This window comes from Hippocampus bargibanti, linkage group LG12, assembly GCF_051943395.1.
Source record: "Hippocampus bargibanti isolate YZ-2025 linkage group LG12, ASM5194339v1, whole genome shotgun sequence".
NCBI lineage: Eukaryota > Metazoa > Chordata > Actinopteri > Syngnathiformes > Syngnathidae > Hippocampus > Hippocampus bargibanti.
The window spans coordinates 21,776,408-21,847,559 of record NC_142745.1 but is presented as its reverse complement, the minus strand read 5'-3'; the positions used below and the strand labels follow the sequence as shown (position 1 = coordinate 21,847,559).

Genomic DNA, 71,152 nt, shown 5'->3' with positions numbered 1-71,152 from the left:
ACACACATACGCAGCTTTTAGCACCTGCATGCGTTCTCAGACGAAGGGCTTCACACCCGTATGCGTCTCGGGTGCAAGAACTTGAATTACAACATTTTGGCAAACACGAAGCATGTAAAGCTTTTTTTTGTCCTTGTTCGTCTGGATGTGCTGGTCCGAACTGTTCAAACAAGCGTACGGTGAGCATGCAAACGTTTTTTGTTTTTTTTTGCGTGTGTGAGTTCTCATGCATCTTTTTGGCTAATTTCTTGGTGCACATGGTGCAGCCAAAGGGATTCAGATAGGCGCTTGGTAATTTAAATGTATTATTATTCTTATTCCCTCCTGTGTGCATTCATTTGTGCTTCATCAGGTTGATCTTGCGGGAGAATATCTGACTCTCATGTGTCCATCTCTGTCTATGCTACTCCTCGCCACACTATCACACAGAAACACACGCATACACACACACACACACACACACACATAGACAGGGAGGGAGAGAGGAGTGACTGACTCACAACGAATGCGCATTTGGTCTCTAGTCAAGCATCAGTAGTCGAACAAGCAAATCCGAGTTGCTCATATCATTACAGGAGCCACTTCATGTGAGAATTGGTTTCGTCAGAAACAAAAGTCATGATGTCGCACAAGTTTCGAGACTTTTGATTCTATAAATATGTGATGAGAGCGTTGTGCCTTTCCATTTGTGATTTCCTACAGGCATTATATATTACTTATTTGAGCGCGTGTGTACAAAAAAAACAATACATTCTTTGAGTGTACGTGCGTAAATGTGTGTGTGAGGCATAGACATGATTGGGGAAGTTTCACTGATTGATGTCACCTGCGAAACGAGCTGATCATGTGATACCCGGAAATTGTAAAGCCTTTTAATAGCATGCGCAGAATAAAATTTTTGTCGAGTTCCCAGACCAATGACGGTCACGGCTGTGCATCATTATTATCTTGTGAGTATTTGTAATCACTATGAAAAAGCTACTACAGTAAAGTCTCGTTATATCGATATTCAAGGGAGTCCGAAAAAATATCGATATAACCGGGCTATCGATATAACCGACCCTGTTTGCATGTAATTTTCTCCGTGCGTGCATAGAAATAGTATCGATATAACCAGGACTATCGATATATCCGATATCGATATAACGAGACTTTACTGTATTTTGGTTACTGTCAAAACGCTAGGACTGCTGCCAGAATGACTAGCGCAACGGGTTATGGGCCCTGTACCACAGGCCAAAGATGGTTTAGACAAGGGGTCTCAAACTCAATTTACCGAGGGGCCGCTGGAGGCAGAGTCTGGGTGAGGCTGGACCCAGTGACCGAGAAAGGAACACACAATGCATTGCGGGTACTTTTTTTCGTCTGAAAACACCGTGTTGATCGTCAAATTAGAAGGAAAACTACATAAATAACGCGATGGTGAATCGTTGTGTGTCGCAGCCAATTGCGGTAACACGCATAATGGTTTTGCCTTTGAGCCATTGTTTTGATTCTGGAGCAAGGCAGTTTGTGAAGGAGTATCCTGCCGTGACGTCACGAACAAGGGGGCGGGACTACATTAGTAAAACATAGTTTTCTTGATTAGAATACCACACCCCGGTGGCCTGCTTGTACTCTGCCTTCAGGGCCAGCAGCTGCTTGACCGCAACGTCCACTTGGTCCTAAATGAGAAAATATCCAATCGAGTGTGTTCAGTTCAGTGAGTGTTTCCATTAAGTCATTGCTTTAAAAATCTTGACTTTGGTCGAAACTCAAAAATGTAAACTTTAAACGACAACCGACAGCTTCGGACAAGTTGCGTCCATAATTTGTAAAATGACTTCAAATTACTTCGACTGAGCGTATTTTACAAAGATTACACCGCATATAGCTATATTTTACGTTTTAAGACTCACGCTGAATATTTATGAAGTCTTGTTTTCGAGTTGATGACGATGCCCTAAGTGACGTCACGCAGGGAACGCCCCTGACCGAGAAAGCGACACACAATGCATTTTGGGTACTTTTTTTCATCTGAAAACACCATGTTGATGGCGAAATTAGAAGGAAAACTACATAAATAATGCAATGGTGAATCGTTGTGTGTTGCAGCCAATTGCGGTAACACGCGTGAAGAAGGTTTAAGTTTACAATTCCCAGTGGACAAATCAGTCCATTTCCAACGGAGCTTGTGTGCCATCTTGTGCCTTTTTTAGGCGCTACATTGAAGTCCAGACGACTCGAATTGATACGGAAGGACTTCTTTAATCGATTGCAAACCTGTGGTGTTTATTTTCCAGTCCCATAATAGTAAAATTATCAGCAAAAAGCTCTGAGTAGGCGATCGACGTGTGCATTCAATGAGAAGGGGTATGGAAAGTAGCGCCGGCTGGAGCGCTGTTCGGTCGTGTGCTTCCGCCGAAGATCACTCCGCCAGATCCGAAGGTCGTGTGCTTGATGGACCGGCCGTGGTGGGTGTGCATTATGAAAATAGTGCTTATTATAAGGCTTAATTTTCATAAATTGGACGTTCGTATGATGAAAAGTTCGTATTATAAGGCGTTCGTAAGTTGAGGTCTCACTGTATTTGGAATCTTAATTTTATTTTGAAAGGTTACACTCACACTCACTTGAAGGTCTATTTTGAAACCAAAACCGTTGTTCTAAACGAGGGGTCGGTAACCTTTTTGACTAAGAGAGCCATAAAAGTAAAATATTTAGAAATGTTTTTCAGTGATAGCCACAACACGCTCGCGCGCACGCAAACGCACGCGCAGCCACTTTACAACATAGTCAGAATGTATTATTTAAAATAACTTTGTGATCGTAGTCACCGTTAACATGAATGGTTTTCCGTTCCTCATGATTGGTAAAAATCCAGCCAAACGATCGGAATTAAAGTCAACCAGCCGGATCCATATGCGAAGTTACTGCTAGCTATCCTGCACACGGCTCATTAGCTTCCACACTTGCTATGCAACATACTTGTCACAGAAGTATGTTGATGCTAAGCGTTAACACGGGGCTTGTTAAAATGTCACTGACATTCGACTGTTTCATCAATGGTATTGTTTCATTGCAAATTAGAATAAGAATATTTTCTCTCCACAATCCTTCGGTGCGTTCAAGCTGAAGTGTACCTTGTTTTTACTCGTCAGGCTCATTTAAAGGGGCGTTTACCTGTTTCAACTGACGGCCAGTATCATCCAATAAAAATTGTGCTTTGCGCCAACCTAGGTCAGTGTCATCCAATCAAATTTGCACTTTCCGCCAACTGCAGCCCCAACAGAAAATGAACAGAAAAAAGCGAGAATATGTATTTAGATTTATCGGAAGAACCATATGCAATCATCAAAAGAGCCATAGGTTCCCCACCCCTGATCTAAACTATTGTCAGAGATATGACAGTCAGACACCGTGGACAGAGACTCGGAAGCAGAAAGATTGTCCCCACTGCCGGCAGGAGACGCAGTCATAAAATGACATACGTCTGAATTCTGTGCCTCTCTGCCAAGCTATTTATTGAGAGTATATGTAAATTAAAGTGATGCATTAGTAAAACATGGTTTTCTTGATTATAATGCCTCTGGGCGTACTGAGCACCAACAGCTGCAAGCAGTAAAACATAGACATTTTAATTGGTTGTCTTTTCCATGAACTGATAAGTTTGTAATCAGGCGCTTGTGCAGGATGTTTAAGCCGTAAATAACTTTGGTGAAAAGGGAGTATCTCAAGCCCTCAATTCTGTGCAACGCCGGACCTTCTAGAATCTAGATGGAGACGACAGTTCACCTTGCCGTGTCTGTTTCACTCAGATTTACTGTGACCATCTGCGCTTTGACTGTGGGCCCATTGTTTAGTTAGTCAACAAAGCACGGCACTTTTAAACATGATAAATTCTTATTCTCCATCAACTATAAAATAAAACTGTTTTTTTTCCACTCGATTTAACTAATCAGGTGTATACCTTGGGTGCTTTTTGCGACTTGAGTTTCCGCAGAAGCTCTCCCTGCTGTGTTCGTACAAGACGGATGAAGCAGAAGAAGAGGAGGAGGAAGAGGAGCGGGAGGAGAAAGAAGGGGTCACAGCCGATGAAGCCGTCGCCAGGATCATCCCCGGTTTGTAATCCTGACCGGTCAACTTCTTAAACTCCGCCTTGAGCGTCAGGAGCTGCTTGACCGCCGCGTCGATCTGGTCATGGTACCATTAATACATTAGCTTGCGACAATACAACGACAGTGATACCTTGGCTTGTGAACTTAATTGGTTCCCAGACGGTGTGTAAGGCGAAAAGTGTGTATCCCAAAAATTAATTTCCCAGAGGAAACCATTAAAATGAGAATTATCCGTTCCCAGGTCCCCATAAAACATAATTTTCTACGATCTAATTTTCTAAGCCTTAAAACTACACAATTTTATGAATGATTTATTATTATGCAAATTTCCTCATTGTGGGATGAATAAAGTTTTTCTGATTATAATTTTATGTAAAATAAATGTGCTATGGTGTAATTAAAGAAGTAAACTGTACTGGTTAATAAAGTTGTTTCATTTACCTTTGTGATGGTCATTGATGGCTTGATGGAATGGAGTGACCGGCTTCATCAGCATTAAACACTTGATGAGGAACGTAACCTTCTTCTTTCACCATCTTGAGGAATGATGCCTTGGAGGTGCTTTATCTGCGGTAATTTTACCTTGTTCCTCATCAATTGTGTTCTCTTTGGCTGGGTTGATAGCTTTTTGCATCAAGACAGATACAGATGGCTTTTGCGCGTTATTTGTGGAGCCTGACTCATAGGATATTTTAACCGTGCAGTCTATACTCCGCTTTTGAACTATCCAAGTTGAAATCCATTTTGTCACTCTCTTTCTGTCGTCTGCCTGTCTCTTTAATGTTTAACACCCCCTCCTCTCACATCTGTGTTCTTGACCAATCACGTGGCTGTAACCGAAGACTGGGGGTGGGGAATAGAGGACAAAAACAGCCGGCTGCCATTTTCTTGTTAGGAGAACGGGCTCGATCACCAACGACACATCACTCATTGTGATGCTCCGTGTGTATCCCGAAAAATAGTTCGTATGCCAAGGTAAAATGTTCATAAATGGAACGTTCGTAAACCAAAAAGTTCATAAGCCATGGGGTTTATAAACCGAGGTATCACTGTAAATGAAAAGGCCACGTGAGCGCCCGAGACGATATATAGCGAGATGAAATCAAAGGCCCAAGATGAGTCAATTGACAGTGAAGAAAAAGAAAAACACTTTCAAGTTTTAAAATGAGAGCAATTTGGAAAACTCAACCAAATTTGTCGGAGGTTTCGCGATTAAAAAAAACTGTGGCCGGTTGGTTACCTTTGGTGCCTGCTCTGCCTTTAGTTTCCGGACAAGCTCGCCTTGCTGAGAGACGCGCGTATACGAGCAGAGGGCGGAATCTCCCGACAAAGAAACCGGAGCTGGGATGGAGGCGGTGGGGTGGCGGGGGGGGACATACCCGGTTTGTAATCCATTCCAGTCTGCTCCTTAAATTGAGCCTAAAAAAACATCAAGAACATAGAAAAAAACAAAGGTTAAAACTTAGTGAGTCATCATCAATATATTTTATGATTTAGAGCAGAGTCATGGAGGGCAACAAAAAATACAGATAAACACGTACATAAACTAATAGATATTGTGATGTCACGAGAGGCTGGGTTCTGAAGGGCAAATACATCCCCCTAAGATGGCTTCACGCAGAGAGAGTTTTGGCCCCATCTGGTGGAAGGCAGCAATTCAAACCCCACACCTGTGGCTGATCACGGCTTGATTGGCAGGCAAGGCTTTTAAGGCGGAGAGCCTCTGAGTGTGGGGGCGGGGAAGACAAGCTCCATTGCTGTGCTCTGTGGAGAAACTGATTGCTGTGTGGAACTCATTGCCAGTTGGGACCAGACGACAGAACACTGGATTTGGACTCTTGCTAAAGGTGGCTAGGCTACCTGAGAAGGACATCAAGAGGGGTGAGGCCTAGAAACCCATGGAAAAGAACTCTGTCTTCAGTTTCAACTCAGAAGAGACTTTATTATGATTTAAGTATTGGAAGAGACACTATTCTTGCCTTTGTTACTTGTGAATTTCCCCCTGAAACCTTTTATTAAAACCTTTGTTTGTATTCAAACCTGTCGTCCATTGCGCTCCTTGTCCTGTCCCGCTGAGAGCTAGCCTCTCATGCCATCACATATATATATATATATATATATATATATATATATATATATATATAGGCCCGGATATGGTCCACACCTACTGGCTAAAGGAACTCACAGCTCTCCACGAGCGCCTAGCAGCACAAATGAACCAGTTGCTGATTGATGGGACTTACCAAGGATGGCTAACCGAAGGGCGAACAATCCTGCTCATGAAGGATTCCTCAAAGGGTGCAGTTCCTTCCAACTATCGGCCAATAACCTGTCTCTCCACAACATGGAAGCTCATGTCAGGCATCATTGCGGCTAAGATAAGTGGACACATGGATCAATACATGAGCAAAGCACAGAAAGGCATTAGTAGAGATACTAGAGGTGCCAAACATCAGCTGCTGGTTGACAGAACAGTCGCTCAAGACTGCAGGTCCCGACATACCAACCTGTGCACAGCCTGGATTGATTACAAGAAAGCATATGACTCGATGCCACACACATAGATCACTGAATGCTTGGAGTTGTATAAGGTCAACAGGACCCTGAGAGCCTTCCTTGCAAACTCGATGAGGATGTGGAAAACCACACTTGAAGCCAATGGCAAGCCACTAACACAAGTGTCCATCAAATATGGCATATACCATAGGACTGAACCCCCTCAGCCAAATATTTGCCAAGACAGGCTATGGATACCGCCTCAGAAATGGAGCTACGATCAGTCACCTCCTCTACGTGGCTGACATAAAGCTGTATGCTAAGAGCGAAAGGGACATAGACTCCCTGATCCACACAACCAGGATCTACAGCAGTGATATCGCAATGTCATTCGGGCTGGAGAAATGTAGTCGGATGGTGACTAAGAGGGGCAAGGTAGTTCACACTGAAGGGGTCTCACTCCCTGAAGGAACAATAGCAGACATTGAAAACAGCTACAAGTACCTCGGTATACCTCAGGGCAATGGCAACCTCGAACTAGCAACAAGGAAAGCGGCTACGACCAAATACCTCCAGCGGGTGAGGCAAGTCCTCAGAAGCCAGCTCAATGGCAAGAACAAGACCCGGGCAATAAACAGCTATGCCCTGCCAGTGATCAGATACCCTGCAGGAATAATAAGGTGGCCAAAGGAAGTGATTCAGACCACGGATGTTAAGACCCGAAAACTCCTCACCATGCACGGAGGGTTCCATCCCAAGTCCAGCACCCTGAGACTGTACACAAGCCGTAAGGAAGGAGGCCGGGCACTAGTGAGTGTGAGAGCCACTGTCCAGTATGAAACATCCAAGCTCCATGAATACATCAAAGAGAAGGCTCCAATGGATGATGTACTCAGAGAATGTCTCAGACAATGGGGAACAGAGGATGAGGTGCTGGAAGGTGGACAATCATGGGAGGAAAAGTCCCTACACGGGATGTACCACCGAACCATAGCAGAAGTGGCTGATCTCAAGAAGTCCTATTAGTGGCTAGAGAGGGCTGGCCTAAAGGACAGCACAGAGGCACTCATCCTGGCTGCCCAAGAGCAGGCCCTGAACACCAGAGCCATAGAGGCAGGGATATACCACACCAGACAAGACCCAAGTTGTAGGTTGTGCAAAGAGGCACCTAAGACAATCCAACACATAACTGCAGGGTGTAAGATGCTGGAAGGGAAAGCCTACATGGAGCGCCATAACCAGGTGGCTGGCATAGTCTACCGAAACATCTGTGCGGAGTATGGACTGGAAACCCCAAGGTCAAAATGGGAAACACCTCCAAAGGTGGTGGAGAATGACCGAGCAAAGATCCTGTGGGACTTCCAGATACAGACTGACAAGATGGTGATGGCCAACCAACCAGATATCGTGGTCATAGATAAAGGGGAAAGGAAAGCCGTTGTCGTGGATAGAGCGGTCCCGAGTGATGGAAACATCAGAAAGAAGGAACATGAGAAAATGGAGAGATACCAAGGGCTCAGAGAGGAGCTGGAGAGAGCCTGCAAGGTAAAGGTGACAGTCGTGCCTGTGGTGGTTGGCGCACTCGGGGCAGTGACCCCCAAACTCGACGAGTGGTTGCAACAGATCCCGGGAACAACATCGGATATCTCAGTCCAGAAAAGCGCAGTGCTGGGAACAGCACGGATACTGCGCAGAACCCTCTCGCTTCCTGGCCTCTGGTAGAGGACCCGAGCTAAGATGGGGGACAGACACCACCCATGGTGGGTGAGACGAGGATTTTATATATATATATATATATATATATATATATATATATATATATATATATATATATATATATATATATATATATATATAATATATATACACAGTAAAGTCTCGTTATATCGATATCCGAAAAAATATCGATATAACCGGGACTATCGATATATCCGACCCTGTTTGCATGTAATTTTCTCCGTGCGTGCATAGAAATAGTATCGATATAACCGGGACTATCGCTATATCCGATATCGATATAACGAGACTTTACTGTGTATATATATATATATATATATATATATATATATATATATATATATATATATAGTCTTGCGATTATCATTTGCTAGCTATTTGCTATCTATTAGCTATCTAGCTTGCTATCTATTCGCTATCGAGCTGACTGGCTATCTAGCTAAGTATCTGTTTGCTAACAATTGGCTGGCTGGCTAGCTAGCTTTCTATCTGTTTGAGTTACTTCCAGGTTGAGTGAACGCTGGCGTGTGTGGCTGCCGCTGCTCACCCACAGAAAAACTGATCCCGTGACTGTAAAGTGACCTTGAGAGTTTTGAAAGGCGCTTCTAAATGAAATGTATGACATGATGATGACTTGCCTGGTGGTGTGCACTGAGCAGCGAGTGAACAGAGCCATCTCCTGAGTCCATTCTTTGTCGCGGCAGCAGTTGACGTCGCAGAGACCAGCGCGCTCATCACAGGAACACACATTGCCAACTAGCACGTCGAAGGAAGAAACACGATACACACATAAAAAGATGCTGAATGAAGTGTGGCGTACTTTCGGGAAAAAAATACATCTCATCAAACATGAAACACAGCTTAGCCAATACGTCTGTGTAAACTCTCAGTCGTACAGGAGTGGTCCATCGATGAGAAGGTTTCTTCAGCCGTCATCTGTACAAATTTGAAGGTTTCGGACGTTTCGCCTCCTATAAGAGGCTTCGTCAGCGAACTAACTGACGTCGCTGACGAAGCCTCTTGGATAGGAGGTGAAACGTCCGAACCTTCAAATTTGTACAGATGACGGCTGAAGAAACCTTCTCACAGCTTAGATAATAAGTAGGTACGCTACAGTTCGCTATATTCCCCCGCCATTGTTTCTGTCCAGTGAAGCGAGCGCACTCCGTACTCTCAGTCGTATATCATTGCATTTTGGTGAAGTACGTGATGGTTTTTGGTGGGATTTTCCAAGCTATGCAGTTTATGAGGACGTATTACACACGTTTCCCTCCATGCTGGGTCTTGAAATTTCCCAAAACGACAACGAGAAAAATAATGGATTGATGTTGACGGTCTTTTTGCTAACGCTACAGTTTATAAAGGTGAGTAAGTTGTATTTTTATAACTCACAGAAGTGGGATATATTTTTTTCTCCACAACTGCCAAGCAAAAAGAAGCATAAGCGTCTATATTTCTAGAGCTTGCAATTTTCTTTCCTAGTATTCAGTGACAGCCTTTTTGGATTCCTGACGAAAATCTGCCTGCATTCGATCGTTGATATTTGCTCATTTATATTTTGAATCTTTTCTGTTCTTCTTTCGAATTTCAAAAGCTTTCCAATGGTAGCTTACTCGTTAAGATCTGCCAAAAATTAAGAAAGTTATGATATTTTAAACTGTAATAAAGAACTCGGTCACAGATTTGCATTGTTTTAACTGTAATTACAGGCAGAGAATCCACTCATATTTCGAAACTTAAAAAAATCAATTATTTCCTTATTTGTCATAGACAAATATTGTATACATCATTTGAAAGCTATTTACAAGCACTTTAATATGGCGTTTAATTGTTGATTGATAATTGATTGAATTATTCTTGAACAATGTTGTCACATCCCTACAATAAGCACTCATATTTCATGCACAGCAAATATGCTATGAAACGCTGATATTTTTTACGTCGTTCTTGAAAACACCACAGCAATTGCACATTTCGAAGTTGTTGAAATAGCCGTCATGACATAGCAATGGCATTTAAATACAATGAGTTCTTGGTTACCGTCAATCGTTGGCGTCGGTAGATGACGGAGAAGGGCAGGAAGTCAACAGGAAATCAATGCCTGTTCATTTGCAATTTGGGTCATCGTGTAACTCGTGTGTGAAGTGAGTCCATCAAAACGTCTGTGTAAGCTCTCAGTCGTACAGGAGTGGTCCATCGATGAGAAGGTTTCTTCAGCCGTCATCTGTACAAAAGTACATTTATATATCCCTATAGGGATATATAAATGGGGCCGATACGACCAGTCAGACTTTAGTTCGCTGACGAAGCCTCTTGGATAGGAGGCGAAACGTCCGAAACCTTCACTTTTGTACAGATGACGGCTGAAGAAACCTTCTCATCGATGAGTCCATCAAAGTAGACCAACGTGCAACTTTCCACAAACTCCTAGTGTGTGGAATTAATGTGGGCAATAGATGTAGAATTCACGTTGTGACCTGGAAAGGTTTAGTTCGAGACGACTTCTGAAAAGCAACCGAAAGCACCATATTTTGTTTACCTTCTTTTTTTGTTTTTTTTTTAATTCAAATGGCATGCAAACATACAAAGCAACAGAAACAAACAAACAAACAACACTGCAAACAAAACACAACAAAGGTAGACAAAACCATTGCTCCATAGCTTGTGGAGCTTCTAAAAGTACATCTGAGGTGTGTCTCAGCAAATCTTTCTGCATACTTGATATTTTCCAAATAGTTGGCAACATACATTAGGTGACATAATCGCGTATGAGACAGTACCTGATCGCACAGGAAATAGGAGTTCCTGACAGATAATCATTTTACAAGAAGAAAAAAGAGGAGAGAAGAACAAAATAGAAGAGAGAGAGAGCGGGGGGAAGGGGGGTGCCAGGGGTTTTAACATTCCATCGAGTCTGCACAACATAGTGAAATTGACAAAAAAGAGAGGGGGGGGGGGACACCAGATGAATTCGGCAATCACATCATCCTATGCCATATTTCATCAACAAATCATGTGTTTTGATAGCATTTGGGTCGGCAGATAGTTGAATTGTTTTCTGATATAGTTTCATTTCATTTTGAAATATTACAAATAGGGGTTTCCTCCCACAAAATTTAGATTTATGAATATGATGTTTTGGCAAGAAAAACTAATAAATTAATAATAAAATATTTATCGTTGGTCTTGTTGTAATATCCAAACAGCATGTCTTTGTAATGAAATATGAATAGAGAAGTGACTTTACATTGAACGTATTTGACAAAGTGTTTCCAGAAGCGAGTAGTTTCGGGACAAGCCCAGAAGAGGTGAGTTGCAGTTTCAGGCTCAGCTTCACAAAATGTACAAGATATATCCTGTAAAGACCGTATCTTATGTTTAACGGGATAGCAACGGTGCAAAAGTTTGTAGGTTATTTCTCTTTGTTTGTTTGTGATGAAAAATTTATATGGGAGGGTCCAAACCTTTTCCCATGGAATATTTGGGACATACGTTCTCCAGTGATGAACAACGTAGGGAACCATCACAAAAGATTTTTGAAACAAATGTCGAATTGCACGGTTCCGATTTCGAGCAATTGATGAGAAACAGAGTTTCCCCAGGGCAGTTTCTGTCACTGGAATTGGTGGTGGTCTGTCGGGAGTAGCGGAGTGACCCTTGAACAGGCTTATGATACCACTTGGGATGGCATCCATAACGATGGCAAAGTCCTTAGGGGTCACAGGGATTTGATGCGTATTGAGAAACATAGTTCATTAAAACATTGTTTGTGTTAAAAAGTTGCTTTACATAAATGATACCCCAGTCAATCCATCTAGACAAAAACAGTGATTTGTTTTTGTACAAAATATGACAGTTATTCCAGATCATACATGAATGCGGAGAGAAAGAATGGTTATACATTAGGCACCAGGCTAATAAAACTTGTTTATGAAATTTTGATAGGTTAACAGGCAATTTTTCAACCTTATAACCTTATAATTACATTTCAGCAAGAAAGACAGACCACCAAGTCGGGAAAACATGGATTTTGGAATGAAATTCCAGATTGCATCAGGGCTACACAGATAATTACGCAGCCAGTTAATCTTAAACGTATAGTTTAGAGAAGTAAAGTCCAAAAAATCTAGGCCTCCCTCCTTTACCGTCCTGGATATGACTGAGTTTCTTATATAATGAGTTTTATTTTTCCATACAAAGTTATACATTATTTTGTCCATTGTCTTACATGTGCTTGGATCCACATTTAAAGCCATTGTAGGATATACAAACCGAGAGATTCCCTCACTTTTTGCTAGGAGTATTCTTCCGTTTAGTGATAGATCCCTTTGTAACCAGTGATTAAAGCGCTTCTTGGTTTTATCAATTATTGGATCGAGGTTCAAATGAAAACGCTCTTCGTCGTCTTTGGCTATGACAACACCTAGGTACGTCACTTGATTTTTAACAGGTATGTTGTATAGCATAGATTCATTACATGATTTCACAGCTAACAACTCACATTTATTTATATTAAGCGAAAGACCTGACGCTTTGGAAAACTCTTTAACCAGAGCTATGGCCCTTGGAATTTGCTCAGGATTTTTCAGGAAGAGTGTGGTGTCATCTGCCACCTGGCTAATCACAACCTGCCTGCCCGCTACTTCAATCCCCTGGACCTCGCTTTCAGTGACCAACAGTGATAAAATTTGTGCTGAAAGTAAGAATAAATAGGGAGAAATGGGACAACCTTGACGGATGCCACGGGAGACGTTGAAGCGAGGGGACGTACCATATTTAAGCAGTATTGAGGAGTTGCAGTTGGTGTACAGTGTCTTAACAGCCTGAGTAAAGTAGTTTCCAAAACCAAACTTAAGTGATTGAAAAATAAAACGGTGTTCCAAAGTGTCAAAGGCTTTGTAAAAATCGAGAAATAAAATAAAACTATTGTGGTTAATAAGTTCCTGATAATCAAGAATATCCAATACAAGACGACAATTTTGTTTACCTTCGTTACTCTGGTCAGGATCGATTCGACAACTTCCGGGCAGCGTACTTACCCCCCCCCCCCCCCCCCCGCCCCATCATTCTCACTCGGTCTCACTCCCGCCCCTTTTTAAATCGTACTTGGGAAATTGGCGCCCACTATTGTGTTGGAGTATAAGGTAATAATGGAATTCAGACTCTTTTCAGAGAGCCTGTTCTTTTGGCACGGCTCACTAAAGCCTTTTTTTGTTGCTTAAATTAACTAACTACAAAAAAATATCATGTCCAATTATGTGAAAAACGAATTACTCATATAAAAAATGGTGCTTCTTTACACCAAAAACTAATGAAAGGCATGATATGTCGGTTATTTATAGCATGGATGGTATAATTTTACACTATATTATGACATACAGTAAAGTCTCGTTATATCGATATTCTCAGGAGTCCTAAAATATCGATATAACTGGGACTATCGATATATCCGACCCTGCGCGCATGTAATTTTCTCCTTGCGTTCATAGGAATAGTATCGTAATAAGCGGTACTATCGATATAACCGACGAGACTTTACTGTATTAATTATGATATATAATTACATGATATCAAATATTTGTATGGCTTGATTTATGTGTGCACATAGATTATTATTATGAAGGAAGTGACGCAACGGCGCACTGGGTGGCACAATGTCCCGCCCATAGTTTCCAGAACAATCTCGAGGAGATTCAGGGTGAGTCGCAATTTTCTGTTTGAGTCTATTAACGCGCATTTTCATGACAATATCTTATTTTGTTCCCCCTTTTATACTGTCTAGTGTTATCTAATTAGTTCCCTTGTTCATTTCGAGTCCAGATTACTTTTTGTGTCATTATTTACTTCACGTTTTGTCGAGTGGAACTTTGGAGCACGTGTGCTTCATAGTGCTTTTCTATTGCGCAGTTAATGACAAGACGAAACCCATGCGACTTCACCCATGCCTTCTGCCATACTGTGTTGCAGGTAATAATTGTTTCATTTCGTTTTTATTGAACAATATTTAGATTCTTGTGTCGTGTTTCGTTTGCCCGTGAGTGTTCATGGCGGGTTGAACTGTGCGCTCTGCCGAGTCTCCGCCTATGATGCGTTCAGGCACATCTTGTAAATAACATTGTACTTGTGTTGTATTCTCTTTTTCTGTAAATAACCACTATACGATCACACGTTGTTAATTCTCTTTTGTTATCTATAATGTTTTGCATTTGAGAACAATCTCGAGGAGATTCAGGTTAATGACAAGACGAAACCCATGCGACTTCACCCATCCCTTCTGCCATACTGTGTTGCAGAAATAAAAGAAATAAAAAGACACATTCACGCGTCTGGTCTCATTAAGACGGCAGAATCGTGGAGACGAAGACAGTCACTATTGTGACACCCGTCACATTGGTGCCGTGACCCGTCACACATAGACCATCCACTAACTTTGACTTTCCCTGTGGTTCCTCTGGTCTGATGATAAGCTGTCACTCATTTCATATGAATAATGCTATCATACCAACCAGTAAAAAATATTAACTAATAATAACACCATAATGTGAGAACATTTGTCCTTCTGTCTACCCTAACGTCCCCCCTGCCCCCTTCTCCTCACCGCTGCGTGTGTCTGTAATTCTCCCCTCCTTGCTCTGCCACGAATATCTACCAATCACTTGCGGCTTTAACCGAAGACTGGGGGCGGGGAATAGAGGACAAAAAAACGTCGGCTCCTATTTGCGGCTCCTTGACAGGAAACGGCTCTCTTCTTTCACTTCAGAGATCCGGCTCAAAGAGCCAGTTCGTTCGAGAACGACACATCGCGCGCGCACGCGCGCGTGTGTGTGTGTGTGTGTGTGTGTGTGTGTGTGTGTGTGTGTGTGTGTGTGTGTGTGTGTGTGTGTGTGGTACGTGTTCTTGCATGTTTTCCTTCTCTCTGTGTTGCAACAGGAATACAGTCAGGGCCGGCTCTACCCAATTTGGTGCCCTAGGCGAGATTACATCCCGGCGCCCCCAATACAATTCAATGACAACAGCCAACTGGGACTGGCGGCGTGGCGGCGCCCCTCCAGCAAATGGCGGCCTAGGCGACCGCCTATGCCAAGAGCCGTGCAGGAAATGTATACTACTGTATTATACAGTAAATGTATTAAGCAGTAAATGTATTATGCAGTAAATGTATACTACTGTATTATACAGTAGTATATATTTACTGCACGAGTTGCTTGTTCTGTAGCCACTAGGGGACATAAACCAGTGTCTTCTTGTGGCGGTCCGGGCCCGGATAAATACAGAGGGTGGTGTCAGGAAGGGCATCCGACGACGACGAAACTTGGCCAAAACAAACATGCGCATCAAAATTATGAAGATGGATGACACTGATTCGCTGTGGCGAGCCCTTGGAGGGAAAAGAAGAAGAAATGTACTGTACTGTATTTTAGCACAAAAGACTACGAATAATAACAATCACCGATCCCGAAAAAGCCACTGGACTGCTCCCGGCTTCCTTACACAAAGAAGTGACGATTCCTCGCGCGACGTTAATTGACAACTGACTTCTTTTGTTTAAATGTAGATCTACTTTTGGTTATTCAGCAGTCCTTAGTCTCTATTTCTTTTTCAATAGAGACTGTGCTTCACCAAACCTTTGGTGTGAGCACTTTATGTTTGAAGTGATCCCGTGGATTGCTTTTTGAGTTTTCTATATTTCGTTCTTATTTAAAAAAGAAATTGTATTTTCTTTTATATTTTACTTTTCCTAGCTTAATTTTTCACTTCTTCTATCTTCCTTGTCTATTTCTTACCGTTGTCATCCCTATGTCCCTTTCCCTTCTCTCCCTAAATGCCAGCAGGGGTTTAAGGAACACCTTGAAACGCAAAGCTGTATTTTTGTTTCTCAGAAAATTTAAGTGTGATTTCTTGTTTTTGCAAGAAGCTCATAGGACAACAAATGACGTCAGTCTCTGGAAAAGTCAATGGGGAAGAGACTTTTGGGGAGCACACAGGTCGGAAAGAGCAGGCGGTGTCACAGTTCTAAAAGATAATTTCTCTGGGGAAATTATTGGTCATGACAGTGACCCGGAAGGTCACTATATCATACTTATGTTGGCAATCTCTGATAAAAATGTTATCGTGATTAATATATATGGGTACAATTCACGTCCTAAAAATATATTATTGTTAGAAGGAATTGATTAAAAAAAAGTTGAGTACTGGTTAAACAAATATCCAACTGCCTATTTAATTCTGGGTGGTGATTTTAATGTTATGAATAACAAACTAGATCTTCCACCACCAAGTCAAGCAGTCTCTAATCTATACCTCATCACCTTCATGGAGAAGTACAACCTATATGATGTTTGCCCTCTCTAAAAACATATACTTGGCACTCTAAGGACCTTTCAAAACAATCTAGACTGGATTACTGGTTGATATCTAAAACAATCTCTGCGGACCTCGTTGAAGTAGACTACCACCCAGCACCACTGTCTTCTTCTTTTCCTTTCGGCTTTTCCCTTCAAGGGCTTCGCCACAGCGAATCAGTCACCTCCATCTTCAGAGGTATGATACGCATGTTTGTTTTGGCCAAGCTTTTACGTCGGATGCCCTTCCTGACACAACCCTCTGTCTGGTCATCAAATAATCACACTTAAGGTAACCTTGACACCAGTTATGGATATTCCTAAGGCTTTATGTTGGAAGCTGAACAATAGTTTGTTAGCTCATGATGAGGTAAAGGAAAATATAAACAGGTTAATAAAGTCTCATTGGGACACAGCCCTTCTTCAAAACTTTCAGCCTCCAATGGGAACTTCTAAAGTACGAAATCGGTAAATACATGAGGAAATATAGCAGCAATTTAGCGAAACACAGAAGAGCGGAAGAGGACGGTTTATGTGCTCAAATAATTTCTCTTTCCAGTCAATCAGCAACCCTATCTGAGGATGACCACGCCAAGTTAGCAGACTACCAAAATAAACTGGATGGTATATATAGACAAAAAGCAGAGGGTGCGTTTATCAGATCCAGGAGGCGTTGGCTGGAAGAAGGGGAAAAATGCTCATCGTATTTCTTTCACTTGGAAAAATGTAAATCTAAAAAACAAACCATTGACACATTCAAGATTGATAACAAAATTGTCTCAGACTACCACAAAATCTCCTCTTTCTGCTCAAAATTCTATGGTAACCTATACACTTCCAACCATATGCAAGCAGAGCCAGTGTCAATTTTAGAATCCATTACGTCCAATAACACTATTACCATTAATGAGAAAAAAACCATGTGATCAACCAATCAATCTAATTGAAGTGCAGGATGCAATTAAGCAGCTCAAGATGAATAAATCTGGAAACGATGGGCTTACTTCAGAATTGTATCAAACATTTTCTGACCTTTGGCTCCTTTCCTGCTCAATGTTTTTTTTTTCTGAGAGCATATCAAAAGGCTCCCTCCCCTGTTCACTCTCTCAAGGGCTTACATCTCTCATTCCAAAACAAAAAAAAGACATCATCTCTTGAAAACTGGCGCCCGATCTGCCTACTAAATACAGACTAGAAAGTTTTAGCCTCCATCCTTGCAAATCGAATTAGAAAATCAGAATCAGAATCATCTTTATTGCCAAGTATGTAGAACACACAAGGAATTTGTTTCCGGTAGAACACGCAGCACTAGTGTCGTCGTCAAAAAACTGCTTAGTGGCACTATACAGTTCCATTTTGGCTACTGTTGAAAGAGTTCAAAGAGTTAATGGCTTGGGGGAAAAAGCTGTTTAAATGTCTGCTGGATTTGGTGCGCATGGATCGATAGCGCCTGCCTGAGGGGAGTAGCTGGAAAAGGTGGTGGGCAGGGTGCGGAGGGTCCAGTTGGATTTTCCGCGCCCTAGTTTGGATTCTTGCAGTGTGCAAGTCCTTGAAAATCCTTACCGCATATAATGAGTGAAACACAATCAGGCTTCTTGAGTAAAAGACACATTGCTAATAATGTTCGTCTTGTATTGGATATTCTTGATTATCAGGAACTTATTAACCACAATAGTTTTATTTTATTTCTGGATTTTTACAAAGCTTTTGACACTTTGGAACACATTTTTATTTTTCAATCACTTAATAAGTTTGGTTTTGGAAACTACTTTCCTCAGGCTGTTAAGACACTGTATGCACACCAACTGCAACTCCTCAATACTGCTTAAATATGGTACGTCCCCTCGCTTCAACGTCTCCCGTGGCATCCGTCAAGGTTGTCCCATTTCTTCCTGTTCTTACTTTCAGCACAAATCCTGTTGGTCACTGAAAGCGAGGTCCAAGGTACTGAGGTAGCGGGCAGGCAGGTTGCGATTAGCCAGGTGGCAGATGACACCACACTCTTCCTGAAAAATCCTGAGCAAATTCCAAAGGCCATAGCTCTGGTTAAAGAGTTTTCCAAAGTGTCAGGTCTCTCGCTAAATATAAATAAATGTGAGTTGTTAGCTGTGAAGTCATGTAATGAGTCTATGCTATACAACATACCTGTAAAAAAATCAAGTGACGTACCTAGGTGTTGTTATGACCAAAAGTCAAAGTCAGCTTTATTGTCAAATATGCTAATATGCATGACATACAGCACAGATGAAATTAATGTCCTCTCGGACCCAGCGTGCAAGACATGCAAGGCACTTATAACGTGGCTAAAAAGACATACAATTGACAACAGACAAAACATGTAATTTCTGTATGTAAAGTGAGGTAGTGTTCTCTGGAAAGTGAGGTAGTGACGTATGTAAAGTGAGGTAGTGACATATGTAAAGTGAGGAAGTGACGTATATAAAGTGACGTAATGTAGTAATGCAAAAACAAACAAGAAAGGGTGGAAGTGAGGTCTTGCAGATAAGAATGAGAAAGAACAAAAAATAGAGTTCAGGATGATAGTACAGCATGTAGCGTGTACTCAGAGTTCTGTGAGTGTGGCAGTGGGAAGGGGCAGGCTGGGCAGGGCTGGGAGGGAGTTGAGTCTCCGGACTGCCTGTTGGCAGAAACTGTCCTTGAGCCTGCTGGTCTTGGCTCGGAGACTCCGCAGTCTCCTACCCGATGGCAGCAAGCTGAAGAGGCTGTGGGAGGGGTGGGTGGGATCGCCAGCGATCCTGATGGCTCTGCGGGTGTTGTAGATGTGTAGATGGGGGGGGGGAGACACTGATAATCTTCTCAGCTGTCCTCACGATGCGCTGCAGAGTCTTGCGGCAGGACACGGTGCAGGTGCCGTACCACACGGTGATACAGCTGGTCAGGATGCTCTCGATGGTACCGCGGTAGAAGGAGGTCGTGATTGTCATGAGCCAGTTGACAGCTGGGCGGGGCCTCCGCTCGCCAGCTGCTGTCAATTTCCTCCTCAGTGACTGTGGACATTTAAACCCGACGCTGGCACTCACCCAGCGTCGGAAGATACTTCGCCTTGTGCCATGCCAGTACTTGGAACTTGTTGCCAGTACATAATTTGCTTCGCCCGAGGAATGATTTTAGCCACGAACGCGTTTGTTGATTGCACCGCGTCGTAGGTTATTTTACACCCCCGTGTGCCACTTTATTTTTCTTGGTTAGTGTGGTTGGGGTGGATTGCCGCCACTCACCCACTAACATTGTCAGTTTGTCATTCTCGGTTTTGTCTCACGAGCTTTTTACCGGGTCCGCGTATTTTCGGACCCGCGCTTTATGTTAATAAATCCATTGCCGGTACCCACGCCTCTGTCCTGCTTAGCGATCCACCGCCAATACCACACGTTCCGGCTCGCCAGCTGCCACTGTCGCCGCCGGAACGTGACAGAATCTTCCGACCAACATGGATCCTGCGGACAGTAACCGAATCTTCTCCGTCCTCGCTCAGCAGGCGGAGCAGCTCGGTCAAGTGGTGCCCGTCATCGCGGAGATCCGCCGCGACATTACCTGATTAGCCCAACGGGTAGACAGACTTGAGACCAGCGGCGCCTTCGCCGCGGGGGCCGTCCCTCCCCAAACTTTGAGCCGCGAACCCAACATCCCACATCCCGCCCGTTACGGAGGGGAGCCCGGACGCTGTGCGCAATTCCTGCTGCAGTGCTCCATAGTTTTCGACCAGCAACCCTCCGTATACACCACTGACGCGGCCAAAGTGTCTTACGTTACCAGCCTGCTTGCCGGACCCGCAGCCGCTTGGCCGTTGGCCGTCTGGGAATCTCGGCCGGAGCTCCGAGCCTCCTTCCCGGACTTCATCGCCGAGTTACGGCAGGTGTTCCATCACCCGGTGAGTGGGCGGGCAGCAGAGTCCCAGCTGTGGATCTGCCAGCAGGGTAACCGATCGGCGGCGGAATATTCCGTCGCCTTCCGCGTCCTGGCTGCCGCCAGCGGGTACGACGACCGCGCGCTGCGCGGGATGTTTCGGCGCGGGCTCAGCGATGCGTTGAAGGACGAACTGGCTACCCACGACGAGTGCTCCAGCCTTCGCGAGCTGATCTCCCTCACGCTGCAGCTGGGCAACCGGATGCGAGACAGGGCCCGGGAGCGGGCTGCCCAGGCTAATCTCGAGCCGCCAGCAGGGACCCGAGGGGGTGCCCGGACCTTTCCGCGTGGGGGGCACGCGGCCGTGGAGCCGATGGAGATGGGGGGCGAAAGGGCCGCTGCGCGGGCGCCGGAGCGACGCAGCACCGGCCCGGCATGCCAGCTCTGTGACAAGTTGGGTCATCGAGCCCCGGACTGTCCAAGTTGGGGGCTTCCCGGAAAGACCCCCAGTGACTGTAAGTTACCCCGTCCACACAAACAACGGGTCCCCTTAAGGTCCGCGGGGGGGTTCACGTCGCGGAGACTGGAACTGGATGCCGTTATACACGGTCCCACCAGGACAATGTCCGTTCGGGCCTTAGTGGACTCGGGGGCCGACGGCTGTTTTATAGACCCGCGCGTCGTGTCGGCGTTGGGTTGTCGGGTTGTTCAGCTGGGGGCGAGTCGGAGCATACTCGATCTCGACGGTCGGTTACTCGCCGAGGTTACGCAAGAAACCGCGCCGCTTCGACTCGTACTCTCGGGCAATCACGTGGAATACCGGCGGTTTTTCGTGATGCATTCACGCTCGGTTCCTATCGTGCTCGGGTTACCTTGGCTGGGGACCCACAATCCGGCCATTTCGTGGGACGGACCTACCATTCAGGGGTGGAGCCCCCTCTGCTACGCTCACTGCCTCCGGTCGGCCGCGGGCGGGTCGGCACCATCTCACAGCTACCCTAGGGAGGAGATTAGCCTAGAGGGGGTACCGCCCTGTTACCACGACCTACGACAGGCGTTCAGCAAGGACCGCGCCCTGTCCTTACCACCGCACCGTCCCTATGATTGCGCCATTGACATTCAGCCCAACGCTCCGTTTCCCAGTTCTCGTCTGTACAACGTCTCCCAACCCGAACAACAGGCTCTCCGGGACTACATTGACTCTTCGCTCGCGGCCGGGCTCATTCGGCCATCACGGTCACCCTTGGGAGCGGGGTTCTTTTTTATCGCCAAGAAGGATAAATCGTTGCGTCCGTGCGTGGACTATCGGGGACTCAACGAAATAACTATAAAGAACAAATACCCGCTCCCATTGATTGACTCCGCCTTCGCGTCCATCCAGGCCGCGACCGTCTTCACTAGACTGGACCTCCGGAGCGCTTATCGTCTTGTTCGGGTTAAAGAGGGGGATGAATGGAAGACCGCATTTAAGACACCTCTGGGACACTTCGAGTACTTGGTGATGCCGTTTGGTCTCACCAATGCACCCGCTGTGTTCCAGAATCTTATTAATGATGTCTTGAGGGATTTTCTGAATATTTTCTGTTTTGTATATTTGGATGACATTTTAATTTTTTCAGAGTCCCTTGAGGCACATCGCCAGCACGTCCGGCTAGTTCTGCAGCGGCTGCTGCAGAATCGACTATACGTCAAAGCCGAGAAATGTGAATTTCATACCTCCTCCTTATCCTTCCTGGGCTTCATCGTGGAGCGGGGGCAGATCCGGGCTGACCCAGCCAAGACCGAAGCGGTAGTAGAATGGCCCACGCCCACCTCTCGCAAGCAATTACAACGCTTCCTGGGCTTCGCCAACTTCTACCGCCGCTTCATCCGGGACTACAGCCGGAAGGCCCTCCCTCTCACCCAACTCACCTCCACTAAGACCCCGTTCAGGTGGACGAGAGAAGCGGACGCCGCGTTCCGTCTGCTGAGAGAGGCTTTCTCTCACCCCCCAGTTCTCCGCCATCCAGACCCCAACGCCGCGTTCATTGTGGAGGTAGACGCCTCGGACTCAGGTGTTGGGGCAGTACTCTCCCAACGCTCCTCAGTCGACCAGCAGCTCCACCCCTGCGCCTTCTTCTCCCGCCGCCTCAGCTCCGCCGAAGCCAACTACGACGTGGGCAACAGGGAGCTGCTCGCCGTCGTATTGGCTCTTCAGGAGTGGAGGCACTGGCTCGAAGGGGCGAAGGAGCCGTTCACCGTGCTTACGGACCATAAAAACTTGGCGGTCATCCGGGCCGCCAAGAGGCTGAACGCACGCCAGGCACGGTGGGCGCTCTTCTTAACACGCTTCTCCCTCACCCTCACCTACTGTCCAGGAACCAAAAACACCAAGCCCGACGCCCTCTCGCGGATCCACGAGCCAGCAGACAAGGAAGACCTTGCGGAACCCATCCTGCCCGGCCGCCAGATCGTGGGGGCGCTCCAGTGGGAGGTCGAATGGAGGGTCATGGAATCATTAAAAGGTACCCCGACTCCCGATAAGTGTCCCACAGGCAGACTGTTCGTCCCCCATTCGCTGCGCTCGGAGGTGCTCCAGTGGGGGCACGCATCCAAGGTGGCGTGTCACCCAGGGGTGAGCTGCACCGAGCACCTCGTCTCCCAGCGATTCTGGTGGCCGCGGCTCCGCGACGACGTGGCGGACTTCGTTAAGGCCTGCCCGGAGTGCGCCTGTGGCAAGGTCTCCCATCAGCCTCCGGCAGGACTGCTCCGCCCCCTACCTGTCCCCCCGCGCCCTTGGTCCCACATATCAGTGGATTTCATCACCGGCCTCCCCCCATCCCGTGGAAAGACGGTCATTCTCACGATAGTGGACCGGTTTTCTAAGTCGGCACACTTCGTGCCGTTGACCAAGTTGCCGTCCGCTATTGAGACGGCGACACTATTGGTCAAACACGTCGTCCGTCTCCACGGGATCCCCACTGACATCGTGTCGGACCGAGGGCCCCAGTTCGTATCCCGGGTCTGGAAGCGTTTCTGCAGGTCCATGGGGGCGTCGGCCTGCCTGTCCTCCGGTTATCATCCACAGTCCAACGGCCAGACCGAGCGGAAGAACCAGGACCTGGAGGCGGCCCTGCGCTGCGTATGCCTTCATCGTCCCTCGGCCTGGTCCATCCATCTCCCGTGGGTGGAATATGCCCACAACACCCTGGTCTCCTCAGCCACAGGTCGGTCACCGTTTATGTCGGCTTATGGCTACCAGCCGCCGCTCTTTCCCACACAGGAAGGGGAGGTGGAGGTCCCGTCGATACAACACCATCTTCGGCGGGCCCATCGTGTATGGAGGGAGACCAGGGCAGCCCTATCACGCACGGCAGTCCGGAACCAGAGGGTCGCGGATCGCCGTCGCCGTTCCGCGCCAGCCTACCAGGTGGGCCAGAAGGTCTGGTTGTCCACAAGGGACCTACGGCTGGCCGGGACAACCCCCAAATTGGGTCCGCGATTCGCGGGCCCCTTCACTGTGGAGGCCATCATCAACCCGGTCGCGGTCCGACTTCGGCTGCCCGCCTCCATGAAGATCCACCCGGTTTTCCATGTCTCCCTCATCAAACCAGTGGAGGCCAGCCCCTTGGCCCCCCCTCTTGCCCAACCCCCCCCCCCACCCACACCCCCCACCCCCAGATGGTGGACGGAGGACCGGCATACGCAGTGCGGGAGATCCTGGATTCACGCCGCAGGGGAAAGGGCATCCAGTACCTGGTCGACTGGGAGGGTTACGGACCGGAGGACCGTCAATGGGTTCCGCGAACCTGGATTCTGGACCCGTCGCTCCTGAGGGAATTCCACGAGGCTCACCCGTCGAAACCAGGTGGGCCGCCAGGAGGCGTCCGTTGAGGGGGGGGTACTGTCATGAGCCAGTTGACAGCTGGGCGGGGCCTCCGCTCCCGCCGCTCGCCAGCTGCTGTCAATTTCCTCCTCAGTGACTGTGGACATTTAAACCCGACGCTGGCACTCACCCAGCATCGGAAGATACTTCGCCTTGTGCCATGCCAGTACTTGGAACTTGTTGCCAGTACATAATTTGCTTCGCCCGAGGAATGATTTTAGCCACGAACGCATTTGTTGATTGCACCGCGTCGTAGGTTATTTTGCACCCCCGTGTGCCACTTTATTTTTCTTGGTTAGTGTGGTTGGGGTGGATTGCCGGTGGATTGCCGCCACTCACCCACTAACATTGTCAGTTTGTCATTCATTTCTCTCACGAGCTTTTTACCGGGTCCGCGTATTTTCGGACCCGCGCTTTATGTTAATAAATCCATTGCCGGTACCCACGCCTCTTGAAGTCAAGGTGGGAGTTGTGCAGAGAGGATTTAGAGAACCTTGATCAAACTTAGATTGCAACACGTTTTATACCAAACGGGTTTGGCAAGGTACAGAGAGTTGAGCTTCACCACTTTTCTGACGCTTGCAGCCAAGGGTATGGTCAGTGTAGTTACAGCAGGTTATTGACTAAAGATAAGGTGAACTGCTTAGGAATGTTATATCAACAGTAATTTGGTGGGAGTGTAACTGGCGGGTATCTTGTCATTGGTTGCTACGACAACAAAAATATAATTTATTTATACTTGTTGTTCTATAAAAGTGTTTAATGTTTATATGCGAAACTTTATATGTGTGTTTTTCTAGAAATCGTCTTTGATACTTTATTTATAATGTTTGTCAATGTCACTTCTGCTTCCGTGTCATGTGTTTTCAATAAAAGCGAGTACGGCGAGACAGACTGAACGACAGTCTCGAGAGAGAGACACAAGCAGAGCAACTGCTAGATAGAGAAAGACAGTCTCGAGAGAGAGACACAAGCACCAACTGCTAGATGGAGAACAACAGTCTCAAGTCTACGTCAACGTTTGTCTACTTTCGGTTAATAAGGTGCACACGGTACGTTATTAAATTCCTCATTGACTGAATGTATTGTCGAACGTATTGTAATGTTGTTGTTTTAATGTCCTTTATAGTTTTCACTGTGTTCAAGTGTTTCACAATAAACGTTGTGACATCAGTACGAAGCGGCATCCTTGACCGGGGTAGATACACCCTGTAACCAGGGAATGTCCAAACCTGGTCTTCAATGACCGCCGTCCTGTCTGTTTTCTTGCTGTCCCAGGATGAACTCATCTCATTCAAATAATCAGAATCGTTCAAATGCTGGCTGATGAGCTGATCACGTGAATGCTGGTTGCAGGCATACGGCACGTTTGACCCATTGCTGGGGTGAGGTGAGCTCCTCATGTTCAGCGCAGGTCAGTATAACCAGTGTTTGAAATAACGTCTGCCCGGAGGCCCGGGGCGACCAACTTTTACGTCGGGCGTACAACTTTCAAAACGTCTCAGCCCAGGTGGCCGACAACTTCAAGAAAAAAAAAAAAAGTTTTCCCAATCAAACGTTTGTTTTATTCAATAAAGCAAAAGCTACAAGCAAATTGCTATAAGCCACGTGGCCTCCTATTTTTAAGCGCCTTTCAAAACTCTCAAGTACACTTTACATGAGGAAGTGCATGGATGACGTGACTGTCACCAGATCTGTCACCATCCTGGCCAACCAGAAGCCATGGCTGACGGGTGAAGTCCACAGGCTCCTCAGGGCTCGGAACGCTGCCTACAAAGCTGGCAATGAGCTGGGCCTGAGGACAGCCAGGGCCAACCTGTCACGTGGCATCAGGATGGCCAAGAGACAGCACTCTAGGAGGATCGCCAACCACTTTAAAGACAGCAGAGACACCAGAAACCTGTGGCGTGGGATACAGACCATCACAGACTACAAGCCCACTCCACAGACCTGCGAGAACTCCACCACTCTGCTGAACCAGCTGAACGACTTCTTCGCCCGCTTCGAGGCAGACAACAGCACTCCAGCACAGAAGACCCCACCACCTCCCGGCGAACAGGTGCTGACACTGTCCCAGGACAGCGTGAGGCGATCCCTCAGAGGGACCAACGCACGAAAAGCCCCGGGTCCCGACAGCATTCCTGGCCGTGTTCTGAGAGACTGCGCTGTGGAGCTCACAGATGTCTTCATGGACATCTTCAACACCTCTCTGAGCCAGGCTGTTGTGCCCACGTGCCTCAAAGCCACCACCATTATCCCGGTCCCGAAGAAGTCGTCCCCCACCTGCCACAATGACTACCGCCCGGTCGCACTCACTCCCATCCTCATGAAGTGCTTCGAGCGGCTAGTTATGAACCACATCAAGGCTGCCCTCCCCCCCAACCATGACCCCTTCCAATTTGCATATCGGCCCAACCGCTCGACCGATGATGCCATCTCCACTGCTCTCCACACAGCGCTCACCCACCTGGAGACCAGAGACTCCTACGTCAGAATGCTGTTCATCGACTTCAGCTCAGCATTCAACACAATCATCCCCCAACAACTCACCGATAAACTGAGCAAACTGGGGATCAGCACCTCCCTGTGCAACTGGCTGCTGGACTTCCTGACGGGGAGACCACAGGCAGTCAGAGTTGGCGACAACACTTCCAGCACCATCACGCTGAACACAGGGGCCCCCCAGGGGTGTGTGCTGAGCCCCCTCCTCTTCACTCTGCTCACGCACGACTGCTCACCATCATCACCCAGCTCCAACCTCTTCATAAAGTTTGCGGATGACACAACTGTGGTGGGCCTCATCAACAACGACGAGGAGACAGCCTACAGGGACGAGGTCAGCCGCCTGGCCACGTGGTGCAAGGACAACAATCTTCGTCTGAATGTGGAGAAGACGAAGGAGATTGTTGTGGACTTCAGGAGAGTGCGCCCCCAGCATGCTCCACTAACCATCGACGGTGCTGCAGTGGAGAGAGTGAGCAGCACCAAGTTCCTGGGAGTGCACATATCCGAAGACCTGTCCTGGAACCACAACACGGCATCAATGGCCAAGAGATCCCACCAGCGCCTGTACTTCCTCCGCAAGCTCAAAAGAGTTGGAGCCCCGACCCCCATCACGACCTCCTTCTACCGCGGTACCATAGAGAGCATCCTGACCAGCTGTATCACCGTGTGGTACGCCGCCTGCACCGTGTCCTGCCGTAAGACTCTGCAGCGCATCGTGAGGACAGCTGAGAAGATCATCGGTGTCTCTCTCCCCTCCCTTCAGGACATCTACAACACCCGCCTCACCCGCAGAGCCATCCGGATCGCTGGCGATCCCACCCACCCCTCCCACAGCCTCTTCAGCCTGCTGCCATTGGGTCGGAGACTGCGGAGTCTCCGAGCCAAGACCAGCAGGCTCAAGGACAGTTTCTGCCACCAGGCAGTCCGGAGACTCAACTTCCTCCCAGCCCTGCCCAGCCTGCCCCTTCCCACTGCCACACTCACCGAACTCTGAGTACACGCTACATGCTGTACGATCACCCTGAACTCTATTTTTTTTCTTCTTTCTCATTTTTTTTCTGCAAGACCTCACTTCAACCCTTTCTTGTTGTTCGTTTTTGCATTACTACATTACGTCACTTTATATACGTCACTTCCTCACTTTCCATACGACACTACCTCACTTTACATACAGAAATTACATGTATTGTCTGTTGTCAATTGTATGTCTTTTTTAGCCACGTTATAAGTGCCTTGCATGTCTTGCACGCTGGGTCCGAGAGGACATTAATTTCATCTGTGCTGTATGTCATGCATATTAGCATATTTGACAATAAAGCTGACTTTGACTTTACAGTCACCATGACGACAAACGACACCTGGAGCAAAATCTTCAACAGGGGCTATTTACTATAAACTACGCACGGGAGCATTTGTGGTCGGTACTTCCTTAATTCAAAAAAATACTTTATATTTCGCAGCAATGTTTTTTTTTTTTTTGCGATTAGTTGTCTTATTGTGTTTCAAGTTGTGAAAAATGGGGCAGGCAACTTTATGGCCGGAGAGGCAACTTTTCAGAGTTGTCCGCCCTGCTGTCTGCTAACTTTTTGTCATGAGTTTCAGACACTGTTATACAGGAATAAATAATTCATTATGCATTCAATCATCATGAACACATCTGTTTATGCCTCCCCCAGCGCCGGTGGTCAGAATGGCAGCTTCACCGTGACTGATGGAAGGATCAACAAGATGCATGCTGGTGACACAGTGGAAATCTAAGCAGTGCGCAGCTCTTCCAGACGGATGTAAGTAGGGGCATGGCCTCAAAAACTTTATATTTGTTGTATTACGTTCACCCTGTCTACTTGTGTTATAGTGTTGCAATGCATAAATATTCTTTGGTCTCTTCCCAGGTTGCTGCTCCACCCCCACCCAAAATCATCACCACCACCACCAACCACAAAATCCTAATCCATCTAATCTCCCCTTCGAATCATCAAAATCCTTTATCATTAATCTCACTACTACCTCCCATAGCTAAAACATAACACTAGTACGTGACCCAAACCTTGCTAACCGTTAAATTCATTCTAATCCTGTTTTGACTCCATAATCCCTAAATCCTCCACATAACCTCTAATCACACAAGGCCGCTACACCTGGAGGCACAACCAGGTCCTGAAGAGGACGATTGGGAGATGTGGAGTGACATTGGCCAGCAATTGGTTTTCCCAGTGGAGATTGCAGCCACCACCCTGCCTGCGAGGCTGCCGGCAGGGCTGACGTCGCTACCCGTTGGTCGCCAATCTGATAGGGACGACCGGCACCTGTGCAGGTGCAGGCGGGGCCGACAGCGCCCCCCGTTGGTCGCCAACCAGATCATGACAGACACTCTGTCAGGTCCCGCAGCTTTCTTGATCTTCTGCTGCTTGAAGAGCCGTTTCACGTCCAGTTCGTGGATCTGTAGGGCAGAGGGCGGAGATACGGTAGTTTCTGGTAATGGTGGGCATATGGGGTAAATAAGGGTGTCCTTTTCAAATCGGCAAAAGAATGTATTTAGCTCATCACCCATACCATTGTTGTACACTGCTTGGGGTGATGGTAAACGATTATTTGTTATTGCTTTCAGGCCATACCACACCGATGCAGAGTCGTTAGCGGAGAACTGTTTGTTAAGCATCTCTGCATAACTTTTCTTTGCGATGGTAATTTTCTTTGTCAGTCTGTTTCGGGCGAGTTTGTAAAGTGCTCGCTCGCTGTTTCTAAATGCAGACTCTTTCTCTTTCCCAAACTGCCTGAGTTTGGGAGTGAACCATGGCTTGTTGTTGTTCATGGGTGTCAAAGTCAAGGCCCAGGGGCCAAATCCGGCCTGCCATGTCATTTTTTTCGGCCCGTGAAAGCAAATCAAACTTGTGAAATTCCATGATGTTTGCTAAAATCCTAACCAAAATTTCATATTTTGGGATGTAAACCACAATAAAGTCATTATTCTTGACTTCAGATTTCAAAACTAGTTATTCATTAATTTGTTGTGCGCTCTGTATGTAATATGTGGAGGGGATTAAACATTCTAATGCACAGGTGTCAAAGTCAAGGCACGCAGGCCAAATCCGGCCCGCCACATCAATTTTTTTCGGCCCGCGAAAGCAAATCAAATGTATGAAATTCCATGATGCTTGCTAAATTCTTAACCAAAATGTCATATTTTTGGATATAAACCACAATAACAGTCATTATTCTTGACTTCAGATTTGATAACTAGTTATTCATTCATTTGTTGTGTGCTCTATATGTAATATGTGGATCGGATTAAACATTCTAATGGCTTCCCCAAATTCATAACGGCCCTCGGGAGGAAACCATACCTAGAATGAGGCCCGCGGCAAAAAATGACTTTGACACCCCTGTTCTAATGGCTTCCCCAAATACATAACGGCCCTCGAGAGGAAACCATAACTACAATGTGGCCCGCGGCAAAAAATGACTTTAACACACCTGTTGTTGAATGAGCGGAAGGACTTTAATAATAATAATACATTTCATTTATAAACGCCTTTCAAAACTCTCAAGGTCACTTTGTTGGTACACACGTCCTCACAGAAACTAATGGATGATGTTACAGCGTCTGTGTCTTCATGCAATGTGCCCGTTGACGTTTCAAAGACCCTCCAATCAGTGCAGGCTAAGCATTCTTGTAGCGCTAACTTTGCTTCATCTGTCCATTTTTTAACTGTCTTGACTACCGGTTTTACACATTTTAGTTTCTGTCTCTATGTGGGAATTAAGTGGAATAAATAGTGGTCAGAAAGACCCTATGCTATACAGATCGGTATGCTCCTTTGAGTGCTGTGTAACAGTAATCTAGAATGTTTCCTTCTCTGGTGAAACAGTCAAAATGCTGCTTATATTTGGGAAGTTCACGGTTAATACGCGTTTGATTAAAATCACCCAAAATGATCAGGGGTGACTCTGGATGTTTTAGTTCGAGTTTGTTTACATGGTCCGCGAGTGTTTGTATACACGCGTTAGCATTAGCTCGTGGCGCAATGTACACGGCAACGAGAATAAAGGAAGCGAACTCACGTGGCGAGTAGAATGGCTTGCAGTTGAGAGACAGCGATTCCAAGCCAGGGCTGCAGTGTGCGTCGAGCATCGTGACATCGGTGCACCATTCTTCGTTGATGTAGAAGCATAGTCCACCGCCTTTGGATTTCCCCGATTGCTCCGTGTCACGGTCGGCCCGAAGGAGACGGAATCCGGGTAGGTGTAGAGCGGAATCCGGGTGGCGGTCACTGAGCCAGGTCTCAGTGAAGCACAGCGCAGCAGAACGTGCAAATGTTTTATAGTTTTTTTGTGAGAAGAAGTAGTTCGTCCATCTTGTTTGGTCGTGATCGTAGATTAGCGAGATGGATCAATGGGAGCGGCGTTCGAAATCCACGCTGCCGTAGCTTGACGAGCACGCCGGTTCGCTTCCCCCTCCGACGCCGGCGTCTCAAATCTCCGTACAGAGCTGCTGCGCCGCTGGCGAGCAGCCCCGAAAAACCTTGTGGATTTTAGTGTAATCGAAAACCATTTGTTCATAGTGGCAAGTCTTTGGGACGCAGTACAATGTGGAGCAACGTGAGGAATACGTCGATCGCAATCTACTGGTCGATCGCGGAGGTAGTACTGGTCGATCGTAGTGTGACAGTAACAAAAACATTGGTCAGTCTATCAAACGTCCTGTCACTTCATTGACATACAGGGCAACCATTCAGATGACAACTAAATTCTGACCTTTAGGTCGCCGTGCATGCGTAAACAACGGCGCTAAACGCAGCAAAATTTACAAGCTAGTCAGCGAATTACCTCAGATTTTAAGCCCTTGCTAAAACATATGGTTTTCAAAATGAGTGAGAAAGCTTGACCAAGTAAGGGGGCAAAACATATTACTTTCATACGGAATGGGAACATGTGGAGCGGCATTTTCGGACTGTTCATGGAAAATACGACATTGACTTCCCGCCGAAAAGCCAGCTAAGAAAGAGAACGGTGGACGAACTAAAATCCCAGTTGTCCGGACAGCAGTCATTTTTCACTCAACATACTTCAAAAGTGAAAGCCGCCACCAAAGCATCGTTCCGGGTGAGTCACGCCATCGTTTATTAATCGATATATGTTAAGGAATTATATAAAAAGTTATATGTTAATAAAATATATGGACAATTATCTTGGTATTAATGTTATGAAACAAAGTTCAAAAGTCAAGAGTTTAATCTTACAATATCACTGAATAATTACTATGTGTTCCTTAAAATTATATAGCAACTAGACTTTCAAACAATCAGAGCTTGATTACTGGTATACAAACATTCTGGAAGTAATATAATCTTCCCTGCTCTCATTTCTTGGCTTCCCTTCAAGGTACCAACAGGATCGTCACCTACCATCGGGTATGATACCTGTTTGGACTTTACTCGATGCCTTCCTGACAACGTCTTCGGTCCATCAATATCATTCACTCAGGTAATGACACCATTGATATTCCAAGCTTTAGTTAGCGAACTGAATGTTTGGTTAGCTATATGAGGTAAACAATATGAACGGTTATAAAGTTCAGGACACTAGCCTTCTTCCTTTAGTCCAAGTAACTTAAAGTCGAAATGTTAACATCGAATACAGCAATTTCAACAACAAGGGTTATGTTATACAATTTTCGGTGCCTCATCAAAACCTTCACTCAGGACACAAAGTAGCGAATACCTAATCAAATGATGGATATTATAGAGCAATTAAACCAGAGGTGCGAAGAGATTCAGTCTATGATTATAGAAAAAAACATGCTAATAAGCCTTGAGAACAAAAAACATCTTTCATGAAAAATTCAATCTATCAACCATACTAAGACAAAATCTCGTAAAATCATACTCATACTTTCCTAATACAATGAACAACATCAAACATCATGAGCCATTAAATTATAATCAATTATCCAAAAACATATATAAATACCATTGCAATCAATTCATGAACTCAATGAATTAATCGAAGATGCAAACGAAAGGTATGCTTATCGATCTCTACTTCATTTCTTCGAAGAATGATCAAAAGCTATCCTCAACTGTTCCCTCTAAGGGATTACTTCCATAAACAAAAACAAGACATCGATCTTGCTCCACTGCCTCATAATTTCCAGACTGACAAAAGCCCTCGAATTCAAATCTTCATGAATGACATATTGCCACAAATGAGACCAGACTAGTTTGCTAAAACGCATTACGTCAAAACAGCTTATTGGCTACTATAAGTTCAGAGTTTGGCTAAAAACTTTAAAGTCTGCATGATTTGGCGAGATGATCTTGAAGTGCTAGGATGGCAAGGATGGAGTCGTGATAGGCCTGTTGGAGATGGATCGATTGATCAGATTACCTATGTGCCATAGGCTTCTGGAAACACATGAATTTGTCTGATTGATTTCTGAATCTTAAAAGCTTTATCATGTTTACTTTATTCTGTTTACATCTTCCTATATGAACTTTGAATCTGAATCAACTTTAAATTTGTTTCCCCTGTTTCACTTGCACTATGCAAGTCTTGCAATCCTTTCATCAATAGATAGATGTGGAAACATCCAGGTTTAGAATGACCATGCATAATACATGTTCTCTGATTCGATACTCTCGTTCAATTCAGTGAGCTGATATACAGTTCAGCTCTTTGCTATTTATGAAGATACCAAAAGTTACAGTTGCAGGATAGCCGGTAAATCCTTTTTAACATTGAAATGTAAAGTCATCCTAGTGTGAAGTTCGACAGCGGAACTCTCAATATAATTAAAGGTACGTCCCATGTTTTGCAGTTCAAAGTGCATATTACTCTGGTAATATGCATAAGATAGTGATGAATAAGCAGCAGATAAGCTCGTTGAAATGCACCAAGACTGAAGGCTTATATGACGTGGTAAAAGACAAATACAGATGACAACAGAATTATAATGTAAGTTGGTAAGTGATGTATTCTGGGTAGATGAGTACTGAAATGAGTGTGCATGAATAGAGTGTCTTAGTCAAAGTAGTAGTTTTCAAAAACTAAAGGGGGAGTGGGCTCGATAGAATGAGCTGATAGACGTAAATGAGCAGACTGTGATAATGTAGCTGATCTCAGATGCTGAGGGCAACGGCTGCAGGCTGGGATAGTCTCGGACTGTCCTGTTGTGCAGACTATCTGTCTGCATGCTGCGTCAGCTGAGGTGCCAGCTGTACGGATGGAAGTGACGTGGACGTGGTCTCGTTGAATGCGAGGGTGGGAAATGTTGAGAAATGAACAGTTCACACGAGCGGATAGCTGCGTAGACAGGTTCATCGTCAGTGTCAGTTGGTAGTGGTGAAGGTAGCGGATTGCAGCTGAAGTCTGCGGTCTGCACTGCGTTTGTACTAGTCTTAACCGTGGTCCTTCGGAGTACTCCCTAGTCGTCAGTGAACGAATTGCGTCCAGCATACTGTATGCTTGCGATGATGTACACAGCGGGTGCATTCCCAGCGCTGTACAGCGTGACACGCTGCGCGATATTTTACCCTGGCTAAGTGGTAGGGTGGTCAGCCACTGAGCATCTGTTGTAGTCTCCGGCTTTTGTACAAGCGGGTCCCGTCGACCAGGCGCTATGTCTATAACTGCGGTACCCAAACCCCTGCCTCAGCATCCAGCATCCCACGTTCGGATGCCACTGCACTGTGCCCGAGTGTCAGTCTCGACAGAATATACGACCAAAGATCTTGTGTGACGCAGCGAGTTCAGCCGCACGTGCTGCCGTCTGGGAATCGGAGGGTGTGCCCCCAGGACGATGGCACATTCCGAGTTCCTCGCGATTGGCGGGACGTTCCCTTGGCCGGTACCACCCAATCCGCGACCCGCAGTCCGACCCGCCAGCGAGGCGAAGCCGGCCTGTGCGATGTTGCACGTCGCGCGAAGTGATCTACAGCGTTCGCAGACTGACTGCGGACGGCAACCGATGCTTGTACACGTTGGCCGCGGAGCTGCTCCAGATGCGATCCGAGTCCGCTTCCAGTTACGCCAGTACCCGGTGCCTCACGGTGGAGCGGCAGGACGCCGCTCGTCGCGGGGTACGTCGCCGGAAATGGCGCTGCGCGCCAGCGGTCGACGACCGCGTCGCTGCGGGGCAGCTCGGCGCGGCGCATTCCAGCATGCTCCGGCACTTGAGTTTCCGTCACCGCACGCTGGCACGCGGCACGCCGAGCGGCGGAGTCTCGCTTTCCAGCCAGCTGGGGCCCGGCCTTCCGCTGGGGACCGTGGCGTGATGCGCGAGGGTGCCGGGCGCGGGACTGCCGGGCCAGTTGGGAGCGGTCCACTCGACTCGGATTATTGGGGGTGGATCACGACCCCCGGCTGTAAGTCGCCCGGAAGACAGTCGTGTTCCGCGGTCTGTCCACGTACGCACGGCGGTAGTCCGGGCGTATCGTCGGGACTCGCCTTAGGTGAAGCCTCGGCTTAGGCTCGGTGGCCCGACGTGCCCTCGTCGCCTCCGGATCGCCTTAGCGGTGGTCGTGGCAGCGCTACTCGTCGCGCGCGGGACCGCCAGGCTTACCGACCGAACCGCCTCATTCTGCGCATACGGAACGCTTTCGTCTCGCTTTCACGCTGGGTACCCGTGCACGGCCGGCTCGGGACACATGGGCGACTTAGCCTGGCGGCCCCGGGGACGACAGCACCCTGGCAGCGTACGTTGCACGACGGGTCGTGCTCCCGTACCACTGACAGATACAAGACCCGCCCATTTACCCGCCCTACGGAGCAGCGACTCAGCGAATGCGTCCTGTCGTTACAGCCCGACCCAAAGCAGCCATGGACCGCCACGCTGTTCGCCGCCGTCTTCACGCTTACCCGCGGTTCCAGCAGATGACTCTTCGTTCGCGGTTCGGATATAGCCTAGCCGGTCCTTAACTCCGCCCTATCGCCGTCGGCTACGGCCAGATACTACGAAACCCGTTCGCTTATAGGTCCGTGGCCTCAGCGCTACGGGACCGGGTTACCTTGGCAAAGGGGATATAATGCGCCATTCGCCCTGATTCGCTGACATCTGGTACGAACTTTCTCCTGCCCGCGGGTCAGACTCCCATCTAGGAGGTTCGTGGAAAGATGAGCTTTTACAGACGTCCCTCAGCCTCGCAGCGCCTGTCATCTACCGCACGCCGCGATGCAGCCGAAGATCAACGTTGGGCCCGACGCTCCCATCGTACTCACGTCCGCCGCAACCAGCCGCCGACATCGACTCACGCCTGCGGCCGCATCCTTCGCTGGCCTCAACTCATGACGGCCGCTTTAGGGCGCAAGAGGCAGCGGCCCGCTCACACGCGCGCATCCCGAACCCCTCTCGCACTAGCCGGACCATTCACTCGACCCCCCAGGCCGCCAGCCCAGAGACCCGCCTGCTTGGGAGGGGCCTGATCAAGGCATGGCAGGCCCAGCTCCGGTCCAGCGTGGTCTCGACCTTGCCCGCTGGTCCCAGGGCCAAGTGTACGTGCTTGCGGCAGATGGACTGCCCGCGAGTTGGTAGGAGCCGCTCGAGACGTGGGCCTTGCGCCGTCCGTTCAGCTCCACGGCAACCTCGCCGTACGCCACTCCGGCCGGCCCAGAAAGGATTCAACCCCTCCCTCCCTCTGTCGGCAGACCGGGAACAATGGACGGTTCTGATCACAAGACCGAGCTTCGAACCCACGGCTCGTCCGCAATTCGGGGCCCATGGGTCAATGTGGTCCACGGATCATCACGGACCGCCCCGCGACTCGTCGGCAGCTCCTCCCTCCATCGCCGCCGTCGGGTCAGGGCACGCAGCCCGAGCTCCCGCCCAGCCAGGCCAGCGCCGGTGAGTACACGCCTCGCTCCCCATCCTCTCAGGCGCATCCCAAGCACCGGCTTCTTCGCCTGTCGCTACCGATGCGCCATGGCGGCCCAGCGAGCTCTCGCCGTGCGGATTCCCCACTGACATTCCGCAGCCGCCACTGGTCGAGGTTCCCATACGGCCCCCTCCGGCCGGGCAAAGCGGGCCGGCCCGGCCCCGTGCCTTCCTTCCCCGGCTTCCACCCCCTAGTTCCCACCAAAAGAAACGGGGGCTCCCGGGGACCCCGGGGGCCGGGTTTTGGGCAACCCGGGGCCCCAGGGAGGGGGGGGGCCCCATCCCCCGCCTGTAATAAAATTTTTAAAAATTAAGTGCCAAATTTCCAGGTATTTATTGTCTAAATCAATTGTTTCATGATTCTGATGTTAAGTTCAATGCTGTATTTCATCTATTGCTGTATATGACATGCACTTGACTTTGATCATGAATACTTTGACTAAAGTTATAATAAGCTATATTAAATGTATATTAGTATTAAGTTACTTTCACTTGATATCTAATTTAAACATATTTATATTTTACAGACAGTGTATTGTCGGTGTTAAATAGCTGCATGTTCGGCGTCTACTTCCGCCTATCGTCAAAGTGTACACTCTCAAACATGTCAGGTATTTGAACACCACAATACACTGTTTGTAAAATAAGAATCTAAAGTTTTAAAATCTATTACTTGATAAAATCATGAACGATTTGAACGAAAATGATACTATAAACTGGGTTTCATAGAGGTCTTTTCTATGTTTTGGATTGTGTGTTGCAGGTAATAATTGTTTCATTTCGTTTTTATTGAACAATATTTAGTTTCTTGTGTCGTGTTTCATTTGCCCGTGAGTGTCCGTGGCGGGTTGAACTGCGCGCCAGCCATTACAAGCGCACCGCGTGTTCTGCAGAGTCTCCGCCCATCATGCGTTCAGGGACATCTTGTAAATAACAGTGAACTTGTGTTGTATTCTCTTTTTCTGTAAATAACCACTATACGATCACACGTTGTTAATTCTGTTTTGTTATCTACAATGTTTTGCATTTGAGAACAATCTCGAGGAGATTCAGGTTAATCACAAGACGAAACCCATGCGACTTCACCCATCCCTTCTGCCATACTGTGTTGCAGAAATAAAAGAAATAAAAAGACACATCCACACGTCTCGTCTTCATTAATACGGCAGCATCGTGGAGATGAAGACAGTCACTGTTGTGACACCCGTCACATTTGCACATCAATTGTTGAGCTCAATAATAATAATAATAATAATAATAATAATAATAATAATAATAATAATAATTGGATTGGATTTGCCTTTATTAGTCTCGGAGTGGAGAAATTTACATTTCACAGCAGCAAAGTGATAAAAGGAATGAAAGTAGAAAAAAAATATACATGAGTTGCTGGAAAGGCAGCCACTCTCGCGGCGCCGTCTTGAAGTCAAAAGAACAACAAAAAAACTACATAACAAATAATGACAACACAAAGACACAGACAGTCATTCATTCTTTAGCAATAATACTACTAATAATACGTAATAATGCATAATAATAATAATAATAATAATAATTGGATTGGATTGGATATGCCTTTATTAGTCTCACAGTGGAGAAATAATAATAATAATAATAATATAAAAATAATAATCATAAAAATAATAATAATAATTATTATTATTATAAATCATCATTATAAATAATAATAATAATAATATCATCATCATCATTAATAATAATAATAATAATAATAATAATAATAATAAATGATTATAAATCATCATCATTATTATAAATCATAATAATAATAATTAAAATAATCAATAATAATAATCATAATAATAAATAATCATAAATCATCATCATCATCATAATCATAATAATACATTACATTTTAAGCTCTCAAGGACACTTTACACACACTTTACAGTCATAGACAAGCGTGGGTCAAGCCAAGAATCGAGTTCTTGCCATTTTTCAGGGCCCTTGAAATAGCGATTGTCAGTCGGCGCCGACGGGTTAAATTGCTTTGTACTTAGTTGATCATTGATTGAAGTGTTTTTCAACCACAGCGCTGCCCACCAATGGAACCCAACAAGGTAAGAACCGAAAGCAGACACCAAAGAAAACGAAATACACATGTCCAATCTTTTCGTCACGCATCGCAATTGAATTCCGTCGATCTGAATGAATGGAGGACTTTTGACTCATTTCTATCGGTGTCTGTTACACACAAATGCAGCCAAAAGAAATAGAGCGATTGATCACACACAATTTCAAAGTACATCATTGACGTGGATTCACTTCATCTCGGAAAGTTTGTGACAGGTTAAAAAGTACCTTATTTAATATTTTGGTTACAGGGAAAGCAAATTGCAAATGGTAAACATCTAAAATGTTTATTTAAACAAGGAACACCTGCTTCGTTTAACGTTTCGTGTCGGACCGATTTACATTGTTGGACAGGAAGTTGTTGTGCGCATTACCTTTTTATTGCCCCTGGGCATTCAAAGTAAACCACCACGTACATCACTGCTTGTCTTGTGTTTGTTTTCTTATTCCAAAACACTATCTCCCTTACCACAGTGGACAGCGCAACAAGTACACCTAACAGCGACCAGGTTTGCTTTTCGTTGCTTCGGTTTCATGACGTTCAGGGACGTTTTGATCTGATCTGAAACAATGTAACACAAAACAAGAATGGTGATTCAATGCAATAATGGATGTTGAGATACATGTTTGTTTTTTCTTTGAATATTGTGCCAGCCCACACCGTCGAATCAGCAGCGGTCAAAGTACATCAAATGACAATACAGGTGGTATTCAACAATGGATTAAGACGCTTCCCGCCCATTCAATTGGGAGCAAGGCGCGTCATCGCCCTCCGGTGGACACACCGTGCCATCGCATCCTGTCGAACCAACGGCTGTCAAACAAAGTCAGTTGACAAGTTCAACAATGGATTGATTCGCTGCCTGTCGATTCAACAGCGGTGAAGTGACGTTATCACCCTCTGCAGGCCATCTCACCCTGTCGAACCAACAGCTGTGAAAGTCAGTTGACAAAGTTCAACAATGGATTGATTGGCTTTTGCTGCCTGTCTGTGTGTTCACTGTGGATTTCTGGCCGTGTGGGCCCGCAGCAGCCACATCAAAGGCATTGAACAATTTGGGCCTTCTTTTAATATTCAACCTTGTGTTAACCTTCAATCAAATGATGCTTTGTTTTGCCATTTTACTTTGTTAGGTGTATTTAACATTGAAGTCAAATTTCAGTATTTTATTGAAATTGTTATTTAAAGTCATTATTGCAGCGACTGCAGAGTTTTTACAGAACATTTTCGTTCCCCGTGGTGTCATTTTTAATTTTTAAAGCTTATAAGGGTCAAGCCGAAAGGAAAAGATGATGATGCATTGTTGCTATTATATTATAATCCTGAATATTTCGGTCCACATGTTCAGGTTCTTGAACATAAATAAAAGGCTACTTTAGCCTTTACTATTAAACTATTCTTTTTCAATTAACAAAACACCATATTGCAGTAAAATTAAGATGATTTGTAATTATACGGTGAGTGTATAGGAGATGCTAGTTGTTTATGGAGGTGACGTCACGAATCACGCGATTTTTCTTGCTGGTAGGCAAAAGCAACAATGGCGAGTATGGACAAAGCGAACTACTGTCGCATGAAATCTGAACAATGCTCCCATTATGTGCGAAAACTACCGTTAGAAGTCCGAGAGCGATACTTTGAGAAGCTAGGATATCGTGACCGTACTTGTAACTTGCCGGATCCTTTCAATATGAAGAATGGATGGGTTGACGATTCATCATTGTGGCCGGACATTACTTTCACCGATATTTATTTTGACCTCGTCGATACTCCCAGACAGTTCACTCACGATAGTTTGAAGGCATATGAGTCCCTCAAAGCTTATGAATACATAGAAAGTGGACACGTGTATCCAGTGTTTTATTACAACGTTGAACAGTCGCCGTATTGTTTTTGAAGACAAAGTTGTCGTGTATGTTGTACATTTTGAATCATATTTAATCATTACAACATTTGAAAGGGAACATACTATGTCAGTTGTGGTAAGTCATTAAACTAACTTGGGATGCAAATTTGAAAGAGCGCAGCACATTGTCATAATATTGTCAAACGGAGGCACAAGATTAATTCTCATAGTTGTACTTAGAATCTTAAAGTTTTTAACACGCTCGATGGCTTTTTCTACATGAATCCCCTTCTTCTTGATCAATGTTACTGGTACAGTAAGATAGTCCCAGGAGAATTGAGGCAGCGTTGTTCCTTTCTTGCTGGATCCTTGCTGCCGTCTGCTTGTCATCTTCCCGACGCTGTGCTCGCTGATCCCTTTTCTTTGAATTATCAGGAGTTAACATGGATAAAGTTTTATACAACCACACGCGATATCACCATTGTACTAAAATGCGAAGATTCATTCATCTAAACCGAAAATGAAACATAAGCTTACAATACAATGAAAGCACTCGCTAACAACTGTTGTATTGGTAGGCTTTCTGCCTACCGGAAGTTAGCGGCCGATCACGTGATCATAACAAATGACGACACACTAGCATCTCCTATAGGTATGTATTAGCTGGCTAGCTAGCTTTCTATCCATTTGAGTCATTCCGGGTTGAGTGGAAGCTGCGCGTGTGGCTGTCGCCGCCCACCCACAGAAAAAAGTATCCTGTGACCTTGAGCGCTATGAAAGGCGCTTAGAAATGAAATGTATTATTATTATTGATTTGGTGTACTGCACCTGCACTTGTATCCAATAGATGGCGCCGGCTTTATTTTCCCGTCAATCTCCAATGACGTGTTCAAGCTTTTCCCACTGCGGAAGCAGTCGCTGATGTCAACAAACCGAAAGAAAGAATGAGGCCTTCACAGGTGGACCTTCGTGAAGGCTTCCGCACAAGCGATGGAGTGAAGCGGAAGCGGAGGCCGCAACATGTCCATGGAAGATCCCTTCTTCGTCGTCAAAGGGTCAGAAAAGCTCACCGCTTCCAAGCTGTTAGTTAGCTTGCGACCGCATGCGGGCGCGAAGCGTGCGAGAAGTGAGCGAGTCCCGGCAGCAGCTCAGGCGCCGACCCGTTCGAGCGAATTCTCCAATCAACCAATTATCGACGCCTAATGACAGACGAGCTCTCGCGAGAACGGAACGGACGAAGCGATAGCTGTTACTCTGGTCGTCAATCAAACCATTCATTGAGAAAAGGATGGGAGGAGAAAAATGGAGCCAGATTATTCCCAATTCGCGGTTCTTAACTACATCTGCCGTTGTCTAATCAGTGGACGTAATTATGCGTGAATGTGACATTCGCGCACACGCAGGTCTGAAAGGTTCAGGAGGTGAAAGGCCATCAGTCCTCCGTCGTCCATGAGGTGGCAAGGTTGCGGACTCCAACCAATGGAAATTAGCTAGCCACCTTGCGTTTTTATTTTCAAACAGGAAATGAAAACATTGAAAAGAAGCTACTATCGGGCCGGGAAAGTTACTTGCTACGAATTCAAAGAAGCAATTTGTTCGGTGGGGAGGAAGGCAAACAATTCCCGTGGCTTCCAGTCCAAAGAAAAGGAAGGCGTCCTGCATCCAGCGTCAGCGGACGGCGCGCGGCGAGGCGAGAGCGAGCGGGCGGGCCGTGCCGTGCCCACGGGACGGCCCACTCGCTTCAAAATGGTCGCTTGCGTGTCCCCAGTGAGGTGCAGAAGGCGCTGAGCGGCGCTCGGAGCCTCCGTGGCAGACGGAGCCGCTTGCTGCTGGAAGGGGCGGCGGCCTCCAAGGAGGAGCTGGACTGGACAACCAACGAGCTGAGGAACGCTCTGCGCTCCATCCAGTGGGACCTGGAAAACCTCCGCGAGACCATCAATATTCTTTCTGGCGGGCCTTCAAACGGCCGCCGGGGCTGTCGGCCTTTCATTGGCTTTGGCTCACTTTTTCACGCCCCCTCTGCAAAAACAAAGTGCTTGTCCATCTCTGCATTTCCTAATGCGACGCCCTTTCAAATGGATAGTGCAGAAAATGGAGCGTTCCGTCACGTCTGGCAGACAACTGGAAGAAATGAGCAAGCTTCTTTCGCCCGCCAGGAGTTGTACAAGGCGGCCAACAACCGGCCGGCGGTGGGCAACAAGAGGACATTCATGGCCGGCCGAGTGGCCGGCTGGCCATTTAGCCCATTTGGTGAGCTAACGCGACAGCTATCTATTTGCCATTTATTAGCTGGCTAGCTACCTAGCTATCTGATTATTAGCGTTATAGCTATCAAGCTGGCTAGATATTAGCTATATACCTGGCTAGCTAGCTGGCTAGCCACTTAACTAGCAAGCTATTGGCTATCTATTAGCGAGCGAGCGAGCGAGCTAGCTTTTTATCTATTTGAGTTCCTTCCAGGTTGAGTGAACGCTGGCTGGCGCGTGTGGCTCACTGCTGCTGCTCAGCCACAGAAAAACTTCATCCTTGAGAGTTTTGAAAGGCGCTTAGAAATGAAATGGATTGTGATGATGATGAAAAGAAAAAGAGCGCTGCGTCATTTGCCGCAAGGCGCTTGGTCCTTAGCGGTTGTCCAACGCATCGTGGAGTCCAATCCAAAGAAGTTCAACCTGGATGGCGCCGAGCTGGCCAAAAGGAAAGCCTTCATCAGCGACACCCGACGCGCCATCGAGGTAGGCGGCTCAATGCGAGTCTCGCGCGCGCCAGACTGGCATTGAGGCGCTCGCCGTGCGGGTGGCTTTTCCCTCATAGGTCAGGAAATGAAGGTGCGCGTGTCGGGCGGTGTGGCCGTGGCTTCCGTGGACGGAGCAAAGCAACAGGTCCTCCGTCGCCTTCTGTCCAAAATGCAAAATGTCCGCGTGTGCGCCGATGCCGCAAGAGTGCCATCTGTGCGCAGGCGCCGCCGGGCGCCGCCGCCCCCACGTGATCATTTGGGCCTACCGCAGCGCCGGCTACGCGACGCCAACTCGGACTTGATGGAGGAGCAGCAGCTTCAGCAACGGGTTGGCCAAGATGCACGGAGTGGGGGGGGGGGGGGCGCTAGCTTTGCTTTGCTAATGCTGCTTGCTTGCTTGCGACCTCCCTCCCGTCAGCTGATGGCAGAGGGGCAGGACGAGCAGCTGCAGCTGGTGTTGGGAACCATCGGCGTCTTGAAGAAACTGTCGGAGAGGATGGGCCTGTAGTTGGACCAGCAAGCCGAGTAAGATTGCCGCCCTCCACCCCGACAGTCGTGACGGTGGCGGAGTTTGCGTAAGCTCGGCTTCCTGGTTTGCGTTCCGGCGGACAGCATGCTGGACGACTTTGGCCAGGAGATGGACAGCACCCACTCCAGGCTGGACAACGTGATGAAGAAAGTGGCCAAAGTGTCCCACATGACCAACGCTAGGTGGGTGGGCGGACTCGTTAGCTGCCGCTGAGGAGAACTTGTGGAGGCCTTCTGAAAAGGCCTTTGGCTTTTCTGTTCTGCTGGACTTTTGACACCTGTCAATCACACTTTGACTTGTGCGTAATAACACCACGGGCTCGCTTGCGTATTTGTTGCAGTGTTTAGATTTGTTTGGGGAAGCTTTTCTTTTTTTCTTTCTTTCTTTCTTTCTTTCTTTCTTTCTTTCTTTCTTTCTTTCTTTCTTTCCTTCCATCATGGTGAAAGTTGGTTTCTTTTTTGACATTTTCATCCCGTAGATGCCCTCAAACAAGTCTCATCAAAATGCTCTTCTCATTGTTGTTTTAGAAAGTATTCAAAGTCAAAGTCAAAGTCAGCTTTATTGTCAAATATGCTAATATGCATGACATACAGCACAGATGAAATTAATGTCCTCTTGGACCCAGCGTGCAAGACATGCAAGGCACTTATAACGTGGCTAAAAAAGACATACAATTGACAACAGACAATACATGTAATTTCTGTATGTAAAGTGAGGTAGTGTCGTATGGAAAGTGAGGCAGTGACGTTTGTAAAGTGAGGAAGTGACGTATATAAAGTGACGTAATGTAGTAATGCAAAACCGAACAACAAGAAAGGGTTGAAGTGAGGTCTTCCAGAAAAAATGAGAAAGAAGAAAAAAATAGAGTTCAGGGTGATCGTACAGCATGTAGCGTGTACTCAGAGTTCGGTGAGTGTGGCAGTGGGAAGGGGCAGGCTGGGCAGGGCTGGGAGGGAGTTGAGTCTCCGGACTGCCTGGTGGCAGAAACTGTCCTTGAGCCTGCTGGTCTTGGCTCGGAGACTCCGTAGTCTCCGACCCGATGGCAGCAGGCTGAAGAGGCTGTGGGAGGGGTGTGTGGGATCACCAACGATCCGGATGGCTCTGCGGGTGAGGCGGGTGTTGTAGATGTCCTGAAGGGGGGGGGAGAGAGACACCGATGATCTTCTCAGCTGTCCTCACGATGCGCTGCAGAGTCTTACGGCAGGACACGGTGCAGGCGCCGTACCACACTGTCAGGATGCTCTCTATGGTACCGCGGTAGAAGGAGGTCGTGATGGGGGTCGGGGCTCCAACTCTTTTGAGCTTGCGGAGGAAGTACAGGCGCTGGTGGGATCTCTTGGCCATTGATGATGCCGTGTTGTGGCTCCAGGACAGGTCTTCGGATATGTGCACTCCCAGAAACTTGGTGCTGCTCACTCTCTCCACTACAGCACCGTCGATGGTTAGTGGAGCATGCTGGGGGCGCACTCTCCTGAAGTCCACAACAATCTCCTTCGTCTTCTCCACATTCAGACGAAGATTGTTGTCCTTGCACCACGTGGCCAGGCGGCTGACCTCGTCCCTGTAGGCTGTCTCCTCGTCGTTGTTGATGAGGCCCACCACAGTTGTGTCATCCGCAAACTTTATGAAGAGGTTGGAGCTGGGTGATGATGGTGAGCAGTCGTGCGTGAGCAGAGTGAAGAGGAGGGGGCTCAGCACACACCCCTGGGGGGCCCCTGTGTTCAGCGTGATGGTGCTGGAAGTGTTGTCGCCAACTCTGACTGCCTGTGGTCTCCCCGTCAGGAAGTCCAGCAGCCAGTTGCACAGGGAGGTGCTGATCCCCAGTTTGCTCAGTTTATCGGTGAGTTGTTGGGGGATGATTGTGTTGAATGCTGAGCTGAAGTCGATGAACAGCATTCTGACGTAGGAGTCTCTGGTCTCCAGGTGGGTGAGCGCTGTGTGGAGAGCAGTGGAGATGGCATCATCGGTCGAGCGGTTGGGCCGATATGCAAATTGGAAGGGGTCATGGTTGGGGGGGAGGGCAGCCTTGATGTGGTTCATAACTAGCCGCTCGAAGCACTTCATGAGGATGGGAGTGAGTGCGACCGGGCAGTAGTCATTGTGGCAGGTGGGGGACGACTTCTTCGGGACCGGGATAATGGTGGTGGCTTTGAGGCACGTGGGCACAACAGCCTGGCTCAGAGAGGTGTTGAAGATGTCCGTGAAGACATCTGTGAGCTCCACAGCGCAGTCTCTCAGAACACGGCCAGGAATGCCGTCGGGACCCGGGGCTTTTCGTGCGTTGGTCCCTCTGAGGGATCGCCTCACACTGTCCTGTCAGTGTCAGCACCTGTTCGCCGGGAGGTGGTGGGGTCTTCTGTGCTGGAGTGCTGTTGTCTGCCTCGAAGCGGGCGAAGAAGTCGTTCAGCTGGTTCAGCAGAGTGGTGGAGTTCTCGCAGGTCTGTGGAGTGGGCTTGTAGTCTGTGATGGTCTGTATCCCACGCCACAGGTTCCTGGTGTCTCTGCTGTCTTTGAAGTGGTTGGCGATCCTCCTGGAGTGCTGTCTCTTGGCCATCCTGATGCCACGTGACAGGTTGGCCCTGGCTGTCCTCAGGCCCAGCTCATCGCCAGCTTTGTAGGCAGCGTTCCGAGCCCTGAGGAGCCTGTGGACTTCACCCGTCAGCCATGGCTTCTGGTTGGCCAGGATGGTGACAGATCTGGTGACAGTCACGTCATCCATGCACTTCCTCATGTAGGAGGTAACAGAGTCTGTGTACTCTTGGAGGTCGGTGTTGTTGTTGTAGGTGGCCGCTTGTCTGAACATGTTCCAGTCAGTGTTGGAGAAGCAGTCTTTGAGTGTCTCTGACGACCCATCAGGCCACACCCTTATCTGCTTCTTGACTGGTTTGACGACTTTGACAAGTGGCCTGTATGCGGGCATTAACATGATAGTGGAGTGGTCCGAAGCTCCTAGGTGGGGGAGGGGGTAGGCTTTGTAGGCTCCTTTGTGTGTGGTGAAAACATTGTCCAGAATGTTGTTACCTCTCGTCGGAAAGTTAATGTGTCCATGGAGATGTGGAAAAACACTTTTCGGGTTGGCATGGTTGAAATCGCCAGCCAGGATAAGGAAAGCATCTGGGTGGGCTGTCTGTTGCTCGCTGATGTGCTGGTAGAGTTCATTCAATGCCGCGCTCCTGTTGTTAATTGAGCTTGGGGGGATGTAAACTGCTACCAGCAGTATGGCACTAAATTCCCTCGGCAGGTAGAATGGCCGACATTTTATGACCATAAGTTCCATCAGTGGCGAACAGTGTTTGCATACCACAACAGCGTTGCGGCACCAGGCATCACTGATGTAAACACAGAGTCCCCCGCCGCGAGTCTTCCCCCCTCGACGAGCGCTCTGTCTGCCCGGAAGCTAGTTAGCTGGGCTAGCTGGATGGCACTGTCCGGTATGCTGTCGGTCAGCCATGTTTCCACAAACACAAAGGCACAACACTCACCCACGGTCTTGGAAATTGAGCGGAGAAGTCTGATGTAGTCCATTTTATTGTCCAGCGAGCGCACGTTAGCCAGCGTGATGGTAGGAATGCAAGGCCGGTGCCTAATGCGAATACCTCCACGCTTTCCCCTCTTTTGTTTCCTCATACAGCGCTTGTGGCGCCTCCACTCTGGGTTGGGTGCAGGAGTGGGGGTCGGTGGAAGAGTGGGGCTCAATGGACGAGCCGACTCCCTGAGCAATCCATGCTTGCGTAGCACTTCTGCTTCAGCTGGTTTAGGTTTTAAAAATGAACTGCCGATGTCGAGCAGAACCTCACGGGAGTAGGTACACCTCGGGTGTAGCGAGGCCAACGGAGACGGACATTTGCACGAGTAAGACAAACACAATAAACACGAAAAAAACAATTTGCCGGGAGAGAGAGGAGCCGCTGCGTGTGCACGCGCCGCCATCTTGGAAAAATACATTCACCTTTTCTTTGGACGTTCAACAGTCCAAACTGTGAACGTTAGAAGGGATCAATCATAAGATGAATGTTCACATTAAATACCATCAACGTTCATTCATGATGAACTAACCGAGCTGTGATGCAATGGACACAAAAGCACCTTTTTTCCATCCCTTTTTTTAGCATGTGCGTCTTCTCACGTGCGTCTCCTCTGGGCTGGCAGGGCGCCGCGACTCCTCTTTGGCTTTTCTGCTTCCTTTTCTCCTCCTCCTCCTTCAAGGCCACGCTTCTCCTTGTCCGCTCGGACATCTTGAGCCAGGAGGAGGAGATCAAAGGTTGTTTGTGGTGGTGCCGGCCGGGCTTGTGGCGTCACCGGTGCGCACCGCAGCTTGGATGTCTTTCAAGTCCTTGATCTCCTTGATGTGTGTCGCACCCTGACGCACATCACACGCTTGAAAATGGTATAAAAGGAGCTGTCGCGGGACAGAGAGAATCAGACTCATCTTAGAATCAGATCCAGACACACACAGCTCGCAGAGACCTGCTCAGCATCGCACGGAGTTTCACAGCACGACTTGCTCGACTCCACGTCACGATCAAGCTCTGCGCGTCACCTGCCTGGGAGATCTGACAACAAACCTACTTACAAATAAAGAGAACCATCAAACTCTTCAGGCTCATCTGGTACCTTCATGGTGCGTCGCAGGCTCGTCCCGTTCCGGCTCCGGTTCTTCTTTGGGCTCCTCCTCCAAGCAGTTTGCCTGGACCAAAAAGGTTCATCCATCGCTACATTGTTGCAATCACACTGTCGTGAAAAATAGCACTTTATTTTCATCACATTCATAATAATAATAATAATAATAACAGTGTTTGAAATAGCGTCTGGGCGGTGGCCCGAGGCATGCAACTTTTACGTTGGGCGTACAACTTTCAAAACTCTCATTTTTGCCTTAAAGGACAACCGACGTCTCCGGACAAGTTGTACCCATAATTTGTAAAATGACTTCAAAGGACTTCTACTGAGCGTATTTCACAAAGATTCCACCGCATATAGCTATATTTTACGTTTTAAGACTCGCGCTGAGTATTCAGGAAGTCTTGTTTTTGAGTTGGTGACGAGTCCTCACGTCACGTCACTGAAGCAACGCCCCTGAACGAAAAAAGACACATTGTAGCAGTCCTTCCATCACGTCAATGTATTTTGCTGTACTTGTTTGGTCTGAAAACCTCGTGTTGCACCAAAAAGCCGCCAGAAGAGGGCGACCAAGCGTCATGGAAGGAATTTATCAGCCTGGAGAAACGGGCTGATTAATTCCTCACAGGAGTTTGGACGCCATTTTCTGCCTCTATTTGGGTGAGACATTCACCCACACATTCCCCCCCCGCCCGTTTGCCTCAAAATGACACGGAATAAATTCTTTAATCGATTGCAAACATGTATGCTTTCCTCTTCAGAACTATTTGAATAATATTCATAACTGGATGTGTAACAAGAAAGCATATTATCCGAATCTGAAGCCATTGTTTTGATTCTGGAGCAATGCAAGACGTCTTGGCGTGACGTCACGAACTGGGGGCGGAACTTTCTGAAAATACTCAATTTTTTTGCAGATTTTGGACACTTTAAGTCATCTTTATTGGTGTTTTGCATTTGGCTAAAAATATCAGCCTGCGTGTTTTGGGTATTTTAGATGCTATAAAACGTTTTTCTGATGTCAGTTAGGAAAGGAAAAAGTGATGTCGGTTGTCCTTTAAAGTATTTATCGGTTTGAAATAAGTCGGAATTTTGTGTTGCCAAAGGACTCTGTCGTTTTTCAGAAATTCCTGCAATGTAAGGTACTGCTACTGCTCTCCTTTTAGTATCTTCAGAATTTGTGCTTTCATTCCCTCTTCTTTCCTTTTGACATTTGTTAAATAAAGGACCACCGAGGGTAACCACAGTTTGTGAGTGCTCTCCTGACATGTTTTGACTCGATTAACAATGCACTTCTAAGATTATATTGGCAAAATGAGTTGTCATTTATCACTAATAAAGTAACTTATACTTCGAACTTTGTTACTTAATAATTCAAATCAGGTAATCAATCAAATAATGTATTTACTAGTTCATTGTGCATGGGGTAAATCTGTTTCTTTTGTTTTTGCATTCATGTTCAGTTTAGTTTGTTGGAGATCGATGTGTTAATGTATATTGGCGAGGCAAACATCAGTGTCTTTAACCAGTCAACAGAACACTGTCACCAATAAAATAAGGGTCATCTACTCCACTTGCCCAGTGACAGCTTCTTGGGATCGCAACCTCTTTCCGGAAGTCCATTTTTTTTCCAGTTCTGTTTGAACGACCTTTTGCCAATCGTTTTGTTTTTGCCAATTTGTTGTTGTTGCTAATTCCTTTTGACAGGCCGGCGTTCCCCGTTTGTTTTCTTCTTGTTCAGATGAGAACAACCAAGTCAGTTGTCAATCAACGTCGCGCGAGGAATAGTCACTTCTTCGTGTAAGGAAGGCGGGAGGAGTCCAGTGGCCTTTTCGGGATCGGAGATTGATTTGAAATATGGCATTATTCGTAGTCTTATGTGTAAAAATACAGTAGAGTGCATTTCTTCTTCATTTCCTTTCGGCTTTTACCCCCAAGGGGTCGCCACAGCGAATTAGTGTCATACATCTTCAGAATTTTGATTCGCATGTTTGTTTTGGCCAAGCTTTTACGTCGTCGGATGCCCTTCCTGACACCACCCTCTCTATCCATCCGGGCTTGGGACCGGCACAAGAATACACTGGTTTATGTCCCCTAGTGGCTACAGAACAAGCAAGTCGTGCATTCCTGTATGTATTCCTGTTGCAACACAAAGAGAAGGAAAACATGCAAGCACACGTACCACACACTACTGATGTATCGTTCTCGAACGAACTGGCTCTTTGGCCGGATCTCTGAAGTGAACGAAGAGAGCCGTTTCCGAACAAGGAGCCGCAAATGGGAGCCGACGTTTTTTTGTCCTCTATTCCCCACTCCCAGTCTTCGGTTAAAGCCGCAAGTGATTGGTGGATATCCGTGGTAGGGGAAGGAGGGGAGAATTACAGACACACGCAGCAGTGAGGAGAAGGGGGCAGGGGGGGGGCGTTAGGGTAGACAGGTGGACAAATGTTCTCGCATTATGCTGTTATTATTATTCAATTATGATATTTTTTACTGGTAGGTGTGATAGCATTATTGGTATGAAAAGCAAATGAGTGACAGCTGATCATCAAACCAGAGTAACCACAGGGAAAGTCAAAGATAGTGAATGGTCTATGTGCACACATAAATCAAGCCATACAATATTTGATATAGTGTAATTATAATAATTAATATATCATAATATAGTGTACAATTATACCATTAATGCTATAAATAACCGAAATATAATGCCTTTCATTAGTTTTTGGTGAAAAGAAGCACCATTTTTTATATGAGTAATTCGTTTTTCACAGAATTTTACATCAGAATCAGAATACCTTTATTCGTCCCACAATGGGGAAATTTGCATGATATTTTTTTGTAGTAAGTTAATTTAAGCAACCAAAAAAGGCTTTAGTGAGCCGTACCAATAGAACCGGCTCTCTGAAAAGAGTCGGAATTCCCATTATTACCTTATACTCCAACACAGTAGTGGGCGCCAATTTCCCAAGTACGATTTAAAAGGGGCGTGAGTGAGAGCGAGTGAGAATGAGGACCTTTCCAGGTCACAACGTGAAATCTAGATCTATTGCCCACATTAATTCCACGTACGACGAGTCTGTGGAATGTTCCACGTTGGTCTAATTTGATTCACTCACTTCACACACGAGTTACACGATGACCCAAATTGCAAATGAACAAGCATTGACTGTTGAGCCCCCGCCCGTCTCCGGTCATCTACCGACGCCAACAATTGACGGTAACTAAGAACTCATTGTATTTAAATGCCATTGCTATGTTATGGCGGCTATTTCAACAACTTCACTCTTCACAATTCAATCAATTATCAATCAACAATTACATGCCACATTAAAGTGCATTTAAATAGCTTTCAAATGATGTATAGATTATTGTTCTATGACAAATAATAAGGAAATAATCTAATTTTTAATTTTCGAAATATGAGGGGATTTTCTGCCTGTAATGACACAGTTAAAATAATGCAAATCTGTGACCGAGTTCTTTATCAGAATCAGAATCAGAATACCTTTATTCGTCCCACAATGGGGAAATTTGCAGTCCACAGCAGCAATTGAAAAGGGATGGGGTGGGGGTGGGAGTGAAAGGATAGAAAACAAGATATTCTAAGCATAACAAAATAAAGTGTCAACCGTATACTGTGCAGATGTAAATGTGCAAAACCGTTCCTTAGGAAAAACTGTACATAGTGCAGAATCAAGAAATGCATTTTGATATATTGCAACAACCCATATTTACAGTGTCCAGTTTTTTTTTCTTTTTTCACATGTGATCATTGAGAATTGTGAAGCCTGACAGCAGTCGGTCGAAACGAGCGGCGGTACCTCTCCTTCTTGCAGCGCGGGTGTAATAGTCTCTGGCTAAAGGAGCTACCCAGTGCTGTCAGGGTGGGCAGGAGGGGGTGGGAGGGGCTGTCCATTATAGCCTTTAGTTTAGCAAGCGTCCGTCTGTTGCCCACCTCCGCCAGAGAGTCCAGCTGGCAGCCCAGGACAGAACTTGCCCTCTTGACAAGGCGCTCCAGTCTTTTCCTGTCCCGGGTGGTGATGCTGCCTGACCAGCAGACAATTCCATAGTGGATGGCTGAAGCCACCACAGAGTCATAGAAAGTCTTTAGGAGTGACCCCTGAACTCCAAAAGACCTCAGTTTCCTGAGGAGGAAGAGGCGACTCTGTCCCTTTTTGATTAGGGCATCCGTGTTTGTTGTCCAGTCCAGTTTATTGTTGAGAGTAACACCCAGGTACTTGTAGGAGGTCACCCTCTCAATGTCCGAACCCTGGATGTTCAATGGTGCAGGTGAGGATTGTTTCCTGCAGAAATCCATTACCATCTCCTTGGTTTTCCCGGTGTTGATCTGGACGTGATTCTGCTGGCACCAGTCCACAAAGTCCTTTGTCAGTCCCCTGTACTCCCTATCATCTCCCTCTGTAATGAGGCCGACAATAGCTGAGTCATCAGAGAACTTCTGAAGGTGGGCGAGGACGAGTCTCTCCAGCGTCTTCATCAGGTGAAACGATAGCGCCACTGGCAAATTGGCATTTTCATGTTGATTATATTTGTTTCAAAAAATTCCAAGTGCCTGGCACGCTGTGTCCGAGAGGACCGTCATTTCATCTGTGCTGTATTTCATGCATATTAGCATCTTTGACAAGAAAGCTGACTTTGACTTGACTAGCATGTTGAAAAGCGCTTATAAATTAAATGTATTATTATTATTAGTTGTATTAAGTTCATCCTGTCTACTTGATATCTAATTTAAAACATATTCTTATTTTACAGACAGTGTATTGTCGGTGTTCAAATAGCTGACATGTTTCGGCGTCTACTTCCGCCTTCGTCAAAGTGTGACACTCTCAAACATGTCAGGTATTTGAACACCGACAATACACTGTTTGTAAAATAAGAATCTGTTTTAAATGATTATTAGCATAAAATCTCATGATACGATTGTGAACAATCAGAAAATTGAACTGAAAACTGAAATACCCTTCTAGCTCTAAGACGGGGCTTTTCATATGTTCTTCGCGTATTGGGAGGAAGAAATGTGAAGAAGAGAATGTTCATTCTCCCAAAACAACATTCGTTTCATTTTCCCGAATGGATGCAAAAAGCCAAACCATCAGTCAATCGACCGTCCTATCAGCTTGTCATTTCCATTTCCCTTCATATGATAATAACATGAAACGTCTCTAACCTCCTGACTTCTCTGTTTGGCTTCAAAGAAGACCATTTTGTTCTGGATCCGCCGTCACTTTGTCCTGTGGATCATTTCGGGTTCATCTTGCCACCGACTGGGCTGCAGAATCCTGTGGGGCAACATTGCCTCCTTTGGGTAAAAAATAGCACGACAGCGTATTTCATTTGCAAGGGTCGTATTTCAATCAATGGACTTTATGATCCACTTGAGAGACACAAAGAAAGACAAACAGTTTCCTTTCTTTTTGTATTGTATGTATTTGTATTTCCATTTTGTATGACGCTAACAATACTTGTTGCATCTACACCGGTCAAAGATGGCGCCCCGCACTGATGTCCAAAAACGTTTCTTATTGAACACAGTGAAAACTAAAAGACATTGAAAACAACAATCGACATTTTACTACAATAGGTTCGACAAGACAAACAGTAAGTAAGCAAATAAACCGCAGATAGACAAACTTTAATGACGTAACGTTATCGTTACCTTTCGCGATTTCTCTCGCATAGCGAAACACGTGACACTGAACAGGAAGTGATCATGACAACATTTTATAAATAAAATATTGGAGGATTTTTAACAAAAACAAATACGAAGACTCACATATAAACATTAAACAACTTTGTCAAACAACAACCCCTAAATAAATTATATTTTTTGTTGTTATGGCAACCAATGACTCCGTCTTGGCGCCAGTTACACTTGTGTTCAAAATTAAATGAAACAGCAGAAAAACAAAAGGTCGTTTTATTTATGGTTTTATTGTTCTGGTGTTGTTCTTTTAATTGTAAAGTGTCCTTGGGTGCTTTGAAAGGCAGTTGTAAATTAAATGTATTATTATTATTATTATTATTTCGTCTGTGTAAGTTCTCAGTGGTACAGGAGTGGTCCACTGATGAAAATGTTTCTTCAGCCGTCGTCTGTACAAGTACAGATGACGGCTGAAGAAACATTTTCGTCTATATTATTATTATTATTATTATTATTATTATTATTATTATTATTATGATAAACGCTCAATCAAAAATGACAATTTTACATCATTAAAAAAAAAACCCTCCCCGCAACCAGACCAGGTAGAAGGCGCACCAAACCACTTCAGGTATCGAACAATCGGACTGTCGTTCTGATCCGATGTTAGATTTCAAAATAAAACTATCCAAATCAATACAATAAAAAAGGCGGCCCTTGTTTGTAAATTTGAATGGGATAATGGATGTTGGGATGCATGTTTGTTTTCCCTTTGAATGTTGTGCCAGCGCACATCGTCGAATCAACAGCGGTCAAAGTACATCAAATGAAAATCCAGGTGTATTCAACAATGGATTGGGAAGCTCCCCGCCGAATCAATTGGGAGCAAGGCACGTCATCGCTCTCTGGTGGACACGCCCTGCCATCGCACCCTGTTGAACCAACACCTGTCAAAGTAAGTCAGTCGACAAAGTTCTATCAATACTATGGATTGATTGGCTTTTGCTGTCTGTCTGTGTGTTCACTGTGGATTTCTGTGCTTCGCGGGATCACCAAACAAGGCCGAGTGGCCCCACAGCAGCCACGTCAAAGGCATTGAACAATTTGGGCCTTCTTTTAATATTCAACCTTGTGTTAATCTGCAATCAAATGATCCTTTGTTTTGCCATTTTATTTTGTTACGTGTATTTAACATTGAAGTCAAATACGTCTGTGACGGCTGAAGAAACCTTTTCATTGAAGTCAAATTGAAGTATTTTATTGAAATTGTTATTTAAAATAATTATTGCAGCCACTGCAGAGTTTTTACAAAACATTTTCGTTCCCCTTGGTGTTTTTTTGAAATTTTTTAAAGCTGAAGAGGGTAAAGCCCAAAGGAAAAGAAGACGATGCATTGTTGCTATTATATTATAATCCTGAATATTTAGGTCCGAATTTTAAGGTTCTAAATTCGTAATTAAACTATTCTTTTTTTTTCAATTCACAAAACACCACATTGCTGTAAAATTAAGATGAATTATACGGTGAGTGTATTGTCAACAGATGAATTTTTAAATGAGTCGTGATGAAGACCAACAAGTTGTTCCAAAGCCATCCTCGTTTATTTTTAGCTTCTCGTGTTCGTTTCAATGGCCACTGCTATCCACGAGCACGATATCGATTGAAGCGTTCGATGTCATCCACGATAACGCCAAGATGAGACGCGTCTCGAGGCAAAAACACTTGTCGGTGAATCGAGTCGACTCACGCATCTCTTTTTAATCTTTTGTTCACTTTGACGAATTGAAAGGATTCAAGTCAAGTAGGTGCTGAAGACTCAATGACTCTCTGTGTCTTTGTGTTGTCACATTTGCTATTGTTTAGTTTTTTCTTTCCTTTCATAACTTTGCTGCTGTGTTACTTCCGGGTTGGCTGCCATTGTGCTCACCCGCACAATAAAATCCCGAGACTGTAAAGTGTCCTTGAGAGTTTTGAAAGGCGCTTGGAGTTCAAACGTATTCTTCTTATGATAAGGCCATGACGTTCACGACGCCATGAAAAGTCTCAGTCCCGAAAAAAACAAAAGCGTCATTCTCTGACGTCCCTCCCGCATGTGATGCCCTCCAGCGGAGACGCCGCGTAGTAGCATCCTGTCATCAAAAAGCAGGGCCCATGCAAAGTCCTCTGAACACGCTACGATTGGCGGGCCTGTCGAAAGTCATTTTTTTTTGGCGCAGTCGATGACGGCGCGCGTGTTCGCTGTGTGTTTTCAGATGACGTCTACCTTTCACGTGTTTTCCCTTTTTTGTCTTGAAATGCGTTTTCACTCCTGCACCGTCGATTTCTTTGACGCGTTCTTCCTGTCATGTGACGTCAACGCGGATACGCTTCACAAATTGGATTTCAAATTTGTTGGCATAAATGTCGGCGCTAAGCGCCCCATGTTCTGGTGTAATTCGGCGTCCTCATCAAACCCAAGCCTGAGTGTACTCGCAAAAGCCCACAAAATGATCACATGGGGCGTTGTCCGCAGTTAACTTGATATTGGATGATAGTATCAGAGCAACGACGTTTTCTATTGGCTGGCCTGTCCTTGAACGATGCCCCACTTGTCTTTTTCAAGGCGTTTTTGCTTGTTCGCTGTGGATTTATGCGCTTCACGGCCTCACCAAACAAGGCCGAGTGGGCCCACAGCAGCCACATCAAAGGCATTGAACCATTTGTTTGCCACCTGCTAATTGCCTCATATTAATATTCAACCTTGTGTTAATACCTAATAAAATGATGCTTAGGTTTGACATTTGATTTTTTATGTGTGCATTTACATTGAAGTCCAATTTCAATTACATTTTATTGAAATTGTTATTTAAAGTAATTTTGGCAACAACGGCAGAGTTTTTACAAAATATTTTCGTCCCCCTTGGTGTTGTTTGTAATTTTTAAATCTTATGATGCATTCTTGCTATTATATTACACTCAATCCTGCATATTTAGGTCCAAATTTGTGATTTAAGGCTCTTGAACTTCAATAAAAGGCTACTATTCTTTTACAATGAACAAAACATATTGCAGTCAAATGAAGATGAGTTCTAACTAGACGGCCAGTTGTCACATTGTGGTTGGGGACCAATGAGTGACGCCGTTGGCCGCACCTGCAGCTGCACAGGTGGAGGTGGTTTCAATCAGTGGCAGTTCAAAGGACTCCCGGCACACCATTCGGCGTCGGCTCATTGGGCTTGCTTCACCCTGCCAAGTATGTTTCATCTTGCATGCAGAGCTGAGCTCAGGCGGTTCTTTGACAATTTGTCCTCTTCTTTTCAGATGACTTTGGTGTTTGAGGAATTGTTCCTGCAGACTTTATTTGAATCCAATGTGTCAAATACACCTTGCTGCTCCATCCTGACTGATTATTTTGGGATCCGTCACCATCACCACCTGGCAAACCGTGACATCAGTACTGTCGATTGCATTTTATGGGGAGTGTTTTCTCAACAGATGGCTCTTTAAATTAACTATCTTGTATTGTAAAATGATTCGGCCATTGTGATTACGTGAGCAAAGGAAAAAACAAGGGTGTGTGTACAATTTGTGTCATGCTCGCCCTGTTAGCCATTGAGCTAGTCAGGCATCTCAAATAATTAGTATCAGAATCAGAAAGCCTTTAATCATCCCACAATGGGGACATTTGCTGCTTCGTATTTGATTATTGTCTTCCAGTTTTGATTTTGAGACTTGGTAACCTTTTTTTTTGTGTGATAGGATCAAAGCAGCGGCGTTTCCTATTGGCGGCGAGTTGACTAGTGGGAAGGCCGCACCATTGCATCCCTTCTTTCCATTTGTAATTTTAAAGGTCGTTTAATTGAGTTTGAATTCACTTTAAATTGGCATTAATCATTCAAAGAACTCTGTTGTTTTTGAAAAGCCCTTTGTGCACATTTGACGATTCATAACTACTAGTTTAACCCGGAAAACCAGAGGTGTCCAAACTTGGCCTTTAATGTCCGCTGTCCTTTCTTTCTTTTTTTTTTTTTTTTGTTGCTATCCCAGGAAGCACCACATCTCATTCAAATCAGGATCATTTTCATGCTGGCTGATGAGCTGATCATCTGAATCAGGTGAGTTTGACCCAGGAAAGCTGGAAAACAAAGAAAAGTGCCAATTTAACCGCTGAGCTGGACACGTCTACCCTCATCCAAATGCTAGAAACAGATCTACCTCAACCAGCCACATTTTTTTGAGTGCCCCAAATTCTCGTTTACCTTAAAGTAATCTAGGAGCAGATTTATGTGACGTCTCTGACCCATAGGTGACGTGCGATGAGCTCCCAACATGCATTCAATCATTTGTCATTGTGCATTCAATCATCAATATGTCTGTTTATGCCTCCCCCAGCGCCGGTGTTCAGATGGGCAGCTTCATTGAGACTGACGGAATGCTGAACAAGATGCCTGCCGGCGACAGAAAGTGGATGTGGTTGACGGTGTGCAGCTCTTCCTGATAAATGAGTAGTAATAGATTTTATTAAGCGCCTTTCAAAGCTCTCAAGGACACTTTACAGTCACAGACAAGCATAGGTTCCATAAATAAATACATAAATAGTGCCACAAATTCTTGTTTACCTTCAAGTAATCTAGGAGCAGATTGATGTGGTATCTCTGACCCATAAGTGACATGCGATGAGCTCCCAACGTGCAGTGCAGGTCTGTATCACCTGAAAAAAAAATCAGTTAATATTGAACGTTTTAACCATGTGCATTAAACCAATACATTTAATGACTGTTTATGGCTCCCCCAGTGATGGCGTTCAACAAGACGCTTACTGGTGACAAAGTGGGACATGGTCAATGTGCAGCTCACTTTACAGTCACAGATAAGCATCGGTACAATACATACATAAATAAATGCATAACTAAATACATAAATAAAATCGCAAATAGAATACAATTATAAATGGTAAAAAGAGAGAGCTACACAGAACATGCAATTTTAAATAGATGGGTAGTAACGCCAATGAACTCGTAATCCGCGAACCGCAGAAACTAGGGAATGTCCAAGCTTGCCCCTCAATGGCCACCATCCTGTCTGTTTTCTTACCTTCCTCGGATGAACACATCTCATTCAATCAGGATCGTTCAAATGCTGGCTGATGAGCTTATTGTCTGAATCAGGTGCGTCCCACCCAGGGAAGCTGGACTATGGAAGGACAGCGGTCGAATGCCAAGTTGGACCCCCCCCCCCCCAGTTTTTAAGGGTCCCAGATTCGAGTTGGGGTGTGCTTTGGGTTGAATGTAGAATTCAGGCATTATACCGGAGGTTTGGGTGAAGTTAAGGGGTTCGAGGTTTGATTAGGCCGGCGGTTAACCGGTTTGACTGTTAGGCGGCTAGGTTGCTGTGGTACACAGCATGGAAATTAAGAACGCAGATGGATTTGTATCCTTCATGTACGCAGAGGTTTTGAGCTCTACCCGCATTGATCAGCAAGAGCTGAGCGCTACTCCTGCTGAGATGACCAACCTACCTACTGACAGGGAATGTCAAAGCTTGCCCATCAATGGCCACTGTCCTGTCTGTTTTCTTGCTGTCCCAGGATGAACACATCTCATTGAAACAATCAGGATCGTTCAAATGCTGGTTGATGAGCTGATTGTTTGAATCTGGTGTGTCCCACCCAGAGAAGCTGGACTATGGAAGGAACCACGGTCGAGTGCCAAGTTGGGACACCCACTGTTTTTAGGGGTCCCGGATTCGAGTTGGGGTGTGCTTTGGGTTTAATGTAGAATTCAGGCATTATACCGGAGGTTTATAATAATACATTTAATTTACATGCGCCTTTCTGAACACCCAAGGACACTTTACAATAAAATCATGATTGGGTAAAGTTAAGGGGTTCGAGTTTTGATGAGGCAGCCGGTTAGGCAGCTAGGTTGTTGTGATACGCAGCATGGAAATTTAGAACACAGATGGATTTGTCAGTTTCATGTACGTAGAGGTTTCGAGCTCTACTCGCATTCATCAGCAAGAGATGAGCACCACTCCTGCTGAGATGACCTATCGACATTCGGCGCAGGTCCGTATAACCCCTAGAAATCAAACTATTTATCTTCAATGTTAGCCCCCGTAGTTCATTAAATCAATGTTGACTTGACTGTTGTTTATGCCTCCCCGAGCGCCGGTGTTCAGATGAGCCGCTTGATCACGACTGACGGAAAGCTGAACAAGATGCCCGCTGGTGGCAAAGTGGACGTGGTTGGCAGTGTGCAGCTTTTCCTGATGAGTAACACCACCTAACTCTTAATCTGCGAACCCCTGTGACCAAGGAATGTCCAAACCTGGTCCTCAATCACCGCCGTCCTGTCTGTTTTCTTGATGTTCCACGATCACCTTATTGCTGGCTGCAGGCATACGGCATGTTTGACTCATTGCTGGGGTGAGGTGAGTTTCCAATATTCAGTGCAGGTCAATATAATTCATTGTGCATAAAATTGTCATGAATAAGTCTGGTTATGCCTACCCCAGTGCTGGTGTTCAGATGGGCAGCTTCGAGACTGACGGAATGCTGAACAAGATGCCCGCCGGTGACAGAAAGTGGATGTGGTTGGCGGTGTGCAGCTCTTCCTGATGAATGAGTAGTAATAGATTTCATTTTAAGCGCCTTTCAAAGCTCTGAAAGACACTTTACAGTCACACACAAGCTTAGGTACTTGAATAAATACATAAATTACAATTATACATGGTAACAAGAGAGCGACACAGAAAATCCAATTTTAAATAGGTGGGTAGTTAGGCCACCTATCTTGTAATCCGCGAACCCCAGAAACCAGGGAGTTTCAAAGCTTGCCCCTCAATGGCCACTGTCCTGTCCGTTTTCTTGCTGTCCCAGGATGAACACATCTCATTCAAACAATCAGGATCGTTCAAATGCTGGCTGATGAGCTGATTGTTTGAATCTGGTGTGTCCCACCCAGGGAAATTGGACTATGGAAGGGCAGCGGTTGAGTGCCAAGTTGGGACACACCCTGTTTTTATGGATCCCAGATTCGAGTTGGGGTGTGCTTTGGGTTTAATGTAGAATTAAGGCATAATACCGGAGGTTTATAATAATACATTTAAAATTACAAGCGCCTTTCTGAAAATCCAAGGACACTTTACAATAAAATCATGATTGAGTGAAGTTAAGGGGTTCGAGGTTTGATTAGACAGCCGGTTAACCGGTTTGACTGTTAGACAGCTAGGTTGTTGTGGCACGCAGCATGGAAATTAAGAACCCAGATGGATCTGTCAATTTCATGTACGTAGAGGTCTTAAGCTCTACTTGCATTCATCAGAAAGAGCTGAGCACCACTCCTACATTCGGCACAGGTCTGTATAACCCCTAGAAATCAAAATAAATATCTACAATGTTAACCCCCGTAGTTTATTAAATAAATGTTGACATGACTGACGTTTATGCCTCCCCCAGCGCCGGTGGTAGGATGGGCAGCTTCATCAAGACCGACGGAATGATAAACAATATGCCCACCGGCGACAGAAAGTGGGCGTGGTTGGCTGTGTGGAGACCTTCCTGATGAATGAGTAACGCCACCGAACGCTTAATCTGCAAACCCCTGAAATCGGGGAATGTCCAAACCTGATCCTCAATGACCGCCGTCCTGTTTTTCTTGATGTTCCAGGAGACGTTAATGCTGGCTGCAGGCATCCGGCATGTTTGACCCATTGCTGGAGGGAGGTGAATTTCCAATGTTCATTGCAGGTCAGTATAATTCATTGTGCATTCAATCATCATAAATACGTCTGTTTATGCCTCCCCCAGCGCCGGTGTTGATGGGCAGCTTCATCGATACTGACGGAATGCTAAACAAGATGCCCGCTGGCGACAAAGTGGATGTGGTTGGCGGTGTGCAGCTCTTCCTGATGAATGAGTAGTCATAGATTTTATTTGAAGCGCCTTTCAAAGCTCTCAAGAACACTTTACAGTCACAGACAAGCATGGGTACTAAAATAAGTAAATAAAAAACAAATACAGTAAAGTCTCGTTATATCGATATTCAAGGGAGTCCGAAAAAATATAGATATAACCGGGACTATCAATATATCCGACCCTGTTTGCATGTAATTTTCTCCGTGCGTGCATAGAAATAGTATCGATATAACCGGGACTATCGATATATCCGATATCGATATAGCGAGACTTTACTGTACATACATAAATAAAATAAACTAATAAATTAATTAAATATAATAAATAAATAAATTACAATTATACATGGTAACAAGAGAGCAACACAGAAAATGCAATTTTAAATAGGTGGGTAGTAAGGCCACCTATCTCGTAATCCGCGAACCCCAGAAACCAGGGAATCTCAAATCTTGCCCCTCGATGGCCACTGTCCTGTCGGTTTTCTTGCTGTCCCAGGATGAACACATCTCATTCAAACAATCAGGATCGTTCAAATGCTGGCTGATGAGCTGATTGTTTGAATCTGGTGTGTCCCACCTAGGGAAGTTGGACTATGGAAGGACAGCGGTCGAGTGCCAAGTTGGGACATCCGCTGTTTTTATGGATCCCGGATTCGAGTTGGGGTGTGCTTTGGGTTTAATGTAGAATTAAGGCATAATACCAGAGGTTTATAATTCATTTAACATTACAAGCGCCTTTCTGAAAATCCAAGGACACTTTACAATAAAATCATGATTGGGTAAAGTTAAGCGGTTCGAGGTTTGATTAGACAGCCGGTTAACCGGTTTGACTGTTAGGCAGCTAGGTTGCTGTGGTACGCAGCATGGAAATTAAGAACACAGATGGATCTGTCAATTTCATGTACGTAGAGGTCTTGAGCTCTACTTGCATTCATCAGAAAGAGCTGAGCACCACTCCTACATTCGGCACAGGTCTGTATAACACCTAGAAATCAAAATAAATATCTACAATGTTAACCCCGGTAGTTTATTAAATCAATGTTGACATGACTGATGTTTGTGCCGGTGGTCAGATGGGCAGCTTCATCATGACCGACGGAATGCTAAACAATATGCCCACTGGCGACAGAAAGTGGACGTGGTTGGCGGTGTGGAGCCCTTCCTGATGAATGAGTAACGCCACCGAACGCTTAATCTGCAAACCCCTGAAACCAGGGAATGTCCAAACCTGATCCTCAATGACCGCCGTCCTGTTTTTCTTGATGTTCCAGGAGACGTTAATGCTGGCTGCAGGCATACAGTGTGTTTGACCCATTGCTGGAGGGAGGTGAGTTTCCAATATTCAGTGCAGGTCAGTATAATTCATTGTGCATTCAATTATCATGAATCCGTCTGTTTATGCCTCCCCCAGCGCCGGTGTTCAGATTGGCAGCTTCATCGATACTGACGGAATGCTGAAAAAGATGCCCGCCGGTGACAAAGTGGACGTGGTTGGCGGTGCGCAGCTCTTCCTGATGAATGAGTAATATATTTTATTTTAAGCACCTTTCAAAGCTCTCAAGGACACTTTACAGTCACAGTCAAGCATAGGTACTCTAATAAATAAATAAATAAATAATGCATTCATAAATATAATGCATAAAATACAATTATAAATGTTAACAAGAGAGCCAGACAGAAAATGCAGTTTTAAATAGATGGGTAGTAAGGCCACCTATCTCGTAATCCAGGAAACCCAGAAACCAAGGAATGTCGAAGCTTGCCCCTCAATGGCCACTGTTCTGTCTGTTTTCTTGCTGTCCCCGGATGAGCACATCTCTTTCAAACAATCAGGATCGTTCAAATGCTGGCTGATGAGCTGATTGTTTGAATCTGGTGTGTCCCACCCAGGGAAGTTGGACTATGGAAGGACAGCGGTCAGGTGCCAAGTTGGGACACCCCTGTTTTTATGGATCGTGGATTCGAGTTGGGGTGTGCTTTGGGTTTAATGTAGAATTCAGGCATTATACAGGAGGTTTATAATAATACATTTAATTTACAAGTGCCTTTCTGAACACCCAAGGACACTTTAAAATAAAAACAATACATAAAACAATTAAAATCATAATTGGGTAAAGTTAAGGGGTTTGATTCGGCAGCCGGTTAACCGGTTTGACTGTTAGGCAGCTAGGTTGCTGTGGTACGAAGCATGGAAATTAAGAATACAGATGGATTTGTCAGTTTCATGTACGTCGGTCTTGAGCTCTACTCGCATTCATCAGAAAGAGCTGAGCACCACTCCTGCTGAGATGACCTACCTACATTCGGCACAGGTCTGTATAACCCCTCGAAATCAAAATAAATATCTACAATGTTAACCCCGTAGTGCATTCAATCATCATGAACAAGTCTGTTTATCCCTCCCCCAGCGCCGGTGGTCAGATGGGGCGGCTTCATCGAGACTGACGGAATCCTGAAGATGCCCGCCGGCGACAGTGGACGTGGTTGGTGGTGTGCAGCTCTTCCTGATGAATGAGTAGTCATAGATTTTATTTTAAGCGCCTTTCAAAGCTCTCAAGGACACTTTACAGTCAGACAAGCATAGGTACTTAAATAAAATACAATTATAAATGTTAACAAGAGAGCCAGACAGAAAATGCAGTTTTAAATAGATGGGTAGTAAGGCCACCTATCTCGTAATCTGGGAAACCCAGAAACCAGGGAATGTCGAAGCTTGCCCCTCAATGGCCACTGTTCTGTCTGTTTTCTTGCTGTCCCCGGATGAGCACATCTCTTTCAAACAATCAGGATCGTTCAAATGCTGGCTGATGAGCTGATTGTTTGAATCTGGTGTGTCCCACCCAGGGAAGTTGGACTATGGAAGGACAGCGGTCGGGTGCCAAGTTGGGACACCCCTGTTTTTATGGATCGTGGATTCGAGTTGGGGTGTGCTTTGGGTTTAATGTAGAATTCAGGCATGGAGATTTATAATAATAATACCTTTAATTTACAAGCACCTTTCTGAACACCCAAGTACACTTTAAAATAAAAACAATACATAATACAAAATCATAATTGGGTAAAGTGAAGGGGTTTGATTCGGCAGCCGGTTAACCGGTTTGACTGTTAGGCAGCTAGGTTGCTGTGGTACGAAGCATGGAAATTAAGAATACAGATGGATTTGTCAGTTTCATGTACGTCGGTCTTGAGCTCTACTCGCATTCATCAGAAAGAGCTGAGCACCACTCCTGCTGAGATGACCTACCTACATTCGGCACAGGTCTGTATAACCCCTCGAAATCAAAATAAATATCTACAATGTTAACCCCGTAGTGCATTCAATCATCATGAACAAGTCTGTTTATCCCTCCCCCAGCGCCGGTGGTCAAATGGGGCGGCTTCATCGAGACTGACGGAATCCTCAAGATGCCCGCCGGCGACAGTGGACGTGGTTGGTGGCGTGCAGCTCTTCCTGATGAATGAGTAGTCAGATTTTATTTTAAGCGCCTTTCAAAGCTCTCAAGGACACTTTACAGTCAGACAAGCATAGGTACTTGAATAAATAAATAAAATACAATTATAAATAGTAACAAGAGAGCGACACAGAAAATGCCATTTTTAATAGGTGGGTAGTAAGGCCACCTATCTCGTAATCCGGGAAACCCAGAAACCAGGGAATGTCAAAGCTTGCCCCTCAATGGCCACTGTTCTGTCTGTTTTCTTGCTGTCCCCGGATGAGCACATCTCTTTCAAACAATCTGGATTGTTCAAATGCTGGCTGATGAGCTGATTGTTTGAATCTGGTGTGTCCCACCCAGGGAAGTTGGACTATGGAAGGACAGCGGTCGGGTGCCAAGTTGGGACACCCCTGTTTTTATGGATCGTGGATTCGAGTTGGAGTGTGCTTTGGGTTTAATGTAGAATTCAGGCATGGAGATTTATAATAATAATAATACCTTTAATTTACAAGCGCCTTTCTGAACACCCAAGTACACTTTGAAATAAAAACAATACATAAAACAAAATCATGATTGGGTAAAGTTAAGGGGTTTGATTAGGCAGCCGGTTAACTGGTTTGACTGTTAGGCAGCTAGGTTGCTGTGGTACGCAGCATGGAAATTAAGAACACAGATTTGTCAGTTTCATGTACGTCGGTCTTGAGCTCTACTCGCATTCATCAGAAAGAGCTGAGCACCACTCCTGAGATGACCTACCTACATTCTTCACAGGTCTGTATAACCCCTGGAAATCAATAAATATCTACAATGTTAACCATGTAGTGCATCAATCATCATGAACAAGTCTGTTTATCCCTCCCCCAGCGCTGTTGGCCAGATGGGCAGCTTCACCGTGATTGATGGAATGATCAACAAGATGCACGCTGGTGACAGTGGATGTGCTTGGCTTTGTTTGGGAATGTAAGCAGTGCGCACCTCTTCCAGGTGTATGTAAATTGTGGCATGGCCTCAAAAACTTTATACTTGTGATTAAGCATTGCAATGTCAGCATCGAGATATTCTTTGGTCTCTGCCCAGGTTTCTGCTCCAGCCCCACCCAAAATCATCGCCACCACCAATCCTAAATCCTAATCCTTCTCATCTCCCTTCAAATCATCAAAATCCTTTAACACTAATATCGCAATACTACCTCCGATAGCTAAACCATAACACTAGTACGTGACCCAAACCTTGCTAACTGTTAAATTAATTCTAATCCTGGTTTGACTCCATAATCCCTAAATCCTCCACTCCCAATCCTCTAATCAAAAATTTAGGCATGACATGCTCTGGGAGTAAAGTGCCCCAGTCAGGCTACTTTTGGAGAGAAAAGCCAAAGATTAGCCACAATACTTCCAAAAATAGTCAGCCCTCTGTCAAGATGGCCTTTCTGTTTTCCTGTTATTCAGGTCTAATACACTTAAATACCTTTACAAATCCTCAAATTGTCACACATAAACTTCCCAAATCACCTCCAACTCACTCTAAACCTTACCCACGTCTCGTTAAAATGACTAATATCGTAAAAATTAAAGATTAAATAAAATATTAAATACTTGGGCCCTCGACGTCCAAGTGTCCTTCCTGTTTTGCATCTATTCAAGGTTTAATACACCTAAATCAAACTATCAGCTCATCAGCCAGCTCTCAGTTACGATTACGATCTTGATCATTTGATTCTGTTGTGTTGCACCTTGGACAACTGGAAATCAGGGAGGACTTGACAAAATATAACCTAATTTGGAACACGAAACCCTAATGTCCCAAACTAAACAAACTCTAAAATACAACAGACTACTCGCACTAAACTCAAAATGTGTATCCTCAAATTGTCAAACATAAACTCCGAACACCCCAAATCACCTCACTTTAAATCTCTAGAATTTTACTTTGTCAATTCAGGGTTGAGTGAACGCTGGCGCGTGTGGCTGCCGCTGCTCATCCGCAAAAAATATCCTGACTATAGTGTCCTTGAGGGTTTTGAAAGGCGCTTATAAATTAAATGTATTATTATAAACCTGACCCACTTCTCGATAAAATGACAATAATATCGCAACAACGTAAAGATTATCCTAAAGAGATAAATTCCAGATCTAATAAATACTCGGGCCCTTGACGTCCAAGTGTCCTTCCTGTTTTGCATCTGTTCAAGGTTTAATACACAAATCAAATGATCAGCTCATCAGCCAGCTCTCAATTACGATTACGATCCTGATCATTTGATTGTGTTGTGTTGCACCTTGGACAACTGGAAATCAGGGAGGATTTGACAAAATATAACCTAATTTGGAACACTAAACCCTAATGTCCCAAAGTAAACAAACTCTAAAATACAACCAACTACCCGCACTAAACTCAAAATACGTATCCTCAAGTTATCAAACAAACTCCGAAAACCTCAAATCACCTCACCTGACGTATAAACCTTACCCACTTTTGAAAATGACAATATGTAATATGTCCAAGTGACCTTCCTGTTTTGCATCTATTCAAGGTTTAATCCACCGAAATCAAACGATCAGCTCATCAGCCAGCTCTCAAATACGATCCTGATCATTTGATTGTGTTGTGTTGCACCTTGGATAACTGTAAATCAGGGAGGACTTGACAAAATGTAACCTAATTTGGAACACTAAACCCTAATGTCCCAAACTAAACTAACTCTAAAATACAAGCGACTACTCGCACTAAACTCAAAATACGTATCCTCAAATTATCAAACAAACTCTGAAAACCTCAAATCACCTTGTCACGGTTTGCGAGGTGGTGATGGCGGGTTCGGATACCAAAAAGCAGGCAGGAGGGAGCAGGAGGTTGTTTGACAAATTGTATTAAAATAAAGTCAGCAGGAACAAAATGTAAAACATCAAAATGATCTGAATGGAAAAAATACAAAGTAGCAAAAGAAGACCAAAAGTAAAAGCCCGCCAAGGTTAAACAAACACATACACGATGCATGCAGCAACCAAGCAGCAAACAATGGACCGGCACCGAATGGTCGTGCCGGGTGTTCTTTTAAATGTCAATGATTAAACAACCAACACCTGCGAGGCTGCAGGCAGGGCTGACGTCGCTACCCGCTGGTCGCCAATCTGATCGGGACGACCAGCACCTGTGAGGTGTAGGCGGGGGCAACAGCGCCCCCCGTTGGTCGTCAACCAGATCATGACACACCTCACCAGACTAAAGTGTCCTTGAGGGTTTGAAAGGCGCTTATAAATAAAATGCATTATTAGTAAAATTATAAACCTTATCCACTTTTGAAAATGACAATATGTAATATGTCCAAGTGACCTTCCAGTTTTGCATCTATTCAAGGTTTAATCCACCTAAATCAAACGATCAGCTCTCAAATACGATCCTGATCATTTGATTCTGTTGTGTTGCACCTTGGATAACTGGAAATCAGGGAGGACTTTTGATAACCATAATTTCACATAACTAAGCAAATTTGGAACAATAAACCCTAATGTGCTAAAAAAAAATCCAACCAACCGCTCAATCCCTAACCAATAGAAGCTACTAATTTCATTCATAACGAAAATGCTGAACCAAATCACCCTAGTTTAAATATAGTATCATCCTTGCCCACTTCTCGATAAAATGACAATAATATCCTAACAACTTAAAGATTAGCCTAACGAGATAAATTCCAGATCTAATAAATACTCGCGCCCTCGACGTCCAAGTGTCCTTCCTGTTTTGCATCTATTCAAGGTTTAATACACCTAAATCAAATGATCAGCTCATCAGCGAGCTCTCAAATCCGATCCTGATCATTTGATTCTGTTGTGTTGCACCTTGAATAACTGGAAATCAGGGAGGACTTTTGATAACCATAATTTCACAAAACTAAGCAAATTTGGAACAATAAACCCTAATGTGCTAAAAAAAATCCAACCAACCGCTCAATCCCTAACCAATAGAAGCTACTAATTTCATTCTTAACAAATGCTGAACCAAATCACCCTAGTTTAAATATAGTATCATCCTTACCCACTTCTCTCTAAAACTTTCTACAATAGCCTAAGCGTAAGATTAGCCTCAACAGTTTGGGCTGTCCTTCCTGTTTTGCACTTATTCCAGGCCTAAGCCCCAACCTCTATCACTTCAGCCTAAACTCCTACCCATACTGCCCCTCCCTCCCCTTCCAATGGTGGCTAATAAAGAATCTGTTTTCCCTCCTACCATCCATTTCCTGTCCATTTTACAATGCTGCTCCAACTGAATAAAGATGTGTCACAATGAAGCTTTATCTGTGTTCATGGCTTTTATTACTCTTTTTTTTTTGGGGGGTGTCACGTCACTTGAGGCTCGAGGGCTGGGCTCGAGTGACGAAAGGAAAGCGGGGGGTGTGGATCCGAAATACACGGCGAGACAGATACTCGTATACAAAAGTCTTTACTGAGGCACGCATAAAAAAGGACAGCAGGATGAGGTGAGTGAGGGAGATCGATGACAGCTGATCTGACGGCACGGAAGTCCAGGATGGCTTTCAGAATACTCCGACGGCGCCAGAATGGCGCGATCGGTAGATATAGTCAGAAGGCACAATCAAGGGAATGACAATCAGCTGTGGGGACCCAGGTGCGTGATGATGGGAGGGGCCGTCTCCCGGGAGCAGCGGAGGAGGTGACAGGAGGGGCGGGGCGCGCCCAGGACGGCGACGAGATGTGACAGTGCCCCCCCCTCAACGGACGCCTCTTGGCGGCCCACCAGGTTTGGAGGGGTGAGCCGCATGGAACGCCCGGATGAGAGATGGGTCGAGGATCCAGGCACGTGGGACCCACTGTCGTTCCTCCGGTCCCTAGCCCTCCCAGTCGACCAGGTACTGCACTCCTCTGCCCATGCGCCTGGAGTCCATTATCTCCCGCACGGTGTAGACCGGTCCGTCGGCCAACATCCGGGGGGGAGGTGGGGGGGTGGGCGTGGGGGCTAAGGAGCAGGTTTCCACTGGCTTGAGGAGGGAAACATGGAAAACGGGGTGGATCCTCATGGTGGGTGGCAGCCGGAGCCTCACCGAGACCGGGCTGAGGATGGCCTCGATGGGGAAGGGACCCGTGAAGCGTGGGCCCAGCTTGGCTGAAGACCCTGCCAGCCGAAGGTCCCTCGTCGACAGCCACACCTCCTGCCCGACCTGGTAGTTGGGTGCCTGTCTCCGGTGACGGTCCGCCACCCGCTGGTTCCGGGATGCGGTGCGTGTCAGGGCGTCCCTGGTTTCCTTCCAGACTCGGTGGGCCCGTCTGAGGTGATGTTCAATAGACGGGACCTCCACCTGGCCCTCCTGAGTGGGAAACAAGGGCGGCTGATAGCCACAGGCGGACATAAATGGGGACCGACCTGTGGCTGCGGAGACCAGGGAGTTGTGGGCGTACTCCACCCAGGGTAGGTGCAGGGCCCACGACGCCGGGTTGTGGAGGCACACGCACCGGAGGGCCGCCTCCAGGTCCTGGTTCTTCCTCTCCGTCTGTCCGTTGGTCTGGGGATGGTATCCAGACGACAGGCTCGCCGACGCCC

At 45.9% G+C, this 71,152-nt stretch overlaps 1 protein-coding gene, 5 long non-coding RNA genes and 1 pseudogene across 14 annotated transcripts in view; 5 read left to right on the top strand and 2 right to left on the bottom strand.

Moving 5' to 3' along the window:
• The window catches only part of LOC148890884 (uncharacterized), a 14,068-nt gene extending 689 nt beyond the window's left edge, over nt 1–13,379 (bottom strand). Inside the window, exons 1-5 of one of the 3 annotated variants that reach the window (XR_016116689.1) lie at nt 13,318–13,332; nt 10,371–10,554; nt 8,969–9,086; nt 5,338–5,516; nt 3,425–4,173 (exon numbers count right to left, since the gene is read on the bottom strand). This is a non-coding gene — a long non-coding RNA (uncharacterized LOC148890884). The other 2 variants (XR_016116688.1, XR_016116690.1) reach the window with 2 other exon arrangements.
• Nucleotides 13,380–28,653: 15,274 nt separating this feature from the next.
• Nucleotides 28,654–31,985, bottom strand: LOC148890883 (uncharacterized). Its single transcript, XR_016116646.1, has 2 exons — nt 30,969–31,985; nt 28,654–29,346 (listed from the first exon to the last, which is right to left on the bottom strand). It is a non-coding gene; the product is annotated as an uncharacterized LOC148890883 (long non-coding RNA).
• A 9,750-nt stretch (nt 31,986–41,735) lies between these two features.
• LOC148890882 (syntaxin-6-like) lies at nt 41,736–43,492 on the top strand. Its single transcript, XM_089010710.1, has 3 exons — nt 41,736–41,770; nt 42,484–42,665; nt 43,341–43,492. The coding sequence occupies exons 1-3, from the start codon at nt 41,736–41,738 to the stop codon at nt 43,490–43,492; spliced, it is 369 nt and encodes a 122-aa protein (XP_088866836.1).
• A 7-nt stretch (nt 43,493–43,499) lies between these two features.
• Nucleotides 43,500–50,848, top strand: LOC148890881 (syntaxin-6-like; annotated as a pseudogene). Its single transcript, XR_016116694.1, has 4 exons — nt 43,500–43,777; nt 43,868–43,974; nt 44,062–44,160; nt 48,128–50,848. The product of XR_016116694.1 is annotated as a syntaxin-6-like (transcript).
• A 747-nt stretch (nt 50,849–51,595) lies between these two features.
• On the top strand, nt 51,596–58,031 carry LOC148890880 (uncharacterized). Of its 2 annotated transcripts, XR_016116710.1 has the most exons (6): nt 51,596–51,818; nt 52,892–53,102; nt 55,052–55,218; nt 57,401–57,495; nt 57,564–57,696; nt 58,002–58,031. It is a non-coding gene; the product is annotated as an uncharacterized LOC148890880 (long non-coding RNA). The 2 variants fall into 2 exon arrangements; XR_016116709.1 differs by lacking the exon at nt 58,002–58,031 and having other exon boundaries at nt 57,564–57,995.
• LOC148890879 (uncharacterized) lies at nt 58,030–62,258 on the top strand. Of its 2 annotated transcripts, XR_016116711.1 has the most exons (4): nt 58,638–60,674; nt 60,759–61,814; nt 61,913–61,968; nt 62,053–62,258. It is a non-coding gene; the product is annotated as an uncharacterized LOC148890879 (long non-coding RNA). The 2 variants fall into 2 exon arrangements; XR_016116712.1 differs by lacking the exons at nt 58,638–60,674; nt 60,759–61,814; nt 61,913–61,968 and adding exons at nt 58,030–58,092; nt 58,290–58,357.
• A 165-nt stretch (nt 62,259–62,423) lies between these two features.
• LOC148890878 (uncharacterized) lies at nt 62,424–69,822 on the top strand. 4 transcript variants are annotated; one of them, XR_016116706.1, is made up of 5 exons: nt 62,424–63,332; nt 63,431–63,486; nt 63,571–63,681; nt 66,461–66,556; nt 66,674–69,822. It is a non-coding gene; the product is annotated as an uncharacterized LOC148890878 (long non-coding RNA). The 4 variants fall into 4 exon arrangements; XR_016116705.1 differs by lacking the exons at nt 66,461–66,556; nt 66,674–69,822 and adding an exon at nt 64,421–64,750 and having other exon boundaries at nt 62,425–63,332; XR_016116704.1 differs by lacking the exons at nt 66,461–66,556; nt 66,674–69,822 and adding an exon at nt 64,380–64,750 and having other exon boundaries at nt 62,425–63,332.
• The last annotated feature ends 1,330 nt before the right edge of the window (nt 69,823–71,152 follow it).

Bases quoted from the DNA above. Each gene is read 5' to 3' on its own strand.
- LOC148890882 (XM_089010710.1), top strand. From the start codon at position 41,736: ATGTCCATGGAAGATCCCTTCTTCGTCGTCAAAGG. The intron at 41,771-42,483 runs GTCAGAAAAGCT...GCGTGTCCCCAG, and splicing joins CCCTTCTTCGTCGTCAAAGG to TGAGGTGCAGAAGGCGCTGA. The intron at 42,666-43,340 runs GCGGGCCTTCAA...CTTGGTCCTTAG, and splicing joins GACCATCAATATTCTTTCTG to CGGTTGTCCAACGCATCGTG.